A 72089-nucleotide genomic window follows, 5' to 3' on the forward strand; every position below is an offset into this window, starting at 1 on the left:
TGAAGAAGGAAGATGCCTCCCGGGGAGCTTCATGAAACAGGAAGCCAGGAGAGAAACCTAGCAGATGATGCCGTGTTCGCCATGTGCCCTTCCAGCTGAGAGAGAAGCCCTGACTGTGTTCGCCACATGCCTTCTCACTTGAGAGAGAAACCCTGAACTTCATCGGCCTTCTTGAACCAAGGTATCTTTCCCTAGATGCCTTTGATTGGACATTTCTTTAGACTTGTTTTAATCGGGACATTTTCTAGGCCTTAGAACTGTAAACTTGCAACTTATTAAATTCCCCTTGTTAAAAGCCATTCCGTTTCTGGTATATTGCATTCCAGCAGCTAGCAAACTAGAACAGTATTATTACTATTTAAATCTTAGTTTAAATGATCTGGGTTCCAACAATTAAAAAGACTTGTAGAAAGTTCAATTTTAGAGTTTTGTATTATATGCTGCTATAGTTGAATAAAACAACTCACAGAAATACATGGATTCATGTGGAAGAAGTACATCATGTTATACTTTTTCCAAAAGTATATGGAATATACTATATTCCATATACTTGCTATGCAAAGTATATTGTTGTTGTTGAACAGTATCAAGTTAATGCCCATTTTTCCAAATGAAAATAATACAAATCACAGTGGTATGATTTTTATATTTAATAAATATAAACTCTTCATATTTATGTTCTAGATGTGTACAGATAAGAGAGTATTTAAAAAGCAACATATGTATATTTTTTACAAGAAAATATAAAAAAACTTCACATATTGAACATATTTCAAACATCCATCTTTGAAATGTTCTCTGAATGACCTATGTTTCTCTAAAAACAACTTTATTTTTTATTATTAAAATGTTAATGTTACCTTCACTTTTTATGTTTTGTTTTGTCATTATTTATTTTACAAAAATAAGATCTTATTAAACATCAATTTCTCCATCTCCATTCCTCACTCACTATTATCTTGTTCTAATTCCTCAGTCATCTTGGATCGGTCTAATTTGTCTTTTTAAACTACTGCATACAATTATGCAGTGTAATTATATACCATAATGTATTTAGCCATCCCTCTATTGATGGACATCCAAATATTTTCTTTTCTTTTTGCCACCACGATGTTGCAACAAACATTTTTACGTATGTTTTATGTATTGATACATTTGTTTCTATAGGATTGATTTCTATAATTTGTAATTGCTGGATGCAAAAAATATATATATATATATTAGTTTAATAGACACTGCCAAATTGTTTTCTGAAAAGGCAGAGGCACCTCATATTCTAAATTGATTAGTCCTAATTTATATTATTTTCCTTATAAATCTTGGGATAAATTCCTCCTCTTTAGCAAAGTGTTATCATGGAAGACATGGTCAGAAATATTCAGAAAGAAAAGTTATAGTGTCAGTCTGTCATATGGAGATTTGATAGCATTTATTCAACAAATAATTTTTCAGGTACTTACTGTATGTGCAAAACTGTTCTAGGCACTGAATAAATTAAAAATTCTATATATGCTCAACAGTATTTATCTGAAGCCTAACAGAAAAGTTATCTGATAAAGTACTTTCTCTAAATAAAGTTTCTGGTTAACTTGTACTTAGATATGCTGGGAATCAAAAGGTAAAGAAAAAAAATGCATATATACAGACATACCTTGTAGACATTGTAGGTGCAGTTCCAGACCACAGCAATAAGCTGAATATCACAATAAAGCAAGTCAAACAATTTTTTTTTATTTTTCAGTGCATATAAAAGTAATGTTTATACAATACTATAGTCTATTAAGTCTGCAACAGCATTGTTTCTTAGAAAAACTATGAACAAACCAAAAAATTTCTAACAATTATCTGAGACTTCAGCAAGATGTAATCTTTTTGCTAGTGGAAGGGTTTCCCTCAAAATTGAAGGCTGTTAAATGATCAGGTGGTGAAATGACTCCTTGACCCATGGGCTGAAGAATGGATATTGTATTATTAGCAGGTGAGAAAACAACATTAATATCATTGTGTATCTCCATCAGAGCTCTTGGGTGAACAGTTGCTTTGTCAATGAGCAGTAATATTTTGAAAGGAATTTTTTTCCTGAAAATTAGGTCTCAACAGTGGGCTGAAAATATTCAATAAACCAAGTTATGTTTTGTCATCCACTTATGGAACATAGGCAGAGTCAATTAAGCATAGTTCTTAAGGACTCTAGGATTTTCAGAATGGTAAATGAGTATTGTCATCAACTGAAAGCCATCATCTGCATTAGCCCCTAGCAAGAGAGTCAGCCACCCTTTGAAACTTTGAAGCCAGGCATTGACTTTCCTCTTAGCTATCAAAGTCCCAGATGGCATCTTCTTCCAATAGAAGGCTTTTTCTTCTTCTACATTGAAAATCACTTGTTTTGTTTTGCGTGCGCATCTTCATCAGTGTTCTTAGCTAGATCTGAATAACTTGGTGTAGCTTCTACATCAGCACTTGCTACTTTACCTAGCACTTCTATGGTATGGAGTTGGTGTCTTTCCTTAAATCTCATGAACCAGTCTCTGCTAGCTTCAAACTTTTCTTCTGCAGCTTCCTTGCTTCTCATAGTCTTCATAGAATTGAAGAGAGTTGGGACCTACCTTGAACTGTATTAGGCTTTGGGTTAAGAAAATGTTTTGGCTGGTATGATCTTCTATCCAGACCACTAACACTTTATCCATATCAGCAATAAGGCTATTTTGCCTCCTTATAACTCATGTGTTCACCAGAGGAGCAATTTTAATTTCCTTCAAGAACTTAATCATCTCTAGCTTTTGTCTTAAAGTGAGAGACATGTGACTCTTCCTTTCACTTGAACATTTAGAGCCCATTGTAGAGTTCCTAACTACCTAATTTAAATATTGGTGTGTCTCAGGGAATAGGGAGTCCCAAGAGAGGGAGAGAGGCAAGGGAATGGCTAATTGGTGGAGCAGTCATTACACACATGACATTTATCGATTAAGTTTGCTGTTTAGATGGGTATAATTCATGAATCTCAAATGATTACAAAAGTAACATAAAAAATATCACTTACTACAGATCACCATAACAGATATTATAATAATGAAAAAGTTTGAAGTATTGCGAGAATTACCAAGTATGACACAGAGACATGAAATAAGCACATGCTGTTGAAAAATTGCACCAATGGACTTGCTTGACACAGGATTGCCACAATTGTCCAATTTGTGAAAAATGCAATATTCCCCAAAACTGACATAGAAAGAGAGAAAAAGAGGTCCAGATTTGGAACCTCTGGGTTTAGCAGGGCCTCTGTAATGGATTTGTATTGATATTGATCAAAAATAGGTGCAGTTTTATAATGTATGTACATGTTTCTCAGTTGCTTTTTTGAGGTACGCTGGTGACCCTTCACCCAAGGCTTCTTTTATTTCATGGAAAGAAACCATACTTTCCTTAAAAGTCTAGTATTCTGGAACTGGCTACCTGCACTCTTCAGTGCTCCTTGGCACTTATGTCATTTTCACTTTTGAGTTTAGAGAAGAGATAATAATAAGGTTCTAAGAGAAAGGAAAAATATCAGCTCTTGCATTTTGTTGTTTGTCAGTTGTGTTTGAATCATCCCTATTGCATTCAATTTGCGGTTTATTCCCATGGACTTCTCTAAGCTGCTTATCCAATTTAAGACTGTATAATTCTAGTTAAAATTATACGGAAATGTAATTAACTAACTATAAGTAAAAAGCAATCTGTAACACCATATTGAGAGCAGACAAAAGAGTAAAGTTTGTAAAGCTCTCATTCTTTCTTCAGGATACCTTGACTTCCACAAAGAGACAACATGAAGGTATCTGTATTACAGTAGACTAGTGCCAGTTAAAATATTAAATATAAACAAAGATGTTTTTCTTTAAATAAAAATATATATTTCTAAGAAATATACTTTATTTATAATGTAAATAATTTCTTGCATACAACCCTTGTGCTAATGAAAAAAGTGCCACTGATCCAACAAAGCCCTAAGCCCCACAAAAGCAAATGTGTACTGCAAGATTTATCAAGGCAGCAGTGTTGATTCCTGAAGAAGCTGCTGAGGTGTTTTGGACATGCCAGAAAAAAAAGGGGTGGGTGACAAATTGTCAGTCCTCAGTTAAATCATGAGTCCAGGCTTTCCCATATTCATTATAAAATGAAGTTAGTTTCCCTTGGGCAAATAGGAAAATAATGTGTTATAGTAAAAAGAAGAAATTACCTTAAGCTAGGGATCCTTGGTTGAACTTCCTGTAAGCAAAAGATTTCGTACGATGAAATTAGGAGAAAAAATTCTATGTGTTTTAGTTTGCTAATGCTGCCAGAATGCAACACACCAGAGGTGGATTGGCGTTTTGTTTCAATTTAAATATTTATTTATTTATTTATTTATACAAAAGGATGTTATTACATGAATATGCTATGGTTCCTGTGAAGATTCAGACACAGCTCTGAATATGACCATCTATCAATGGCACCTATTGTTTTTCCTTGCTCTCCACTTCTTGTGAATACCAGATCTACCTTTATCTTCTGGTCCGTCAGTGACCATATGTGCTTACCTGTTTGTCCTCAGCTGAGGCTTGATATAGTCTACTCAGGGACCTTTAACCCTTACAGTAATGATACAATTAAGTTGCAAGGGGGAAATTATGAGAAAGCAGTGAGTCAGAACTGAAAAAATCACATAGACCACAGGGATCTGTTTTAGTTTCTTAGGCTTCTGAAGCAAATACCATAAAACATTTTGACGTAAACAATGAGAATGTATTAGCTTATTTTTTAAAATCAATATAATGGATTTATTGAAAGGGAAACTGTTTGAACAGGGAGGTCTCAAATCAGAGTAAGACTCTCAAAATAGCAATTTACATTATCTTATAAAAGCAATTGGGGATTGCCAAGGGGCACATTAAATTAACTCATTGACATTTAAGTTCCATATTAGAAGGAAACCAGCCCATCTCTAATTGTTGCTTAAACTGAGTATATTATATTTTTAGAAGTCTGACTTTATTTATTTACTTATTTATTATTTTAACATTTTTAAATTGTGAAACATAATATACATTCAAAAAAGAAATAAATATCTGAGTACATTTTAATAAGTAGTTATAGAACAGCTTCTAAAGTTTGGTATGGGTTACAGTACAAGATTTTTCATTTTTTCTTCTAGATGCTCCAACACACTAGAGACCAGAAGAAATATCAATTTAATGATTCAGCAGTCATTCTCATTTGTTAAATCCTCTCTTCTCTGCTATACTCCTCCTTCTCTTTTTTTCTTTGTTTTAAAAAATAACATATACAAAAAAGCAATAGATTTAAAAGAACATCACAACAGTTAGTTGTAGAACAGACCTCAGAGTTTGGCATAGGTTACAATTCCACAATTTTAGGTTTTTATTTCTAGCTGCTCTCAGATACTGGGGACTAAAAGAAATATCAGTGCACCAATTCAGCACTTATACTCACTTATTAAAGCCTGTCTTCTCTGTATAACTCCACAATCACCTTTGATCTTTCTCCCACTCTTTATGGGTATTTGGGCTATGCCTGTTCTAACATTTTTATGTTGGAAGGGGCTGTTGATAATATGGGATCGGGGGATGGAACTAGTTGATGTTCTGGAAAGTCAGGCTCCTCTGCATTTCAGGAATTATCTGGTCCAGGGACCCATCTGGACATTATAGGTTTCTGGAAAGTTACTGTGGTGCATGAAACCTTTGTAGAATCTTATATAATGCCCTAGGTATTCTTTAGGATTGGGAAGAATGTTTTTGGCTGGGGTTTGGCAAGCTATGATAGGTAGCATAAGAGTGACCTCCAGAGTAGCCTCTCAACTCTATTTGAACTTTCTCACGATGACGTTGCTGAACCCAATTTGCCAGGACCAGGCTCATCCCTGGGAATCATTTCCCAAACCACCAAGAAGACTTTCATCCCTGTATGTCACATCCCACTTAGGTGGGAAGGCAATGGTTTCATTTGCGGAGTTGGGCTTAGAGAGAGAGGTTACATTTGAGCAAGAGAAGAGGTCTTCTAGTGGTGACTCTTAGGCATACCTACATGTAGACTAAGTTTTTCTGCTACAAACAGAAGCTTAACAACAGCAAGCCTCAAGATCAAGGGCTTGGCCTATCGAAATGTGTGTCTTAATGTTTGACACAGTATCCAGTGTTTCCCTGGTGCTAAAATTTAATTGTTCCATATTTTTTCTCCCATTCCTCAAGGGACTTAGCCAATAATTTTTGATTATCTGTTTAATATACTCTGGGATATGTCCAGGCATTACATTATACTATACAGGATTAAAGGTCTTCATTTTTATTCTGGGCTCCCTGTGTTTGGATTGTTTAAATGATGAGTTGTTGTCTAACTCGACATGTTGAGTTAGATTCTGTGCCACAAAAAATTTAGGTTCTGGACAAAATAAACCGTTCTTCCTTCGGTCTCAAAGAGTAGGTGAAGTTCTCAAATACAGGCAATGTCTTCCTTATCCCTGTATTCTGAATTACCTTAATCCCAACCTGATAAGCCTTGTCTTATCTCTAAATATCAGTTTATACATTTAGAAAACAGCTTCTCAAAATCCAGAAATAACAATTACCACTCTGGACTAAACATGACTGCTATAAGAGTTTATAATCTAGGCCCCAGTCTTCCTATAAGTATTTTCTAAATGAGATCATACAATATTTGCTCTTTTGTTTCAGGCTTATTTTGCTTCACCAAATGTCCCATAAGTTCATTCACATCATTGCATGCCTCATAACTTTCTGGGTTTTTTTTTGTAGCAACACAATGTCCAGTCATATGTATACGCCATCATTCACCAATCTACTTTTCAGTCAGTGCATCTTTCAGCCACCTCCATCTACTGGGTTTCCTGTATACTATCCAAAGTCAATAGTCCATCAACACTCTCAATTTTAGATAATTTCATTGTTCCCAAGAGAAAGATAACCAATAAACACAACCTGACCAAATAGAAAATCCAAACTTTTGTTCCTCCCCCCCACTATATACCCCTGGTATTGTTGACGTACTATTGATGTTTTCCTGTTAAACATAGTCCAGCATCTTTCCCCCTATATCCAGAAATTAAACTCTTTTTGTACAAGGTCATACCTTTGCAGTAGTTCATGCAAGAACTTATTTATATTTGTAATGTTAATCAGTGGGACATATGAGTCTACACAACCCCTTCCAATCATGTTCATCTTTAATATGGTAATATTATTTATAGACCCACTAGTGAACCACCTTCACTTCTACCTATTCCCTTACATTTAAGTTCAACCACATTAACTAACCATTCCCTTATCTCTAGCTTCCGGTTATCTCTAGGTCCCCTATATTATGTATTGTAAGCCTCTGATTTTACCTTTACCATGGTTATAAAAGTGGAATCATACAATATCATTCCTATTGCATCTGGTTTATTTCACTCAGCATTATGTCCTCAAGACTCATCCCTCTTGTCATGTGCTTCAAGATGTCATTTTTTCTTACTGCTGCATAATACCCCATAGTACGTATATACAACATTTCATTAATCCACTGGTCTGTTGATGAGTACTTGGGTTCTTTCTATCTTTTGGTGATTGCGAATAGTGCTGAATGAACATTAGTGTGCAAATCTCTGTTTAGGTCATTGCTTTCAGCTCTTCTAGGTATACACTGAGTAGTGGTATTGCCAGGTCATAGAGCAACTCAATATTTAGTTTTCTAAGGAACCGCCAGACTGTCTTCCATAGCAGCTGTACCATTATACATTCATACCAGCAGTGCATAAGTGTCCCAATTTCTCCACATCCTCTCGAACATTTGTAGTTTGCTGTTTAATAGCAGCCATTCTTATAGGTGTGAGGTGGTATGCCATTATAGTCTTGATCTGCATTTGCTTTGTACCTAATAAAATAAATATCTCTTCATGTGCTTTTTAGTCATCTATATTTTCTCTTCAGAAAATGTCTATTCTTATCTTTAGCACACTTTATAATTGGGTTGCTTGTTCTTTTGATGTTGAATTGTACGGTCCCTTTATATATACACGGCCTCAAACCTTTATCCAACGTGTGATTTCCAAATATTTTCTCCCATTGAGTTGGCTGCCTCTTCACCTTTTTGGCAAAGTCTTTTGAGATGCAAAAGCATTGATTTTGAGGAGCTTCCATGTATCTATTTTTTCTATTGTTGCTTGTACTTTGGGTGTAAAGTTTGTGAATCTACCTTCTATTACTAGGTCTCAAAGATGTTTCTCTACATTTTCTTCTAGGAGCTTTATTGTACTGGTTCTTATTTTTAGGTGTTTGATCAACTTTGTGTTAATTTTTGTATAGAGTGTAAGATAAGGGTCCTCTTATTCTTCTGGCTATTGATATCCAATTCTCCTATGCCCATTTATTGAAGTCTATTTTGTCCCAGTTTAGTGGATTTGGGTGCTTTGTCAAAGATCAGTTTATCATAGATTTGAAGGTCTATTTTTGCATTCTCAATTTGACTCCATTTGTCAATACTTCCATCTTTGTGCCAGTACCATGCTATTTTGACCACTGTGGCTTTATAATAAGTTTTAAAAGTAGGACGTGTTAATCTTCCCACTTCGTTCTTCTTTTACAGCATGCTTTTAGCTCTTTGGGGTCTCTGTCCCTTCCAGATAAATTTGGTAACTATCTTTTGCTAGTGAAGTGTTTTGTTACCCAAGTAAGCCCACTTTTTAAATGGTTGCCATATTCAAAAGAAAGAAAATGCAGATACTGTCTTTGATTAGCATTATTACTGACTTCCTGCATAGCCCTTTTGTCTGGATACTTTTTCAATTCATAAGCATTAACTACATGACCTATGAGAATATGCAATCCAGAAACACAGACCCACAATTCAGTTTCATTGGCCTCCCCAATCATCACAGACCAAAAGAACTTGCTGAATGGACAGTGTGGTACCAACATTTCACTCAGTCTCATCTGACCTTGATGATTTCTGGACAGCAGAGTGTGGAGTAAAGACATTGGCATCAGACAGAATGACATTCTTTCCTGTCAATTTCTAGCAATGGTAAAGAACTTAACATTTTGAACCTTATTTTCTTTACTTATTAGGTTTGTATGATAATACTTACTTCATAACACTGTCAAAAGGGAAAAATGACAGGAGCTCAATTAATGGTAATTCCCAGCTCCTTCAACCAGTTTTGTGAGAACTATTCTTTGGTATGCTTGGTTGTGTCTTCTGGGGGTGTTCAGACATCATGTACTTTAATGCAGTACTCATACCACCTCTCCCAGCATAGATTGCACCGAAGCTTCATACTTTATTTGACACCTATTCTACTTCTTTCCAACTCTCAACATTTTCTCCTTGCTTGAATCTTCTTTGCCAGCATTCCAAGGGGTGAGCTATAGGTAGATCTACAAAACAACTGATTAGATCAATGATAAGTAGCTGGCCAAACAGAGTTTTGTGAATTTGGAATTTAGTCTAAAATTTAGTTTCTCTTTAAGTAGAACGAACAGTCGTACATAAATTTTGGAATATCTTGGGATAAGACTTTATGCCTAGTGTCCCAGAAAGAAGAAATAACTCATCAAGAGCTAGGACAAAAAAAATCAACAAAACATAGAGATAGGAGTAGAAAGACAAGATGGCAAGTTTAGTGAACATTCCAATTCCTGGCACTAGTCTCTGCAGCTCAGTTGTGTTCTTGCACTTTTAGATCCATGATTCCCCCAATATCATCATATTCAATCTCCCCATTTAGCTTAAGTTAATGCCAAGGAATTTCAGTTACTTGCAGCATAAAAAACCTTGATGGTGCATATATGTTTATGTTTCATGGCAGGAGTTTGCAAAAGCTGTAGGAATGCAATATACCTAAAATGTAATGGCTTTTAAAAAGGGAATTTATTAAGTTGCAAGTTTATAGTTCTAAGGCCCTGAAAATGTCCAAACTAAGGCATCCAGGGGAAGATACCTTGATTCAAGAAAGGCCGATGGGTACAGAACACCTCTGTCAGCTGGAAAAGCACATGGTGACATCTGCTGGCTTTTGCTTCTCATTTCATAAAGCATCCCTGGGGGTGTTTTCCTCATGCATCTCCAAAGATCTCTGGTGGTGTGGGCTCTGTCAGTTCTAAAACTTATTAAAAATTTTTCGCTCTTAAAGGGCTCTGGTAAGTGACCCCACCTTGAATGGGTAGAGATGCATCTCCATGGAAACCATCTAATCAAAAGTTACCACGCACAATTGGATGGGTCACATCTCCATGGCAATAATAAAAAATATCTCACCCAGCAATATTGAATGAGGATTAAAGAACTTGGCTTGTCTGGGGTACACAACAGATTCAAACTGGCACAGCACAGATGCAAACCAAGTCTCTACATTTTCTTTTTAGAGGGCCCTGAACCTAAAATAGGGTTTAATTTAAGATATACTAATTAGTATTTACATTAACAATATTTTTCATGTTAAGCAGTCATTGCCTGCTCCCCTCCCCCCGAATTCTAAACATCAAATACTTTATCTCAAAGTTAAATATTTTGCTTGAATTATCAGATTCAGGTTTGTAATTTGTAGTTTTGCCCTTTTAGCCACAGGCACTTGAAACCTATTTATTCATGTTTCAATTTGTCAGCTTATTTCCCTTGACTAATAGAAATAATATTGCTTTTTTAGGTAGGAATGCTAGTATATTCACAATTTTGAGACTCAGTATTCTCAAAACCTTTTTCCAAATGCAGTTTCTTTGCTTTGAATTCTGGCTTGAATACAGTAATGGCAATGCTTAAAACAGTGCAATCCATGGTTTCTATGCTTGAACCACCCTTTAAGAAAAATGCTGACAATATATTATCTCAAATACCTGGCTTCAAAACAGAAGCCATTGGACCAAAAGGGAGTGTTGAGAAAAGTCTACTTTCTTAATATCATCCCTCTACCTTATTCCCACCCTCAAGTAGAGTTACAAAAATAAGGAAAACAAAGAACACTAATATTTTAAGTATATAATAAATGACAAATTGTGTATTTGCTATTTGCTTTTGCAAAGAAACAGATAATACTTCATAACTGCATTATCAGAGACCTAATATCAGATTGCTATTACAGACCCCATTTGATTTTTTTGGCTTTTGATCTTTACCATTTATCAGCTTGACTCTGACAATTTTGTATCCTACTGTATAGATTTCAATTGCCCACAGACCTATAAAATTGCAGTGTTATTAGGCAGCAAGTGATACTATTTCCTTTTGATGGCCAACAGAGGAGAGGAAACAAAAAATAAAACAATAATCCTCTGTAGGAAGGAATGGGCCTTAGACTGCACATATACAGATACTTTCCCAACCCTGGCAAATTTGGTTTGGGGATCAAAACTCCTCTTCTTTTCTGGAATATCATAACAAATCTCTAAGTGTCTCATGGAGAAATTTGTTTTTTATCTCAATTAAAAATGACCAAAGTTCACTTTATTTTCATAGAATGTTCACAATTTCTAAAGCAAAGTTTTGTTTCTCAAGATAATCATGAAACTTTCTTCCTTAATTTAAATTATATTCAATCATTTGTTGAGCAACTATTCTATTATCAGATATAGGGGTGTGGTAGTTAGATTCAGTTGTCAACTTGGCCAGGTGAAGGCACCTAGTTCTGTTGCTGTGGACATGAGCCAATGGTACGTGAACCTCATCTGTTGTTCATTACATCTGCAGTCGGCTAGGAGGTGTGCCTGCTGCAATGAATGATGTTTGATTTAATTGGTTGGTGCTTAAATGAGAGAGCACAACGGAGCAGAGCCCAAGCAGCTCAGCATACCTCATCTCAGTACTGGCAGCTCAGCCCAAGCCTTTAGAGATGCAGGGAGGAAATCACCCTGGGGAAAGTTGTTGGAACCCAGAGGCCTGGAGAGAAGGCCAGCAGAGACTACCCTGAGTGTTCCCACGTAAGAAAGAACCTCAGATGAAAGTTAGCTGCGTTTCCTCTGAAGAACTAATGAAATAAATCTCCTTTTATTAAAAGCCAGTCCGTCTCTGGTGTGTTGCATTCCAGCAGCTAGCACACTAGAACAAGGGGTTAGATAGATAGTATTTGTGTCTTCATCTTCAAAGAGTTGACAATTTAATAGAGATGTAGGGAAGGAGTAGAGGAACAGAAATGGGAGTGTGTTAGGGATATAATTATATAATTAGCCTGTTAGGAAATAGGTGTAGAGGATGAGGACAAGACATGCAGTAGGATTTAAAGAAAATCGCAAAAGGAATGGCAGATCGAGAGGTTAGCAGAAATGGGGAATTGGAATGGCGTGGAATGTATTTGGAATAGCAAGTAAGTCTATCTAGTTAGTGTTTAAGGTATGAAAAGGAGACAGAGCTGTCTAATGGTGGACTTACCCAGCAGCACACGAGGATGGATTAGAGAGAATACAGTATTATATACTGTGTGTAACATGCTACATGCATTGCCCCATATCACAAACTTTGGTTCACAGGAAACCATAGTTGTAGTCTCTTGGAAGATCAATGTAGTCAACAATTCTTAGAGGTGCCCCCATGGTATTTTTCCACTCAGACAACTTTCTAAGAGAGATGATGAATTGCCTCAAGGAATCAGTCACCTATGTTTGTATGAAACACAACAATTAGGTTCCCCAAATGCAGCAACAGTTAAAACAAGTATTTCTTAGTTATGTATAAAGAAGAGGACCTAGCTTGATCAACATTGTATTTCCCCTGGGATTCAAATATGTTTGGGCACTTCTGGAGGATTGGTGAGGGAGGCCCCTGTGTCTATTTGCAGGATGTACTGAGTAATCTGCAGAGAAAGAAAAGCCATTTTGAATGAAGAGGATGTTGAGCCCACAGAGTTTTAATTGCTCATTCCTTAATCATCAAAGAATGAAAGAGATTTCTCAGTTAGTCTATTCTCCATTCTTATGACTGAGCTTTATATACTTTCAAAGGCTAAATTCCAAGACAATGGGACTGCGTTTAAAACCAGAAAATCTGTTTAACTTAGATCTGTATAATGTGTTCCAGTGCAAGGTTGAATTGGTGTGGGAGATTGTGACTCAGGGCGTGCACAGAAAGCTTTATCTATAGGGTGGCTACTTTCAATAAGACAGAGGAAAGAATAGGAATCAAATGGTCTCTGTGATAATGTGATGGAACAAATTACAAAACCATGTGTAGCTAAAGGATGTTTTCAAACAGCCTCAGAACATGTAACCTGTGTTTCTCAAGTTAACATAATTAAACCATTACCACATGCCAAGATTTTTTCAGACTGGAGTCTATGTGCTTCAGCAGTCCAGAGATGTATTCTTGAGTCTGCAACTTCTTTACAAGAAATTTTTATTTTATGTTTTTCTGTTTCTATAATAATCTATAAGAATAATGCAATCACAGTCTGCATCATTTGGATGAATATTCTGGAACATGAGCTCTGTCATACAATTTTATTAACTATACTGATATTTTAATAATGGGCTAATAAAAAAGGGGGGAGTAGATTGCATATACAAGGAATGCAATTGAAACAGGTGAAAGTCAAATTATTACAGCATACACAGTTTAAATGAAAATGTCACACTAGTTTAAATGAACAAGAGTAGTAAAAATTTGAGTTGCTATAAGACACAAGGTGGTAAAGACATGTTGAATTCTAAAAAATCTACAGAGTAACAGTCATCATTACCATGTTCATATTGTGAGGGGTAATTTAGCGCATGATGAAATATTTATCGTGAGTTTGAATTTCATTGGCTTTGTGAATTTGCATTTATTTCATTTGTAAATATGTTTCAGTTTTATAGATATATAAGAGCTATAGGGATGAGCAGTCTATGCTTAGTTTAATGATTGTGCACTTTTAATTAGCCATTAAAATGAAATATCACTTGGAGACTGTGGAAAAATTTTTATATATTGTTCAGGTTTGGCAAAACAGAAACATAATTTGAAACTATTGGTGTGCCATTCTGTAAAATATATTTAAACATTTCAGAATCTCCTGGGGCAAGGTAAGTTCTTGACATCACTAAATCCAGAGTAAGACCAGCCAAACTTTATGTCACCTAATTCTGCAGTTATAATTAAGAAAGAACTTTGAGATATGAGTGTATAATGCCAAATATATTTTTGATGAGGAGATTCTAAAGAATTCCCATCAGACCAATTTCAATGATTCTTAGACTCCTTGAATCCTATTCAGTTGTAACAAATATCTATGTGTGAAACCCTGTTATTGATATGTCAAAAACAGGAGGTAGACATTTTATTGTTTTTTATGTAAGAAAAATGAGGAACAGAGGGATTAAGATATCCAAGGGTCAGATGGTAAAAGGTATGGCTGACAATTATAAGATTTCTAAACCCAAGTCTACTGATATTTCTGCTCATCACACTAGGTCCCTCTGATCATATACCTCCTTCTATCCAAAAATTCACTTAAAATAGAATAGAAAAATTGAACTTTGCCTGAACTCCCTCTGATCATATACCACCTTCTATCCAAAAATTCACTTAGAATAAAACAGAAAATTTGAACTTTATGTAAAAGACCTAAAGCTAAGAATATGATCTCTCCTTTAATTAGACATCACTGACCTACCACAGGACCTGAGCACTGAGCCTTTGTAGTCTCTAATACAGGTTCACATTTATGCTGCAATTTTTCTCTCCTTTCACAATTAATAGCACAGACTTCTAATACTACAAATGACATTTAAAGTAATTCCCTTCTGACTTTAAGCAGTCAGCATTATATGAGAGTATTTCAGTTGCCACAAAGAAAGTTGTATCAATAGAGCCTCAGGGATATTATGAATCAAAGTTAAAAGTATTTTCTCACATCTATCACCCTTACCCTTTTAAAAAGTGGGCTTACTTGGGTAGCAAAACACCGCACTTTTACAAGATAGGAACAGAAGTTCATAAATATGTGAAAATAAGTTTTAGACAATACTGGCTATTTTTCTACCTTTTTTCTTGATTGAAATAATTAATATAAGAATTTAAACTGATATGACAGATTTAATTGGAAACTGCAACAAAAATTTTGCCCAAAATATTTAAGCTGTCAACATTTATAAAATAAACGGTTGCAATAAAATTTAATTTGAAGGAAAAAAAACAAATATTTTCTTTTTAAATTTTATTAGTATGTTTTTTAACCTCTGCTTCACTTGATTTGCATTTAAGGTCTTTGGGCAGGTGCCAGTAACAGCTGATGCTGTCATGGGATTTATCACATGCCCAGGTTGCAGGCAGCTAGAAAGTGAAACTGTCCAAGGCCTGCAATGAATTATGTAACTGCAGGGGCCACACCTGGGACAAATAGCTGAGGAGACATCATCGTCAACATGGTAATATAAGACATTCACTAAAAAAATGCTCCTAGAATGCCAGTGAAAAGAAGGACAACTCTCACTTGTTCAGCTCTCTAGAAGAAGATATAGGATGGAGAAAGACTCCGTAAATGCTGAATCAAAGAAAGAGAAAAATATCAGGTAGGAAACTTCTGTCCAGACCAGCTGGTCTTCTTCCCAAACCTTTCCTCAGTTGCATGCAGATTAGGAAGTGCTCAGAAGAAGGGGCTGGAATTCCTACACCTCCCACCAGGGACACAGAGTATAAAACCACTGACAGTAGTGAGTTAGGTGCCCACGTATATTCAGACACAGGGACATAATTCCACAGAGATCCAGGGCAAAACTCAAGCTACTGAGGAGTGCTGAATACAAAAGAGCCCCCAGGAAGAACTTCCAAAATGGAGGATTAATGAGGGAGTGGGAGAAACGAATTATTTCCCCTCCCCGAAACAGCAAGTAGCTAGACAGAAACTGTCTGAATGTACACTGTTTGGGTATTAGAGAACAGGGAAGGTTGTTGCAGTATGAAGAATCTGAGAAAATATAAGCACAGGCTGTAACTCTCTCTGCAGGTTCTGGTGCTCATACCTGACCCTTGAGAAAAGCAGTAGCAGGCAGTCTGATCTTTGCCTGGGAGATAGTGTGTGGGCCAGGATGACTGCAGGAGTTCTCCACCCCAAGTACAAACTGAGACAGAACCCAACACTGAGCCAAATAGTGGCCATCAAAGTGAAAACACAGGATCCCCAGTTTCAGTACCTTCTGGTCAGCTGCCTAAAGATGCCATTGTTTCAACTACTTCAGAAGTGGAATTGGTAGCTAAAGCACACCATCTTCTGGGCAGGCCATAAAGTTCAGGGAGAAAAGGGCTTTAGGTAGTCTTTCTTGATCCTATCCTAGGGTCCATTGAATTTGGTCTGTGCTCCCCTGCATGGGTAACCAGCTCCATACTGACTAGGAAATACTGTCAACACAACTGTCAAAGAAGAACCTTAATATAAACCCAAGAAACAATAAAATTCTACACAAGAGAGAGAAACCAACTGTCATGGTCAGGTTCATGTGTCAACTTGCCCAAGTGGTGGTACCTGTTTGTCTGGTTGGGCAAGTGCTGGCCTGTCTGTTGCAATGAGAACATTTCATAGAATTAGATCATGATCACATCAGCTGCATCCACAGCTGATTCCATTTGTAATCAGCCAAAGGGGAGTGTCTTCTGCAATGAATGATGCTCAGTCTAATCACGGGAAGCCTTTTAAGGAGAATTCAGAAGAGATAGGCTCTCTTCCTGCTTCGGCCGGCGAGCCTCTCCTGTGGAGTTCATCCAGACCCTCCATTGGAATCGTCAGCTTCACAGCCTGCCCTGCGGATTTTGGACTCTGCGTTCCTGCGGTCATGTGAGACACTTTTATAAATTTTATATTTGTGAGTGTTCCCTGTTGATTCTGTTTCTCCAGAGAACCATAACTAATACATCTTCCTTCAGAATAAACCCATCAAGATAATAAGATGACCATATATCAGCAAAAATTACAGAGTATATTAAAATTCAGGAAAATATGGCTCAGTCAAAGGAGCAAATTGAAAAATTGGAGGAGATGGAATTTGGAACAACTAATCAGAGATGTTGAAACAAATCTAAAAAATTCAAGATGGCTAAAGAGATAAAGGGTATTAAGAAGACACTGGGTGGGCATACAGAAGAATTTGAAAGAATACATAGAAAAATAACAGATCTTGCAGAAATGAACGACACCATAGATGGAATTGAAAATATACTGGAGACACACAACAGCAAATTTGAAGAGGCAGAAGAAAGGATCAGTGAGCTAAAAGACAGAGCAACTGAATTCAAAATTACAATAATAAATATCTATCCACTGGATCAAGATACCCAAAGTACATAAGGCAAACATCGGCAAAACTGAAGGATGTAATAGACATCTCTACAATAACAGTGGTAGATTTCAACATTCCACTCTTTTTGATAGATAGAACATCTAAAGAGAGGACTAATAAAGAATCAGAGAACTTAAATAATGTGATAAATGAACTAGATCTAAGAGACCTGTATAGAACATATCACCCCAAAACAATAGGATATAGTTACTTCTCAAGTATGTACAGAATATTCCACTGGATAGACCATATGCTGGGACAAGAAAACAAATCTTAATAAATTAAAAAAAGCTGGAAATTATACAAAGCACTTTCTCAGATCAAAATAGAATAAAACTGGACATCAATACCAGCCAGAGAACTGGAAAATTCATAAATGTATGGAGGTTAAACACACTCAAACAATCAGTAGGTCAAATAATATTGCAACAGAAATCAGTAAATATCATGAGATGGATGAAAACAAATAAAGAACATATCAAAACTTATGGGGGTCCACTTCAAGGAAGAAGGCTGAGTACAGTAGCTCAAGATTAGCCATGCTCCACAGAAAAGTTAGAAAAAGGACAGGAGGGTGACTGACGCAGTGGTTTGGGAGTGCAGCTGACTGGAGAGAGCCTTCTGCACCTCATCAGGCACCCTGATTGCAGAGGCCAAGGAACTGAGAGGGTGAAAGCTGGAGTCTGATGAGGAGATGTAGAGCATGCAGTAGTACACAAATGGGAGCCAGGGACTAAGAAGCAAACCGAGCTGCATTCCTTGGGTGCACTACTCTCACCAGTGCAGCCCCATGACTGGTGACTGATCCCTCACCCATACGGACCCGAACCCAATTACCTGCTCCCACTCCCCATGCTCCAGACACCCCCACCCCACCAACTCCCAGTGCATGTACCTGCTCCACATCCTCACCCCAAGTGCAGCCCATCCCATTCCTCTTGCATCCCTCCCAAGCACTACTTCCCTCTCCCTGTTCCCTGCAGGCTGTTGCCAGCTCATAAAGGCTGTAAGCACTAGCCTCCATACCCAGGCTACCCCTGACTCCCTGCCCATAGTGTCATGCAGCCTCCCCCCTCCCCCCAAGCTCTGTGCGTCAGTTTATGGCACTCCTAGGCCCACTCATGTGCATGGGTCCCCAGTCATGTCATTCAGCTCTGGGAACCACACTTTACAGCAGTCCTAGAACTGCACATGTGCATGGCAATCAGTCACACTTTCCAGCTCTGAGAAAGTGCTCACCTGCACAGCCTGGTCACATTTGCCCCCAATCCACGAAGGCATAATGCTGACCTGCTGCCCCAGCTGCATGCAGGCACACAAAGGACCCTATGCACACCAGATTTATGCCCCCCAGACTGGTGCACCTGCTTAGCTACATCTTCCCTGGCTGCTGGACGCCAATGTTCACAAGCATCAGTGTAACCTCCCCAATCTTCACCGATACCTGACCTGAAACAAATCACCGCACTGAGTTCTCCACCCTATACCCTGCTCCCTGCTGTACAACCATTCCACAAATACAAGGCCCTAAACTACTGAAATAAATCAACTCCCAAAGTAAATAAATCAAGATATTTACATGCCATGAATACAGCAAAAAATCACTAAGCATAGCAAAATGCAGGCAGATATAGTTCTGCATAACGACCAAATTAAAACACCAGAGGAGACACAGATATTGGAATGACTAATCAAAGATGTTCATACAACTATACTTAATAAAGTAAGTGGTATAGCAAATGGCATAAAAGAGATCAAGAAGTCAGTAGAATAGCATAATGAGGAATTTGAAAGAATAAATAGAAAAATGGCAAATATCGTTGAGATTAAAGACTCTGTTGACCAAATAAAGAGCATACTAGAGGCACACAGCACCAGATTTGAAGAGACAGAAGAAAGAATAAGTGATATAGAGGACAGGAAAACTGACTTTGAAGACTCAAAACAGCACATGGCAAAAAAGATGGAAAAAATTCAATTGGAACTCAAGGAAATGATACACAAACAAACAAACAAAAAACACACAAATATAAGAATCACTGGTGTCCCAGAAGGAGAAGAGAGAAGTAAAAGGCTAGGAAGAGTAGTTGAGGACATAATAGGGGAAAACTTCCCAATCCGCATAAAGGACATAAATACACAAATCAAAGAATCCCAATGAACTCCAAACAGAATAAATCCAAATAGGCCTCCCCCAAGACACATAATAATCAGTCTGTCAACTGTTGAAGAGAAGAAGAAAACCCTGAAAGCAGCAAGAGAAAAACATTCTACTACATACAAGGGAAACCAAATAAGACTAAGTTCAGACTACTCAACTAGCACACTGGAGGTGAGATAGTGGTGGTATGATATAGTCAAGATCCTGAAAGAGAAAAACTTGCAGCCAAGAATTCTGTTCCCAACCAAACTGTCCTTCAAAATTGAAGGAGAGATTGAAGTTTTCACAGACAAAGAAGTCCTGAAAGAATTTGTCAACAAGAGACTGGCCCTACAAGAAATACTAAAAGAAGTTCTGCCAGCTGAAAAAAAAAAAAGACAGAAGAGGGAGGTCTGGAGGAGGGCACAGAGTTGAAGAGTACCACTAAGTGTAATTTAAAGAATACAAAGAGAAAGAGGGAAAAGAATGTATAGATTGGACAAATAAAATAAAAAAGATAAGATGGTGGAATCAAGAAATGCCTCTCTGGTAATAACTTTGAATGTTAATGGACTAAACTTACCAAGTAAAAGATACACATTGACAGTATAGGTTAAGAAACATAATCCAGCTATATGCTGCTGACAAGAGTCATCTTAGACATAAGGATTCAAATAGATTGAAAGTGAAAGGATGGAAAAAGGTTTTCCACGCAAGGTGCAACCAAAAGAAAGCAGGAGTAGCTACACTAATAACAAACAAAGTAGACTTTAAATATAAAAACATCATAAGAGACAAAGAAGTACATTATATACTAATTAAGGGGTCAATTCACCAAGAAGATAGAACAATCATAAATTTTTATGTTCCCAATGAAAGAGCTCCAAAGTACTTGAGATAAACATTGGCAAAACTGAAGGGAGTGATAGACGTTTCAACAATAATAGTAGAAGATGTCAATAGAACAACCAGACAGAAGATCAACAAGGAAACAAAGAGGTTAAATAACTTGATAAATGAATTAGACATAACAAACATATATAGGTCATTGCACCCCAAAGCACAAGGATATACATTCTTTTCTAGTGCTCATGGAACATTCTTTAAGATAGATCATATGCTGGGGCACAAAACAGGTCTTTATAAATTTAAAAACATTGAAATTATTCAAAGCACTTTCTCTGATCACAATGGGATGAAGCTGGATATCAATAATCACCCAAAATGAGAACATTCTCAAATAAATGGAGATTAAATAATACACTCTTAAACAACCAGTGGGTCAAAGAAGAAATCACTAGTGAAATCAACAGCTATCTAGAGATGAAAGAAAATGAGAATACAAATTATCAGAACTTATGTGATATGGCAAAGGCTGTGCTGAGAGGGAAATATATTTCCATAAATGCCTATATTAAAAAACAGGAAAGAGCAAAAATTGAGGACTTAACAGCACACATGGAGGAACTCCAGAAAGAACTGAACACTAACCCCAAAGCAAGAGAGATAAAAAATATTAAAGCACACAATAAATAAATAGAACAAAAGAACAATGGAAAGAATCAATAAAAACAAAGTTGGTTCTTTGAGAAAATCAATAAAATTAATGGGCAGCCAACAAGACTAGCAAAGAAAAAAAGATAGAGGATGCAAATAAACAAAATCAGAAATGAGAAAGGGTGCATTAGCACAGACCCTGGAGAAATAAAATAAATTATAAGAGGATACTATGAACAACTATATGCCAACAAAATAGACAACTTAGATGAAATGGACAAATTTCTGGAGACACACAAAGGAGCTACACTGACTCAAGAAGAAAAAGAAGATCTCAACAAACCAATCACAAGTAAAGACAGTCAATCAGTCATCAAAAATCTTCATACAAAGAAAATCCCAGGGCTAAATGGCTTCACAGGGGGAATTTTATCAAACATTCCAAAAAGAACTGACCCCAATTCTGCTCAAACTTTTCCAAAAAATTGAGGAAAAAGAAATTATACCTAACTCATTTTATGAAACTACTACCATTTTAACAACAAAACCAGGTAAAGATGCTATAAGAAAGGAAAACTACATTCTCCTGAATGAAAAATTTCATTCTCCCAAATGAAAATAGATACAAAAATTCTCAATAAAATTTTAGCAAATCAAATCCAACAACACATTAAAAGAATGATACATCATGAGCAAGTGGGGTTTGCACCAGGGATGCAAGGATGGTTCAATGCAAGAAAATCAATTAATGTAATATAACACATCAACAAATTGAAAGGAAGAAATAACATGATCATCTCAATTGATACTGAAAAAGCATTTGACAAAATTCAACATCTTTTTCTAATAAAAACACTTAAAAAGATAAGAATCACAGGTAACTACCACAATATGATAAAGGGAATATATGAAAAACCAATAGCCAGCATCATACTCAATTGAGAGAGACTGAAAGCTTTCCCGCTAAGATCAAGAATGAAACAAGGATGCCCACTGTCACCACTGTTATTCAATATTGTGCTAGAAGTTCTAGCTATAGCAATCAGGCAGGACAAAGAAATAAAAAGCAACCAAATTGGAAATGAAGAAGTAAAACTTTCATTATTTGCAGATGATATGATACTATACTTGGAGTAACCTGAGAAATCTACAGCGAAGTTACCTGAGCTAATAAAGAAATTCAGCAAGGTGACAGGATATAAAATTAATGTACAAAAATCAGTAACATTTCTATACACAAGCAATGACCAAGCTGAGGAGTCATTTAAGGGAAAAATCCTATTCAAAATAGCAATTAAAAGATTCAAATACTCAGGAATGAACTTAACTAAGGACGTAAAGGACTTGTACACAGAAAAATGCATAACACTGCTAGAAAAAATCAAAGGTGATCTAAATAGGTGGAAAGATATTCCCTGCTCATGGATACAAAGACTAAATATAGTTAAATGTCAATTCTCCCCAAATTGATCTACAGATTCAACACAGTGCCAATCAAAATTCCAACAAGCTACTTTGAAGATTTAGAAAAGCTAATTACCAAATTCATCTGTAAGGGAAAGAGACCCTGAATAGCTGAAAGCATCCTAAAAAAGAAGAACAAAGTGAGAGGCTTAACACTCCCTCACTTTAAAACCTATTATAAAGCCACAGTGGTCAAAACAGCATGGCACTGTCACAAAAATAGAAGCATTGACCAATGGAATCTAATTGACAGTGCAGAAATAGACCACCAAATCTCTGGTCAACTGATTTTTAACAAGGCCCCCAAGTCCTCTGAACTGGGATAAAATAGTCTTTTCAATAATTGTACATGGAAAAACTGGACATCAATAGCCAAAAGAATGAAAGAGGACCCCTAAGTTACACCCCACACAAAAATTAATTCAAAGTGGATCAAACACCTAAATATAAGAACCAGCACCATAAAGCTTCTAGAAGAAAATATAGGGAAACATCTTCAAGACTTAGTAATAGGAGGTAGCTTCCTAAACTTTACACCCAAAGCACAAGCAGCAATAAAAAAAAAGGTAAATGGGAACTCCTCAAAATCAAATGCTTCTGCACCTCAAAAGACTTAATCAAAAAGGTGAAGAGGCAGCCAACTCAATGTGAGAAAATATTTGGAAATTACATATCAGACAAAGGTTTGGTTTCCTGTATATATAAAAAATCATACAAATCAATAAGAAAAGAATGAACAACCCATTTATAAAATGGGCTAAAGATATGAATAGGCATTTTTTTGAAGAGCAAGTACAGATGACTCAAAAGCACATGAGGAGATGCTCATTTTCATTGGCTATAAGTGAAATGCAGATCAAGACTACAATGAAATGCCACCTCACATCTATAAGAATGGTTGCTATTAAGCAAACAAGAAACTATAAATGTTGGAGAGGATGTGGAGAAACTGAGACACTTGTGCATTGTTGGTAGGGATGTATAATGGTGCAGTCACTATGGAAGACTGGCAGTTCTTTAGGAAACTAAATATCAAGTTGCCCTATGACCCAGAAAGAGCACTATTTGGTATATACACAGAAGAGCTGAAATCAGTGACACACACAGACATTTGCACACCGATGTTCATGGCAGCATTATTCACAATCACCAAAAGATGGAAATGAACCAAATGCCCATCAATAGATGAGTGGATCAACAAAATGTGGTATATGCATATGATGGAATATTTGGCAACAGAAAGACAAAATGATGTCCTGAAGCACATGACAAGATGGATGAACCTTGAGAACATAAGACCCAAAAGGATAGATACTGTATGATTTCAGTTTTATGACCAGCATAAAGGTATAATCAGAGGTTTATAATACAGAATATAGGGAACTTAGAGATACAAAGAAGCTAGAGATGAGTGAACCATTAGCAAATAATGTTAAACTCCAATGTAAGGAAATAGATAGGAGTAAAGTTGGTTCTCTAATGGGTCTATAAGTAATATTACCATATTGAAGATGAACAAGATTGAAAGGGGGTATGCAGACCTCTCTGTCCCACTGATTAACACTAGAAACATGAATTAGTTCTGGCAAGAACTACTTCAAAGATAAGATTCTTGTATAAAGAGTGTTTAAGTCCAGAGTACAGGGGAAAATCTGCTATTGCATTCTATGAGCTATGTTCAAAAGGAAACCATCAGTACCACCACAGCAACAGCAGAGGTAAATAATGGAGTGAGGGAGAAGAGTTAAGGGGAGGTTTAGATTTCCTATTTGGAAAGGGTTTGTTTATTGGTTTTCTTTCTCTTGGGAAAAATGAAATTTTCTAAGATTGAGAATGTTGATGGACTGTGGACTTTTGGCCCTCTACATGATGCCCAATGAATGCAGTTGGCTGAAGGATGCACTGATTGAAAAGTAGATTGGCGAACGATGGTGTATACTTATGAATGAAGGTTGTGCTGCTACAAAAAGGAACAAAATTGTGAGGCATGCAATGATGCGAATGAACATGTGGAACATTTAGTGAGACAAAATAAGTGAGAAACAAAAGAACAAGAATGGTATAGTCACCTTTAGAAAATGCTTATAAGAAAATGTGGGCCTAGGTTGTAAGCTTTTAGAGAAGACACATTAAGTCTGGAGTTGTGATTATTATTTGTAAGCTTTTAGAGAAGGCACATTAAGTCTGGAGTGGTGATTATTATTTCTGGATTTTGAGAGGCTTATATATATATATATATATATATATCCTGATATTTAAAGATAAGAATGAAGCTGAACAGGTTGGAGTTAAAGTAATTCTGAATGTAGGTATAAGGAAGATAGTGTCTTTATCTTAGAACCACACATGCTCTTTGAAACCATTGGAGGAAAGTTTTATTTGGTCTGAAACTGAAATTTTTCATAGTGCATAATCTAATTCAACCTATCTGTATAGCTCATTTAAACAGCTGAAACACAGGGAGCACAGAATAAGAAAGGGGTCCTATAATCCTGTACAGATTACTGTAATGCCTGGATACATCCTAGAGTATATTAAGCAGATAATCAAACAGTATCAGCAAAGTTCGCTGAGGGATGGGAGAAAGAAAATGGAACTATTAAACCTTACCATCAAGGAATCCTCTGATATGGTGTCAAACTTTAGGAATATCCAAATCAATAGGCCATGCCCTGGATCATGAGGCTTACTCTTGTGAAGCTCAGGTAGGTAGTGGAGAAGCTTAGAATACCTACAGGCATACCTAAGAGTTATTTCTGGAGGACCTCTTTTGTTGCTCAGATGCGGCCTCAGTCTCTCTAAACCCAACTCTGTAAATGAAATGATTGCCTTCCCCACTACATGGGACATAACATCCAGGGGTGAAAGTCTCCCTGGCAATGTGGCAGATGACTCCCAGGGATGAATACAGACCTGGTACCATCCGATCAACAATTCCATCTTGACCAAAAGGGGAAAATGAACTGTAATTAATATCAGTGGCAGAGAGAGATTAAATAGAGTTGAGAAACTACTATAGAGGTTGCTCTTACACAAGCTTCAATTAGACCTTGCTACCTATCATAACCAGCCAACCCCCAACAAGGACCACTGTAGCCAATCCTAAAGAACACCTAGAGCAATATATAAGATTCCACAAGGTTTTCATGCACTAGAGTAACTTTCCAGAAACTTACAACCTCCAGATGTGTCCCTGGACCAGATAAATCCTGAAACCTAGCCCAGCCTCTCCAGAACATGAGATAGTTTCATCTTCCCACCCCATATTAGTGACAGACCCTTCCAATACGAAATAATAATTGCCATAGCCCAACACCCCTAAAAAGAGGGAGGGGAAGATCAAAGGTAATGGTGGAGTTACACAGAGAAAAGAGGATTTAATAAATGAATATGAATACTGAATCATTAAATTGGTATCTCTTTTAGTCTCCAGTATTTTAGAGCAACTAGAAGTAAAAACCTAAAATTCTGAAATTGTAACCCATGTCAAACTCTGCAATATGTTCCACAGCTAATTGTGGTGCTGTGCTTTGAAATTTATAGCTTTTATGTATATATGTTATTTTTCATAAATAAAGAAAGAAAAAAGTCAATTGTGATGATTAGAAATATTTAAGACATATAGCCTCCTATATTCTGGAGCAACTAGAAGGAAAAATTTGAGGAGATTGTATGGTAGCCCATGACAAACTCTGGTATCTGTCCTGCAACTACTTGCTGAAGAGTGCTTTGAAAACTATTGCCTTTTTATTTCTTTCCTTTGTATATATGTTATACTATACAATAAAAATGTTAAAAACAACAACAACAAAGGGCTTTAGGTTCCTCAATAAGTTAGAAATAGAATTATCATATGACTCATATTACCTGGCAATCCCACTACTAGTATACCCAAAGGAACTGAAAACCAGGACTCAAACAGACATTTACACACCAGTGCTCATAGCAGCATTATTCACGATTGCCACAAGACGGAAGCATACAAAGTGTCAATAAACTGATGAATGGATAAATAAAATGTGGAATATGCATAAAAAAACGTATGGGATTCAGTAACAGCTCTGTTGAGAAGAAAATTTACAGCCCTAAATGCCTACATTAAGAAGGAAGAAAGAGATAAAATTTGACATAACTGAACACCTGGGGAAGCTATAGAAAGAACAACAAACTAATCACAAGGCAAATAGAAGGAAAGAAAAAGAAGGATTAGAGTGCAAATAAATGAAACTGATAACAACAACAAGAAAAACAGTAGAGAAAACAATAAAACCAAAAGTTGATTCTTTAAGAAGATCAATAAAATTAGCAAACTCTTAGGTAGACTGCTGAGACAAAAAGAGAGAAGATTCAAATAAAATCAGAAACGAAAAGGGGATCTTTATCAAAGATCTTGTAGAAAGAGAAAAGATCATAGGAGGATACTATGAGCAACAATACACCAACAAATTAACAACTTAGATGAAATGGATAATTCCTTAGAAACACAAAAACAACCTACAGTGACTCAAGGATAGCAGACCTCAACAAACCAATCACAAGTAAAGTGATTGAATCTATCATAAAAAACCTTCCAATAAAGAGAAGTGTAAGAAGAGATGGCTTCACAGGTGGATTTTATCAATACTTCCAAGAAGAATTACTGAAAATCCTGCTCAAACTCTTCCAAAATATTAAAGAGGTGACAATATCTAACTCCTTCTATGAGACCAATATCACCCCAATACCAAAGTCTGATAAAGTTACTAGAGGCAAAGAAAAAAAGTATAGGCTGAGAAAGCATTGGATAAAATCCAACATCTTTTCCTGATAAAACACTTCAAAAGTTAGGTATCAAAGGGACCTGTTCTTAATATCATAATGGGCATATATGAAAAACCGATAGCCAGCATGATGATTAATGGTGATAAATTGAAAGCATTTTCTCTGAGATTGGGGATGAGACAAGGATGCCCATTGTCACCACTATTATTCAGCACTGCATTAGAAGTACTAGCTGGAACAATTAAACAAGAGAAAGAAATGAAAGGCATCCAAATAGGAAAGGAAGAAGTAAAATTTCATTATTTGCAGATGACACAATCCTATACTTAGAAAACCCTGAGGAAATCTACAGGAAAACTACTTGAGTTAATAAACAAATTCTGCAAAGTGGCAGGATACAAGATTAATGTACAAAATCAGTAATGTTTCTCCACAAGCAGTGACCTATCTGATGTGACAACTAAAAAAATAAATTCCATTCAGAATAGTGACCAGAAGAATTAGGTATCTAGGAATAAGCCTAACCAGGGATGTCAAGGACTTATAAACTAAAAAATTTTAAAAAAAGCTAAATGAACTAAAAAATGGCTTAAATAGATGGAAAGATATTCCATGCTCATGGATAGGAAGGTAGAATATCATCAAGATGTCAATTCTACCCAACCTGATCTACAGATTCAATGCAACACCAATAAAAATCCCAAGAACCTACTTTAAAGACTTAGAAAAACTGGTTATCAAATTTATATGGAAGGGGAAAAGACCCTTCCATATAAACAGCTAAAAGATATCCTGAAAAAGAAGAGTTAACTGGGAGGTCTATCAATTTCTGACTTGGAATCTTACTATAAAGCCACAGTGGTAAAAACAGCATGGTACTGGCACAGAGATAAAAGGACTGACCAGTGGAATAGAATCAAGAATGCAGAGATTGACCACCAAATTTGTGGACACTTGATCTTCGATAAGGTCTGCAAATCCACTGAATTGGAATGGAATAGTCTTTTCAATAAATGGGCATGGGAGAACTGAATATCGGTAATCAAAAGAATGAAAGAGGACCCCTACCTTACACCCTACACAAAAATTAATTCAAAATGGATCAAAGACCTAAATGTGAGAGCCAGTACTATAAAACTTCTAGAAAAAGAAGTGTGGGAAAACATCTTCAAGATCTAGTATTATGAGGTAGCTTATTAAACTTTACATGTAAAACACAAGCTGTGAAACAAACAAACAAAAATAGACAAATGGGAACTCCTTAAGATCAAGAGCTTCTGCACCTCAAAGGACTTTGTTAAAAAGTTGAAGAGTTTTTTTCTCACTCAATGTGAGAAAATATTTGGAAACCACATATCGGATAAAGGCTTGATATCCTGTGACCATAAAGAAATTATACAGCTCAACAACAAATGAGCAAACAAACCAATTATAAAATGGGCAGAGGAAATGAATAGGCACTTTTCTGAAGAGCAAATACAGATGGCTAAAAAAGCATATGAAGAGCTGCTTGTCTTCACTGGCTATAAGGGAAATGCAAATTAAGATGACAATGAGATATTACCTCATACCTATAAGAATGGTCACTATTAAACAAACAGGAAACTATAAATGCTGTCAAGGATGCAGAGAAATTGGAACACTTATTCACTATTGGTGGAAATGCATAATAGTTCAGCCACTGTGGAAGTCAGTTTGGTGATTCATCAGAAAAATAAATATTGAATTTCCCCATGACCTAGCAATACCAGTACTCAGTATATACCCAGAAGAGTTGAGGGCAGTGATACAAACAGATGTTTTCACACTGATGTTCATAGCAGCACTATTCACAATTTCCAAGAGATGGAAACAATCCAGGTGCCCATCAACAGACAAGTGGATAAACAATATGTGGTATATACATACAATGGAGTATTATTCAACATTTAGATAAAATGATGTTCCAAAACATGTGACAATGTGGATTTACCTTGAGGACATAATGCTGAGTGAAATAAGTCAGATACAAAAGGACAGATACTATATGATTCTGTTATTATGTCTCTGATAAAGCCACCAGTGTTTTGGAGCAGCTAGAAGGAAAACTCTGAGATCAGGGAAAGATTGCCCATGACAAACTCTGCTACCTGTTCTGTAGCTTCTTGTTGAAGTGTGCTTTGAAAATTATCACTTTTTTCTTTCTATTGTTTGTATATACATGCTATATTTTACATAAAAAACAGTAAAAAAAAAAAAAAACTACAGGCAGTTATAGTAGTATTAAATAAAATAAATTCCTGAAATCTAAAATTTGAAAATATTTAGTAACATAGCTCACTACTATGTAAAGTTGATATTTGTAATAACTTTTACTTCATATTTTGAGAAGGCACACAGTTTTGATAGTTAATCAAATGGTATTTAAGACAGTGTTTAATATTTAGAATTTAAGAAACTCTGATATCTCTATCTATAGATTGTTTTTCTTCCTTGCATTAATTTTAAATTGTTTTATGAAACATATACAAAGAGGCTTTACAATGATTACTCAGATTTTTTTAAATATGCCTATGGATAAGCTAACTAAGATATCCATTTTAGGTGGCTGAGATTTTCATATGCTAATTGTAAAAATATTTGTATCTTCATGTTTTCCTGAAATCAGGAAAATATTTAGCAATATATGTCACTACTATAGGAAAGCAGATATTTTAAGAACTTTTTGCTTGATATTTTGAGGACATTAATCTTATTTATTTATTTATTTATTTATTAAACATAACAACATACACTTACATTCTTACCATATGCTCATTCCATTCTTGATATATAATCAGTAACTCACAATATCATCACATAGTTGCATATTCATCATCACAATAATTTCTTAGAACATTTGCATCAATTCTGAAAAAAAAATAAAAAGAAAACAGAAAAAAATCATACATACTGTTCTGGTTTGCTAGCTGCTGGGATGCAACACATCAGAGACGGATTGGCTTTTAATAAAAGGGGATTTGTTTTGTTGGTTCTTCAGAGGAAAGGCAGCTAACTTTCCACTGAGGCTCTTTTCTTACGTGGAAGGCACAGGATGGTCTCTGCTGGTCTTCTCTCCAGGCCCCCGGGTTCCAACAACTTTCCCTGGGGTGACTTCTCCAAAGGCCTGGGCTGAGCTGCAAGTGCTGTGATGAGGAATGCTGAGATGCTAGACTGTGCTACATTGCGTTCTCTCGTTTAAGCACAAGCCAATTAAGTTAAACCGTCACTCATTGCAGCAGATACACCTCCTAGCCGACTGCGGATGTAATTAGCAACAGATGAGATTCACCTACCATTGGCTCATGTCCACAGCAACAGAACTAGGTGCTTTCACCTGGCCAAGTTGACAACTGAATCTAACTACCACATGTCCACCCCTTGTCAACTTGGCAGCTACTCACATCACCTTAAACAGGTGCAAAATATTCTCTTCTGGCTGTGGACCTGTGAATCTCAAAATAAGTCCCGTGCCAATATGCAAAGGAGGATAGTCAAAGGATACAGATTTTCATTTCCATAGGGAGAAATTGGAAGGAAGATCTGCAGGCAAACACCATTGGATTTCCAAGTCTGAAAGTCATTTATCCTTCGGCTGTAGAAAGCGGCAGTCCCACCCCTTCCAAGGGCCTATGCAGTGGCCGGCCTCTTTCCAAATCAACCTCGGGGAACATCGAGGAGACCACCTCTGGGCTCCACTCTCTCCAGGCATCAGGGCCACCCCTGGGCTCTCTGCCATTTCTGGGGCGCACGCTCAACCCCTCCACATGGTGGCAGCCAGGCTCTCCCAGTCCCCCAAGGAGCGTGCTACGCCTTTTCCAAGGCCCGAGGCTGCACAACTATTCCACTGCAATGAGAGGGGAGACTCATCCTCGCCCTTCAGGGTAAACTCACCCTCTCCACACATACAGGTGGGTCCACTCTCCTGGCCGAGGTTTCTTGGCTTCAGACCCGAACTTCCATGGTTCTCACTCTGCAAACTCCAATCTCTCCCTTTTGTGTCCTCCTTTGTCAAGATTGGCGGTGGTTTCATTTACACCAACAGTCTCTTCAAGCCCTCCAGGACTTCTCCATCAATCTCTTCACAGTTCCTCCAAAGTCTTCCCCTTAGCCATCCAAAACACAGTTCCAACAGATCTGGCATTTGCAAACCGCAGCAGCACCCCACTCTCCAGTACCAACTCTGTTCTGGTTTGCTAGCTGCTGGGATGCAACACATCAGAGACGGATTGGCTTTTAATAAAAGGGGATTTGTTTTGTTGGTTCTTCAGAGGAAAGGCAGCTAACTTTCCACTGAGGCTCTTTTCTTGCGTGGAAGGCACAGGATGGTCTCTGCTGGTCTTCTCTCCAGGCCCCTGGGTTCCAACAACTTTCCCTGGGGTGACTTCTCCAAAGGCCTGGGCTGAGCTGCAAGTGCTGTGATGAGGAATGCTGAGATGCTAGACTGTGCTACATTGCGTTCTCTCGTTTAAGCACAAGCCAATTAAGTTAAACCGTCACTCATTGCAGCAGACACACCTCCTAGCCGACTGCGGATGTAATTAGCAACAGATGGGATTCACCTACCATTGGCTCATGTCCACAGCAACAGAACTAGGTGCTTTCACCTGGCCAAGTTGACAACTGAATCTAACTACCACACATACCATACCCCTTATCTCTTCCTTTCATTGATCACTAGCATTTCAATCTACTGAATTTAACATTTGTTCCCCCTATGATTTATTTATTTTTAATCCATATGTTTTATTTGTCTGTCAGTAAGGTAGATAAAAGGAGCATCAAACACAAGGTTTTCACAATCACACAGTCACATTGTGAAAGCTATATCATTATACAATCATCTTCCAGAAACACGGCTATGGGAACACAGCTCTACAGTTTCAGGCAGCCTCTCCATTACCTCTTAACTAAAAAGGTGGTATCTATTTAATGCGTAAGAATAACCTCCAGGGTAACCTTTCAACTCTATTTGGAATCTCTCGCCGTTGACATTTTATTTGTCTCATTTCACTCTTCCCCCTTTTGGTTAAGAAGGTTTTCTCAATCCCTTGATGCTGAATCCCAGCTCATTCTAGGATTTCTGTCCCAGATTGTCAGGAAGGTCCACACCCCTGGGAGTCATGTACCACATAGAAAGGGGGAGGACAGTGAGTTTGCTTGCCATGTTGGCTGAGAGAGAGAGGGCACATCTGAGAAACAAAAGAGGCTCTCATGGGGGTGACTCTAAGGCCTAATTTTAAGTAGGCTTAGCCCATCCTTTGCATAGTTAAGTTTCATATGTACAAACCCCAAGATTGGGGGCTTAGCCTATTGCTTTGGTCATCCCCACTGCTTCTGAGAATATCAAGAATTCAACTTGGGGAAGTTGAATTCCCCCCCTTTCTCACCATTCCCCCAAAGGGACTTTGCAAATACTTTTTTATTCACTGTTCAAATCACTCTGGGATTTATCAGGGCATCACTCTGAACAAACCTAGAAAATCTCATGCCCTACTCAAGGTTCCATGAACTATGGTGTTCAATTAAGCTGTTCACATACGTTATATTAGAAAATGCATTAGTCAAAACATAAATTTTGTACCAAACATTTTTTGCTTTAGTCTCACATAGAAGTTAAAGTTTTGAAATATAAATTGCCATTTATTTTCAACACCCTGCAGTATTGACAACACTTTCTTCTTCCTCATGCAAAAACATTTTAAATTTGTACATTTAGTCACTATCATTATACATTCTAGGCATTCCTAGATTATACCATCTCAGTCTTTACAATCTATCTTTCCTTCTGATTTCATTTGCGCTCCCAGGTCTCATCCCTTTATCATTCTCACATTCAACTTCATTCAGTGTTCTAACACTATTGTATTACAGTTAGGTAGTATTGTGCTATCCATTTCTGAATTTTTATAATCAGTCCTGTTACACAATCTGTAATCCTTCAGCTCCAATTACCCAATGTCTACCGTATTTCTATCTCCTGATGGTCTCTGTTACCAAGTGAAATTCTCCAAGTTAATTCACTAATATCAGTTCATATCAGTGAGACCATACAATATTTGTCTTTTTTTTTCTGGCTAATCTCACTCAGCATAATGTCCTTAAGGTCCATCCATGTTGTTACAGGTTTCGTAACTTTATTCTGCCTTACAGATGCATAATATTCCATCGTATGTATATAGATACAGCTTCTTTAGCCACTAGTCTTTTGATGGACATTTTGGCTTTTTCCATCTCTTCACAATTGTAAAAAATGCTGCTATAAACATTGGTGTGCAAATGTCCATTTGTGTCCTTGCCCTCATGTCTTCTGAGTAGATAACTAGCAATGGTATTGCTGGGTCATATGGCAATTCTATATTCACCTTCCTGAGGACCCTCCAAACTGCCTTCCAGAGTGGTTGTACCATTTGACGTTCCCACTAACAGTGGATAAGTGTGCCTCTTTCTCCACATCCTCTCCAGCATTTGTCGTTTTCTGTTTTATTGATAAGGGTCATTCTGATGGGTGTGAGATGATATCGCATTGTGATTTTGATTTGCATTTCCTTAAAAGCCAGGGAAGTTGATCATCTTTTCATGTACCTTTTTGCCATTTGTATTTCCTCTTCTGAGAAGTGTCTGTTCATGTCTTTTGTCCATTTTGTAATTGGGTTGTCTGTCTTTTTGTTGTTGAATCGAACAATCACTTTATATATTCTGGATACTAGACCTTTTTCTGACATATTATTTCCAAATATTGTCTCCCATTATGTAGGCTGTCTTTTTACTTTCTTGACAAAGTTCTTTGATGCACAAAAATGTTTAATTTTGAGGAGTTCCCATTTATTTATTTATTTCTTCAATGTTCATGTTTGAGTGTAAGGTCTAGGAAACTACCTCCTATTATAAGATCTATAAGATATTTCTCTACATTTTCTTCTAAAACTTTTATGGTCTTAAATCTAATGTTTAGGTCTTCGATCTATTTTAAGTTACTTTTTGTATAGGGTGTGAGATATGGATCCTTTTTCATTGTTTTCCATGTGAATATCCAATTCTCTAGGCACCATTTATTGAAGAGACTGTTCTGTCCCATGTGAGTTGGCTTGACTGCCTTATCAAAGATCAATGGTCCATAAATGAGAGTGTCTGTATCTGAACGCTCGATTCGATTCCATTGGTCAGTATATCTATCTTTATGCCAGTACCATGCTGTTTTGACCACTGTAGCTTCATAATACCCATTAAAGGCAGGTAGCATGAGACATCTGACTTCATTTTTCTTTCTCAGGATATTTTTAGGTATTCAGGGCACCCTGCCCTTCCAGATAAATTTGGTTATTGTTTTTTTATGTGTCTGAAAAGTAAGTTTTTGGTATTTTAATAGGTATTGCATTGAATCTATAAATCAATTTAGGTAGAATTGGCATCTTAACTATATTTAGTCTTCCAATCCATGAACATGGTATGCCCTTTCATTTATTTAGGTTTTATGTGATTTCTTTTAAAAATTTCTTGGAGTTTTCTTTGCATAGGTATTCTGTATCTTTAGTTAAATTTATTCCTAAATATTTTATTCTTTTGGTTGCACTTGTAAATGGAATTTTTTTCTTGATTTCCCCCCAGATTGTTCATTACTAGTGTATAGAACTACTACAGATTTTTGAGTGTTGATCTTGTAACATGCCACTTTGCTGAACTCATTTATTAGCTCTCGTAATTTTGCTATGGATTTTTCAGGGTTTTTGACATATAGTGTCATATCATTTGCAAACAGTGAGAGTTTTACTTCTTCCTTTCCAATTCTGATGCCTTGTATTACTTTTTCTTGTCTAATTTCTCTGGCTAGAACTTCCAACACAATGTTGAATAATAATGGTGATAGTGGACATCCTTGTCTTATTTCTGATCTCAGGAGGAAAGTTGTCAGTTTTTCGACATTGAAAATGATGTTAGCCATGATATATTCCCTATATCATGTTCTGAAAGCTCCCTTCTATTCCCATTCTTTGAAGTGTTTTCAACAAGAAAGGATGTTGAATTCTGTCAAATGCCTTTTCTGCATCAATCGAGATGATCATGTGGTTTTCTGCTTTGATTTGTTGATATGGTGTATTACATTAATTGATATCTTATGTTGAACCATCCTTGAATACCTGGGATGAATCCTACTTGGTCATGGTGTATAATTCTTTTAATGTGCTGCTGGATTCTATTTGCAAGAATTTTTTGAGGCAATTTTTGAAATGGACTCTATGGATTGGATTATAAGACTGTAACAATACTGATTTCTTGATTCAGAAGGTTGTTTGCTGGTTAATTAGAGTGCCCTGTTTGGGGGAAAATACACACAGTGGAGTGTTCAGTAATGATGGGACATCAAATCTGCATTTGTTCTCCAAAGCCTAGAAAAACACTAATAATGAGGGATGTGCACACACACACACACACACACACACACACACACACAGAGTGAGCAAGAAACAAATGCAATAAAATTTTAACTATTTGGGAAACTGGGTGAAGGAGACACATGAATTATTTGTCCTGTTTTTGCAAATTTTCTGTGCATATGAAGTTATTTCAAAATAAATTACTAAAATATATCCATACGTGTAACCACTCTCCATGGAAAGTACCCACAAAGACTACACTTTCAAATGCTAAATAAATTTTATTTCTGCTAACAAAAAACGTGTTAAAATTCTAAACTTAAAAAAAGTAAATTACAGTGTTTATAGGTAATAAGTTTCTCAAAATAAAAGTACAGCATTACTAAGAAAAAATCGGTAATGTTTATACACACAAGCAGTGAAAAATTGGAAGAAGTTAAGAAAAGAATTCCATTCACAATACCACCAAAAGAATTAAATATGTAGGAATAAATATAATCAAGGATGTAAAGGACTTATACATGGAAAACATAAAATATTGATAAAATAATTCAAAGAAGGTCTAAATAATTGGAAAGACATTCCATGTTCATGGATTGGAAGACTAAATACTGTTAGTATGTCAGTTCTACCCAGAGTGATTTACAGGTTTGAAACAGTTCCAATAAAAATTCCAACAGCTTTCTTTGCAGAAATAGAAAAGCTAAATATCAAATTTATAAGGAAGGGTAAGGGGCCCCAAATAGCTAAAGACATCTTAGAAAAGAAGAATGAAGTTGGAAGTCTCATATTTTCTGATCATAAAACTTATTACAAAGTCACAGTAATCAAAACAGCATGGTACTGTCACATGGACTGACGTATAGACCAACAAAATTGAATTGAGAGTTCATAAATCACTTCTCACTTTTACGGCCAATTGATGTTTGAAAGGGGTGCCAAGTCCACTCAATTGGGAAATGATACTCTCATTAACAAATGGTACTGAGAAATCTAGAGTTCCATATGCAGAAGAATTAATGTCAACCCTGTCCTCACACAATATAGAAAAATCAACTGAAAATGGATCAAAGACCTAATATAAGAAACAGATTTAAAATTCCTATAAGAAATTTTACAGAAGAATCTTCAGGACCTTGTGTTAAGCCATGGTTTTTTAGACTTTACACCCAAAGCACAAGTAATGAAAGGAAAAAAAAATAACTGGGACCTCATCAAAATAAAAAACTTTTGCACATTAAAAGACTTTATCAAGAAAGTAAAATTATAATCTACCTACACAATGGGAGAAATATTTGGAAATCACATATCTAATAATTATTTAATACACAGAATGTATAAAGAAGTGCTACATCTCAAAAACAAAAAAGACAAATAAACTATTTTTAAGAATGGGCAAAGGACTTGAATAGACGTTTCTCCAAAGACAATATACAAATGGCCAAAAATTACATGAACGGATCCTCGATGTCATTAGGCATTACAGAAATGCAAAGCAAAACCACAATGAGATGCCATTTCATACCCACCAGTATGCACTATTTAAAAAATGGAAAACCACAAGTGTTGGAGAGAGGATGTGGAGAAATAGGAACCCTCATTCTTTGCTGTTGGGAATGTTAAAATGGTGCAGCTCTGGTGGAAGACCATTTGGCAATTTCTCAGAAAGTTAAATATAGAATTACCCTTATGACTAGGCAGCTCCAACTCTAGGTATATACCCAAAAGAATTGAAAGGTGGGATTCAGACAGATGTTTTCACACTGAGTATTAGTCACAACTACCAAAAGATGGAAGCAACCTAGGTGCCCATCAACTTACAAATGGATTAGTAAAACATGGTTTATGCACTCAATGGAATATTATTCAGCTTTGAAAAGGAATGAAGTTCTGATACTTGTAAGAACATAGATCAATCTTGAGGATAACATGTTGAGTGAAATAAACTAGGCACAAACGAACATATATTGGATGACCTCACCAATATGAAATACTTAGAATAAGCAAATTCATGTAGTCAGAAGTTAGACTATAAGTTTTCAGCAGCCCAGGATGTGGGTAAGGAATGGCGAGTTAATGCTTAAATTGTAAAGTTTCTATTTGGATTGGTCATAATGTTTTGGTAATGTATTGTGGTGATAACACAGCATTGTGAGTGCAATTAACAGCACTAAATTACATATATGAATATAGTAAATGTTTGATTTTAGGTTTTATATGTTCATAGAATAAAAATTAAAAAAAATCAATACTGCACAAAACCAACAGTGAACGTTATTGTAAACAATGGACTATAATGAATAGTATAATTATAAAAATGTTGTTTCATGAATTGAAATGAATGTACCATAATAATGAAAGGTATTAACAGTAGGGTGGTATATATAAACTCTGCATTTTATGCATGATTTTTCTATAAACCTGTAACTTCTCTAAATGCGACAGCTTCAGCTTGGAGAAGTACCTGCTCCTGATGGTTGGCAGTGATGCAATGGGTAAGTCAGCACTCATGATCCAGTTCAGCCAGTCCTATTTTGTAAAGCATTATGAGCCAACCATTGAAGATTCCTATACAAAGCAAGGTGGTGATAGATGACAGAGCAGCCTGGCTCAATGTTCTGGATATATTGAGTTTAGACCTGTGAGAGAATAGTGAGATACTAGCGAGGAATTCATATTGCCCTTTCCAGTCACAGATGGAGGTAGTTTTGAAGAAATTTTTAAGTTTCAAAGACAAATTCTCAGAGTAAAGGACTGTGATTAATTTCCCATTATTTTAATTGGTCACAAAGCAGATCTAGATCATCAAAGATAGGTGACACAGGAAGAAGGACAGCAGTCAGCACAGCAACTTAAGGTAACATACAAGGAGGCCTCAGCACAGATTAGGATGAATGCAAATCAAGCTTTCTATGAACTTGTCCAGGCTGTAAGGACATTTAATGAGCAGGAATGTCCTTCTGCACCAGAACCAAGGCAGAAAGAAAAAGACAAGAAAGTTTGCGATTGTGTAATTTTCTAAAAGTCCCATGAATTTTAGCTACCAGCTGCCAGGAAGAGGCTTCATGTTCTCCTTCTCTCCTTATAGTTTATATCCTTTTGGTACTTTTTTAGCCTTAGACAAGTAAGTCTGACAAACGATCACCATATTAGCCTTAAACCAAGAAGATGGCCAATCTTTTCCATGAAAATAACACTATGGTCATTTCAAGCAGATTCAAAGGAAGCAATAAAGCTGATTCAAAGATTATCTGATTCATTTTATATATACATACACACACACACACACATTTTTAAGGGCTTACATTTTAATAGTTATAGATCAGTTTTGGAACACAAGCTGTTTGCCAAGCTGAAATCTTGGGTTGTGAAGTAATTTTTAACTTCTGGAATCATACTGCTTACTGTTACTCTAAATAGAAATTTAGAGAGCTTTTTAACATGAATTTGTATCCATTTTTAACAATTTTGATATCAGTCTTAGTTAACTTTAGATACTCTGAATTGATTCTCAGATCTTTACTGATGCAACAACTTCTGTTTTGCAGTGACCAAAATACCAAAATACCTATCGTATTTAGGAATGCAAAATTGGTTCAAAACCTTTATTATTACTCCTGTTCTCAAAGATGATAATAACTTATGTGGCCAAATATTTGGGTTCATTTTGGACTTAAAGATTGCACTGTTCTTGCTTTTTAATTTAACTCTTTTTGTAGTCATATTGAGGGTAGAATATTTCTGTCTTCCTTTTCAAGTGTTTCTGGAAAAGGGATTTAAAAAAACCTAAAACTCTTTCTGTTTGATGTGATATAAAATATAGAATTCTCTTTCCAAATTCAGAGACTTTTTTTGTTATATACCTTTTTTACATTATTTTCTTATCAAACAGTTAACAAGTATTTTTATATGTTTGCAAGTAAATAATTTTCAGAGCATATCTTGTGTGTGTGCAAAGATGAGTATTTAACTTTCACTGTTCACCTTTAGTTGACCAAGAAAAAAAAAAGGAAGCTATAGAAACTGTAGTAAAATTACCTGCTTTCTGATCCTGGTTGTACCTAATTTTGGCCAGTCACATACCTACTCAATAAGGCTTCCCAATAGAGTACAACTTATAGGATGAAAATCTGAAATTACTTTTGATATCCCCTACTACATATTGAATGTTACATCAAGTATTAAACTGTAAAACTTTTAAATGACAGTATAACTGTGCATGACTTCTGATTTTGCTTTTAATTTTTATTATTATTTTTTTAAAATACCAGTAAACATCAAACAAAGGCAAACATTCTTAACTTTTAATTGTTCCAGTCTACATATATTGATTTTGTTTTTAATTCCATGATTTGTGTGAAAGTTTTTAACAATGAAGAAAACATTTATAATGCAAATTATAATTATAAAATATGTCCTGATTTTGAGATACTAAGTGGTATTGCAAAGTTGCCACTTTATTGAATGTGTACAACAGTACCATGAAGTTTATAAGGTGTTCCCTTGCACTGCTTCAGGCACTAGAAATAAAATTGATCTGTTATCACAAAAAAATAAACAGGGATTCCAAATAGTCCTTTTTGCATTATAAATGTTTTCTTTATTGTTAAAAACCTTCATACAAAGCAAAATCTAGGTTCAGATATTTTCCCTGGGGAATTTTAAAAAATAATACACACTTAATACTTGCTAATGGTGCAGATGACCCAATATTGTTAGGACTCAAAATATTCTAGAGATAACATAAGGCCAAGCAAAATCTCAGTAGGCTTTAATTTAGGTATTGATAAGTTGTTTGATTCTAAAATGTGTTTGGAAGTGCAAATGAGCTTATTTCAAGCCTTACCTTGCACTGTATAAAATCATTAAATTGACATGGTTGATAGACACTAAATCTAAAGCCAAAAATTAAAAATTATAGAAGAAAGTCATTGTGATCTTAGGTTAAGCAATATTTGAAAAATAAGACCTAAAATTCATGTGCTATCAAAGAAAAAAATTGGTAAATTGGATATTATCAAATTGAAAACTGTTGCACTTCAATAGCTACTGACAAGAAAATGAAAAAAGACTGGGAGAAAACATTTGCAAAATATGTATCTGATAAGTAACATTCTTCAACATGAAGATGGCAATCATTTTTACTTAGAAAATGGACAACAAAGGTTTTTAAGTGAGTTATTGCAATGTACACAGGCATTTCTCAAGAGAAAATATATAAATGGCTACTAAATACATGGAAATATGCTTACTATCATTAGTTTCTGGGGAAATGTTATTTAAAACCACAAAGAGATGATAAAAAACACACATTAGAATTGCTAACAAGAAAAAAAACTTGACCAACCCAAGTATTTTCAAAGACAGAGAGGACCTGGAAATTTCAGGTCTTTTGTGGGAATGAACAACTATTTGGCAATTTCTTATAAAACCAAAGACATTTACAAAAAAAATCCCATCTAGAAAAAAGAAACTACAAGTCTACCTCAAGACTTTCACACAAATGTTCACTGCAGCGTTATTTATAATAGCTCAAAACTGATAGTAATTCAAATACCCATCAAATAGTGAATGGATAAAGAAAACCATCTAGCTCCACAGTGGAATACTGCTCAGCAATAGAGAAGAACTACTGATACATACAACAGCATGGATGTATCTCAAAAGCATTATGCTGACTAAAAATTCCAGGTACAACCTATTACATTCTGTATAGGTCAGTTTAGTTCAAATTCTAAAAATCACAAAACTATAGTGACAGAAAGAAGACCAGAAGTTGCTAGTTGCTCAGGGTTGGGACAGGGATTGATTTCAAACTGGTATATGGGAATGTTTTATGATGATGGAAATGGTCATTATTTGATTGTTGTAGTGGTAAAAATGGCTGTGAATATTTTGTCAAAACTCTTTGACTCTACACTTAAAATAGATGAATCTTGTGTATAAATTATACCTCAATTAAACTGAATTAAAAAAAGATTATGCCTTGTTTTATATGTATTTAAAGTACTATTGCAATAAAAACAACGTTAAGTGCTCAATAAAAATACCGTGGAAAACTTTATAGTCCCTTTTCAATGAAAATGTTTTTAAAAATGAAGTTAAGAGGTGACAAAAAGCATTCTCAGATTTGCCCTTTATTGAGTATAAGTTTCATGTTTTCTGTATAGTCTGAAAAGCTGTGAAAATAGTTGATTTAGGGTCAGTAAACTAGCAATCTAGTTCACACTGTATCACTTCTGACTTTGGTAAATGTAATTTAATATCTGTAGGCTTCACTTTCTTCATCTGTAAAACAAGGGGGCAATTTCTTTGGCGGCAAGGGAATTCCCAGCCGAGTCACTGACACTTGCTTCTCTATGACCATACACTTACAGAGTGATGTTGGACCTGGACAAACTGTCTCAGAGTTAAAAATTGCACATTTGTAATTCGAGTGAAAAATCCATGACTATATTTAAAATGTCAATGGCTAATGTTATTTGAAAGAAAAATTGTGTCTCTTCACGGACATTTTTCCTCACCTCTGCTCTAGGCCAATTTCTACTCCATGAATAGAAATACTTCCTGAAGGCAATTTGAGACCATCATTATAAGAGATAAATTTTACTGAGAATGCATATCTTTGAAAGGTGGCATTGTAAGATGAAAAAAAAAACTGCAATAATTCAGTCACTAGAAACTGATCAAGAGCTCTTTCTTGAATCCCACGGTATATTAGGATACTTATTTTTGTCAATTTTTATGTAGAAATAATATTATTTCAACACGAGACCATGATTGTTTGTTTGTTTGTTTTTAGCATTCATACATTACAATTTTTTTTAGGATGTTATGGTAAGCGTGCCATCGAAAATTCTAATCTTCCTCATGTCCTGCCCATATCATTCCTTTCTCACCTCTGAACTCATCTCAAACACCTCTTCTTCATGAAGTCATCCCTGAGGCCCTAAGCTGATACAATCAGTTCTCCCCAAGACACTTAGCCATCACTCTTTTCTTATGTTATGCTATCTTTAATATTTTACCTTAAACAGATTTATTGGCATAATTGTTTTATCCTTTATGCAAGCTCCTTAAAGACAGATATGATGTACCCATCCTTGTATCATCCTCGTGCCTGAAGCAGGATGTTGTGCAATGATAGTAAAGTACAGTTATTGCCACTACAAACACTGCTCATCAAATTACAGTTCAAATTTATGTTCTACCTATTTTTGGGATCAATTCAGGTAAAACATTTCACCTGTTACACAGGTCTTTTTCACCTGTAAATGGGGATCAAAATAACCATACCTTTCTCTAAAGATTGGTAGTTTTTTGAACAATTTTCTTACTGGTTGCTCCCAGTTGAATGTAAGCTCCATGAAGGTAGGGACTTGGTCTAGTTCACCTCTGAACTTCTCACACCTTGCATATAGCAAGTGTGCAATAAATGTTTGTTGAATTAATAAACTATGATAGCAGCATAAAAACTGAAAATAGTCTTCATCTTCATCATTGGGGTTAATAAATATTATATGATCAATAAGACAAATAATATCAAATATTTTATCGAATTGAATAGGAACAGCCTGTGGAATAGAACCCAATAGAACCCATGAGTTTTAAGAGTTTGGAACTAAAAAAAAAAAAAAAAAAAAAAAGGGGGTGGGGGAATAAAAAAAAAAGAGTTTGGAACTATCTTAGTATTTCAGAGTGAAAACAATTATGTTTCAGGGATTAAAATATATATTATATATATATGAAAGCTGTACTTTTATGGACTCAACATTTTAAAACATTGAGTAATAAGAGGGTTGCAATTATTAAGGATAGATTTATTCCAAGGTTCTTCTCTAAATGCATTTTTTGAGTGTGAAATAGAAGGAGCTTTCATTTGTTTGCATTTTAATAAATGTAACATGAAATTTTGTAAACAGAATTTTTACTAATTTTTAGACCTCACTTTTTTGCTATCTAATCAGGATAACCTATTAGTTGTCAACAAAGCTGACCATTATGTTGAGTGAGTTGCTATACGGTATGTCAAGGGAGCACAGGCTCAGGCACAATAGAAACTTTAATCAAATGACCACTTCATTACTTATACAGAACACAGGATCCAAAAGAGCAAGGGAAGACATCCCATTACAGCTGGTCACCTGGGTTGCCAAAACTGCTTGGTTCATGGTCAGTAGAGGGCAGCACCATATGCCCCACTTTTTGTCAGGAAGAGAGACAAATAATATGCTATTTGAGTGTGGTATTTATCCACCTCAGATATCCACCCCGGAAGAGGGAGCCCTGATACTGACATTTCCTGCCTTGATAAACATCTGGGGCAGTTTGTCCAAGTTTCTCGGTTTAAGTACTGGTCAAATCTTTTCATTAGACTCCCCTAGGATGTGTAATGAAAACAGACTGAGCATGTGTCTAGGAATTCCCCAGCTCGTCTTTTACATTTATTATGGTTTGCTCTGTCTCTCTCACATGGTGTAGGATGGGAGTACAGGATGGGATTCTTTGGAGCGTACAGAAGCTGCCACAAATAGTAAGATTGAGCAGTGTTGACTTTCTTTCATGGGTCCTCCTGATATCTACCTGTCAATTGCTTCCTCTTACTAAAACCTAATATATTCAGTTTTGTAAATACAAAAATTAGTTAGATGAAAATTAATGATATTTAGCAGTATTTATAATCACTATCAGTTGTAACAGCTAAATCAATCACAGAGCCTGTGTCAGGCATCAAGATGAGCACAAAAAACAATGTATCATTTCCGCAAGTCGAATCTCTGATGTGCAAGCAATCAGTAAGAACAGTACTTGGTATCCTGCTCTACACACCGCATTTTCAGCAATCATTCCCTTTGAGACCTGTCTCCTTAGTGCTCCAAGAAACCCTCAGTTATTCCTTCCCACAGAAGTAAGTCAAGCAATATTCACCAGCCACTCTTTGGCTTCAGCTCTTCAACACTCATAATCAGATGAATGTGAACTGCTGACTGTTTAAAGATAAAGAGAAAAAAGCAAAGGATATGGAGGCGGTAATAGCTCCCCATAGTAACTCATGACACTATATAATAGAGTGTTGGATTTGCTTCATTCCAAAAGGAAAAAGGAAGTTACAAAATTAGCCTCCAGTTAATTCTCCAGTTACTGGTCTGAAATATATTTAAGGAGTTTGCAAGTCAAATCTCTTGTCTTCATAACAAGAAAAATGCTGAAAAACTGAAAACCAGCAACACTTTTAATACCCATCAGAGAATTAAGGTCACAAGGCAAACCACCACCCTGACATGAAGAAATAGGCAAATTTAGAGAATCATAATTTACCAGGGGCAGAAACCACTGCTGAGGCCAGTGTGAGGTAGGAATGCTTAAAGGTAATTGAGTAATTGCTAGAGACTGAGTAGAGTTGGGAATAGCTTGAAAGACAAAAACTCCTGGGGGGCAAGCCTTAGGGGGTCCCCATACTTTTAGGATTTTTACCTCTAGGATACAACCATTGTTCCTACTGTGAAGATCAAGGGATATTCCCTGGTTCCCATGGCAGGGGAAGGGGAAAAGTAACCCTGAGCTTTCTTTTCTCCTTAACAAAAACCTACCTTCAACGGAAACTATTTTATCCTATCTAACCAAGATAGGTTTTACCTGAGCCTAACCAACTTGTGAAGAGGTAAACAGAAAACACCACCCCCCTCTATCTTTTAACTTGGGGGAAAGGAAATACACAACTCCAGCTCCCTCTAGCATTCCTGTCTCACACAAGGGGTGAAAAAAAAAGCTGAGATGCACTCTTGAATTCATAGCTCCTGGCATAGGCTCACTCAAAAACTGAAACCTAATCATAAGATTATAAAACGCTTCCCCTCCACCCCTCTCCCAACATCTTACCACCACCTGTAAAATAACAAGGGACAACAGAAGAAAAGAAATGCACAGCTTAGATCTAATAAAAGAAGGAGCCTCTAGAGAAGCTCAAAGACAATGAAGGGAGACATAAAGATAAATCAAATTTTAGCCTCTGACACCTACAGCAACAATTAACAGTAAACACAACCTAACTCCAAGCAAGATGACCATAAAATTTCATAGTAAAAGTCTACTTGTCTCAGTTCACTGATACATCATGTCCAGATTTCAACAAAAAAATCACACTAAAAAGGAAAGGAAACAGTCCAAAGAGACAGGGCAAGCAACAGAACTAAACACAGATATGACGGATTTTAGAATTACCAGTCTGGGAATTTTAAATAACTATGATTACTACAGTAAGGCTCTATGGAAACACTTTTTGCTCTAATGGACAACATGAAAGAATGAATGGGAAATGTAAGAAGAGAGACGGAAACTCTAAGAAAGAATCGGAAGAGAATACTAAAAATAAAAAGCACTGTTATAGAAATGAAAAATGCTTTGATGGGCTCATCAGTAGACTGGTCACAGAGGGGGAAGTAACCAATGAACTTGAAAATATGCCAACAGAATGTTCCCAAACTGAAAAGCAAAATGAAAAAAGACTGAAAAAAAGGAACATAATATACAAGACCTGTGGGACAATTTTTTACAAAATGTGTAACATATGTGTAATGAAATATACCAGAAAGAACAGTAAAAGAGGAAAGAACAGAAGAAATACTTGAAGTTTTAATGGCTGAGAATTTTCCCAAATTAATAACGTACACCAAACCACAAATCTAAGTATGTGAGAGAACACCAAGTTGGAAAAATAACAAAAAATCCAAACCTATGCATATCATTTTCAAACTGTAGAAAATAAAGGCAGAGAGCACCGTGAAAGAAGCAGTAGAGGAAAACACCTTACCTATAGAGAAACGATGATAAGAATTACATCAAACTCTTCTTCATAAACCATGCATTCAAGAAGAGAGGAGAGGGAAATATTTAAAGTGTTAAAATATAAAAAAATCACCAACCTGGAATTCTGCATCTAGTGAAATTATCCTTAAAAAGTGAAAGAGAAATAAAGATTTTCTCAGGCAAACAAAATTGAGGTGATTTGTCATGAGTAGACCTTTCCTGAAGAAATCTTAAATAAAAAGTTCTTCAGACAGAAAATGATATAGGTAAGAAACTCAGGTCTACATGAAGAACATTCAAAAAGGAGTAAGTGAAAGTAAAATTAAATATTGTAACTTTTCTTATTTTTAACCGATCTAACAAATAATAAAATAATAATAGCAATAATACATTGGATGAGTACAGATTATGGATCAGTGAAATGCATGGCAGCAATGTTATAAAGGACAGGAGGGAGGAATTATTAGCACTTGGTTGTAAGGTATCTATGCTACCCATAAAACAACATAGTGCTTTATGAAAATAGTTATAGATTATTTGTAAAGCTATACTACAAACTCTAGGCCAAGGACTGAAATAATTTAAAGAAAAGTATACCTGATTTTCTAAAAATGGAATAATATAAAATGCTCAATTAAAACGAGAAAAAGCAATATATATGTATACAAACAGAGACAAAAGAAAAAGGTATTGTATAGAAAAAATTAAAATATGGTGGAAATTAATCCACTATATCAATAATTGCATTAAATATAATTGATCAAAATATACAAATTAAAAAACAGAGACTATCACAGTGTATCCAAAAACAAGGCATGACTGCATGTTCTCTACCAGAAACTCTTTAAATATCAAGACATAGATTAAAAGTAAGGGGATGGAGCAAGATATACCATGATAACAAGCTGGAGTAGCTATATTAATTTCAGGCTAATTAAATTTTAGATAAAGCAAATTATTAGGGATAAAGAGGGGATTTACATAATAATAAATACAGCACTTCTCTAAGAAGACAAAATATTCCTGAATGTGTCTGTGCCTAACAAGAAAGCATGAGGCATAAAAGAAAGAAAGACAGGACTTCAAAAGCATATAAACATATGGAGACTTCAACACCTCTCGATCAGTAATTGATAGATCCAGCAGGCAGACAATTAGTGAGGACATCATTGAACTGAACAGCACAATCAATCAAAAGAATTGAATTGTCATTTATAGAGTACTTCATCCAATAATAGCAGAATACACAATCTTCTCAGGTTCACATTGAACATTTACCATGACAGAGCATATCCAGGCCATAAAATACATCTTAACAAATTTAGAATAGTAGAAATCATTCAAAGTATGGTCTTGGAACACAATAAAACCAATAACAGAACTATAATTAGAAAATACTGAAATATGTAGAGATGAAAGTATACACCACTAAATAACATATGGGTTAAATAAGACATTGCAAGAGAACCCATGAAAATATTTTATCTAAATGAAAAAATATACAACTTATCAAAATTTGTGAGATATGGAAAAAGCAAAGCTTAAAGGATAGTTTATAGATTTGCATGCAAATGCCAGAGAAGAAGACAGGCTTTAAATAAATGATCTAAACCTCCACCTTTAGAAACTCAAAAAGAAAGAGCAAATTATATCCAAGTTAAATAGAGGGAAAAAGTAACATAATTTAGAGCAGAAATTAATGAAATTGAAAACAGGAAATTAACAGAAAATATCACTGAAACCACAAGCTGATTCTTTGAAAAGATAAAGAAAATTGGTATTGGTAGGCCTTTTGCTAGAGTAACAATAAAAAAAAGAGAAGGCACAAATTAGTAATATCAAAAATAAGAGAGGAGCCATTGCAATCGATCCAATGGATATGAAAAAAGATAATGAAGGGATATTATGAACAACTCTATGTACACAAATTTAATAACTTAAAAGAAATGGATCAATTTCTTGAAAGACACAATCTACCAAAACTTATGCAAGCAAAAATAGATAATCTGAATAAGCTTTAATTAAATGAAGATATTTAATGAGCAGTTAACAATCTTCCAACAGAGAAAGTATCAGGCCCAAATGGTTTCACAGGTGAATTCCAAGAAGCATTAAAAGAAGAAATGATAGTGATTCTCTTTATATATAACATATATATGTATATTATACACTAACATTTATATTTTCTGTGTTTTATTTTCTCCCTACATATATGTATTTCTATATCTATACATATACACACAGAGGCAGATATGTGATATGTATATCATAGGGAATTTTGATCACAGCATTCTTTTTTTTTGGATGGGGATGCATGGGTCAGGAATCAAATGTGGGACTCCCACATGGCAGGTGGGAATTCTACCACTGAACTACCTGTAAACCCAAGACCAATTCTCTTTAGTTTTTTCCAGAAAATAGAAGCAGAGGGAATATTTCCTAGCTAATTTTATGAAATAAGCATTACCCTGATAGCAAACCACACAAATACATTACAAAGAATGTATTTCTTTACATTACTAAAAGAAAAATATAGAGTAAAATCTCTCGTGAGCATAGATACAAAAATTCTGAATAAAATATTAACGAATAGAATTCAACAATATATAAAAGGAACTATACTATGACCAAATGGGATTTATTCCAGGTATGCAGTACTGACTTAACCTTCTAAATTCAATTAATGCAATTCATCACATCAACAAGCTAAAGAATAAAAATCATGTGATCATATCAAAAAGAATTTGACAAAATTTAACATTCATTCATGATAAAAAAAACTCTCAGCAAACTAGGAATAGAAGGAAACATGCTTCACTGGAAAAGAATATTTTCAAAAATCCAGAGCTTATATCATATTTAATCATGAGAAACTAGATATATTCTCCCTAAGATAGGATGACTGCTCTCACGATTCCTATTCAATATCACTTTGGAAGTCTTAGCTAATACAACATAAGAAAAGGAAAGAAAAGGCACAGATATTATGGAGGATGAAATAAAAGTGTCTCTTTTCCAAATGATATGATTGTATATGTAAAAAATCCCCCCAAAAGTGACAAAAACAATCTCCTGGAACTAATAGGTCACCATAGCAATGTAGCAAATTGCAAGGTTAATGTAATGTTCTATTGTTTTCCTACATATCAGCAATTCAACAATTTTGAAATTAAAAGCATAACACCACTTATATTGATACCAGAAATGAAATACATAGGTATAAATCTAACAAAATCTTTATAAGCTGTGTGGAAGAAAACTACAAAATTAATTAAACAAATCAAAGAAGATCAAATAAATGGATAGATATTCCACGTTTATTGATAGGAAGACAGTATTATTAAGATGCCAATTCTCCCAATATGATCTGTAGATTCAGTGCAATCCTAACCAAAATTCCCACAAGATATTTTGCAGATATTGATGTATGATTTTAAAGTTTATATAGAAAAGCAAAAGAACTATAACAACCAACATGAAGAACAAAGTTTAAGTTTTGACAGCCAAATTTCAAGAGTTGTTTTAAAGTCACAGTAATCAATAAAGCATTATATTGGTGCAAGAATAGAACAAAATAGAGAATGCAGAAATGGACGTATACAAATATAGTCAATTGATCTTTAATTAACGAGCAAAGGCAACTTAATGGAGAAAGGATAGAGTTTTCAACAAATGCCACTGCAATAACTGAACACATGCAAAACATGAATCCAGACTCAGACTTCATAAAAATTTCACAAAAATGAACTCAAAATGGAACATAGAACTAAGTGTAGAGTGCAAAACTATATAATTTCTAGAAGATAATAGAGAAAATAGTTGGATTTGGTAATGGCTTCTTATATAGAACAGAAAGAAGTGCAAGTCACGAGAGAAAAAAACTTGGTTAAAAATTTACTCTCTATAAAGGACACTGTTAGGAAATGAAAAGAAAAGAGCAGACTGCAAGAAAATATTTGCAAAACATATATCTGCTAAAAGACTTGCATCTAAAAATATCTAAAGAACTCTTAAAATTCAATGATAAAATGGTAGAGCCAAGATGGAAGAGTCTTGCAATTTCTTATAATGCTAAATATAGGCCTTGCCACACAAACCAGCTAACTTTCTCCTAGATATTTACCAAATGAGTTGAAAACTTATGTCCACTAAAAAATTCGCATGAAAATGTTTAGTGCATCTTCCATCATAATTGCCAAAAATTGGAAACAAGCAAGATGCCCTTCAAGAGGTGCATGGATAAACAAACTGTGGTTTATACATATACTGGAGTATTATTCAAAGATAAAAAGAAATGAGCTATTAAGCTCTGAAAAGATACAGAAGAACTTTCAATACAGGTTACTAAGTGAAAGAAGCTAGTCTGAAACATGTACGTATTGTATAATTCCAATGGTATGAAATTCTAAGGGGCAAAACTATAGACAGTAAAAGAATCAGTGCTTCACAGAGGTTCAGTGGAAGGGGAGGATGAGTAGGTAGAGTATAGGACACTTTTAGGGCAGTGAAACTATTCACTATGATACTTGATAGATGACATGTTTGCATTTGTCAAAATCCATATTACTATACAAAACAAAGAAGGACTCCAATATATACTATGATAGTTAATAACAATGTATCACTACCATCAGGTCAATTGTAACAACGTACCAAATTGATGTTATATAGTAATAGTAGGGGAAACTGTGGGAGGAGGGAGAAGGAATATATCAGAACCATCTGTAATTTTGCAAACATTTTCTAAAAACCTAAAACTGCTCTAAAAAATAGTTTACTAAAAAAAAGTACGCCAGGTATTTGATCTGAAAGGCCCAGCAAAACATCTCATCTTTTATTCTCATGAATAGATTATCAGTTAGATAATGACCTCAAAATGAATAAGATTTGAGAGCTTACTTTACAGAAATGAAAGAAATCCCTATAATCCTATAATAGACTTAAACTCACTTTGTGTGCCAAAGTCTTAGCTAAGGTTTTACTATACTATGAGATGCATTTTATTATAAATCATACTCTATGCATGGCCATTTATTTACTTGAGTTTTTAATTAAATAAGAAAATGAAAATGTTTTAATGGAAAAGCATTACAATTAGTCTCCAAAATAGCTTCTTAAATTGCTCAGTTTCAAGAATATTCTTGGCAGACCAATGTATTATAGTAAGCACAATAATAGTTCTAAAAGATCCTTAATTTTCACTTTTTCTACCATTTAAAATTGCTATTAAATTAAAGTTGTCATCATTCCAAACAAACCATCTGTAAATAGTTTTGCTTTGGAGTTTTTTCCTTATGAACTTATTTCATCAAAATGCTATGTTAATGAGCTTGTAGCTGGTCTCAGATCGAAACTACTCACTAGTCTTTCCCAGAATCACAGAATTACAATGTTTATAGGAATATCTAACTTGCTCTATCAATCACCATCTTTCCTTTTTCTTCAATCTCTCCCCTGTATCCTGGCATCCTCTCCTTAGCTTGGAAACCTATTCAGATCTCTATTATTTAAAGAAAACCTTTCTAAACTCCACTTCATCATCCAGCCACGATGATATTCCCTTTTTTGACTCATGGTCAAATTACCTGAAAGTGTTCTTCTGGACTTCCATCTTAAATCAATGGGGAGAAGAAAGTGGTTGGAAGACAAAGGATTCCTACCTGTGATAAAGATTTAAGAGTTCAGAGTGGGACTGGGAGAAAGGGTGGACCAAGGTGAATCTCCAGTAGGCATTAATGAATCATGGTTAAGAGCTGAGACTCTCGGGTTATAAAGACCTGTCTTATACACTCCTACTCTGTCACATGATGGGCTGTGGCACTGGAGAAGTGATTTTGCCTATATAAGCTTTCATGTATGAAATGAGGTGATAGTATTACCCACCACAGTGTATTAGAGTCAGGATTCAGTGTTAAAATCTAAGAGCTTGATAAATGTTAGTTGCTATTTCTATTATTATCAGAGACTGGAGGACAAGAAGCCAAGTGATATCTGAAGCTAAATATAGCAACATCAACTGTAATCTCTTCCACAACTAGAGTAGTTCTGGAATTAACACAATGTCTGGTGAAACATTTTTTTCTTTTTGGGCTCATTTTGAAGGTGTCAGGTTGATATTCATATCCCTTCTATAAACTACACACTTACTAATGTGTTAAGTAAGGAAATGGCCATGATGTCATCCAAAATTACTTGTATGATGCTCTCCAGTTTCTAATTCCAATTTCCTAAAAAGTTAGCTAGGGTGCAGAATGAAGCTTGTAGGTTCTTAACGTATCCATTTCAGCAGAAGGTGTACAAATTTAGGAAACCTTTGCCTTACCCCATTTGCCTATCCATTTTTGTGTGCTGGGCTAAGATATACAAATTTGGAGGATTTAAAAAGTCTCAATATTGTAACGATTTCAGTATTAAATTGTTTTATAAATCTATCACAATCACAATAGAAACCTGACTCTCTCTTGAACACGTGCCCTTTGTTGGGGTGTTCATGCTAGGAGTGGTTGACAAGTTAATTTTGAAGCAAATTTTGAAGAGCAAGTTTGTGAGACTATCCTGGAAACATTTTTAAAAGAAAAGTATTGAGGAGATATTTCTCTGCCACATATTGAAATATTTATCAATGTTACAGAAATGAAAGTGGTGAATTAATACAGCATTAATCAACAAATAAGTAGATTGGAAAAGAGCAAACAGTAATTGATTTAAGTAGATATAGGGATTTTGGACACAATGTTTTTATTTCAAATAGGTGAAGTCAAATTTGGATCATTCAATAAATGGTTCTGGAAAAATAGGTAGCCATTTGGGAAAAAATTAATTGTATTTCTTCTTTACTCATAATAAAGTAGGTTTAAAATAAGCAAATTTTTTAAATATTAAAAAATATTACCAGAAAATAGTAGTCAATAAAAGTAGTTTTAAAGAATACTGAGGCCTCTTAAAACATGGTACATAAAGAAAAGTCATTAGAGAAGAGATTTGTTTTACTACATCAAATATTTTAAATCACTGAATGGAAAATTATAAAATCAAAAATAAAAGCACAAACTCAGAGAAAAAGTAAGTTTTGGTAATGGTTGGTGGTGATGGTAGCTAACATGGTGAAAATAATTAAAAACACTGAATCATATATTTGCATGTGGTTAAATGGGGAAGTTTTAGGATGTATATATGTTAGTAAAATAAAAATGAAAAAAAAAATGACTATCCAACACAGTGAATGTTATGCAAACCATGGATTTTAGCTAATAGCACAACTAAAATAATATTCTTTCATTCATTGTAACAAAGGTACCACACTAAAGCAAACTGTCAATAACAGGGAGGGGGTTTAATAAGGGAACTCTGTATTTTCTGCATGGTTTTCTATTAATCTATAATGTCCCTAATTTTAAAAATACCTACTTGCAATATATGACAAAGTCTTGATATCCCTAGCTTACAAAAAATAATCATTTACATCAATGATGAAACTGAACGTCCCAATGGAATAAATAGACCAATATTATAGAAAAATATCTTAAACCTCAGAAGTAATCTAAGAAATACAAATGAAAGAAAGTTTCTACCAAGTTGATAGAATATTAAACACTGGCAAAAACAAGTGAGCAAGAGTGGTGAGAAATGGACACTTTATTGCTTGGAGTGTGAATTAGAACCAATTTTTTGGAGGGTAATTTGACATCTTGTTTCAAAATTAAAAATAGGAATGCCTTTAAATCTTGTAAGCCTACACCTAGAAATTAATTTAATAGAGAGGTAGGGAATTATTTTTGTAGTATCTGTCCAAACTTACTAGAGTCCCCTGAATTGCCCTCCTAATGCAGGTAAGTGGAATCCTGGAAGGTATTTTGTCTATTATAAATCTGCCACCTGGTAACAGCTCTTTTTGAATCAGAAGTGACCACATGAATCAAACGTGGCTAGGCAGAGTCCCTTTATTAGGTATTTGGAATTGGGACTGAGACATTAATTCCTTCAAATGGTTGTTCCTGTGAACTGTACCCTCAGGAGGTAAAGTACAGCAATATTTAGCCCACTGTAATAACAGAGAAACAGAAAGAAGTATGCGGCAGACTAGCACAAAGGAGTAGAGATGAAAGATCAAGAGAGTCCAGATATTTTGTGATCTTTGTTCTCATCACCATCCTGAGGTGCAGTGTGGAACAATTTTTAATGACAAATCAGGCCCAGGATGAGACATAGGTCAGACAAAGTAAGGTTCACTCTGATTCAGTACTCTGGCAGGTGGGCCTTTACCAGGGAATGAATGACAGCATTGATTGATGGTATAGAGCAGGACTCAGCAAATCTTTTCTATAAAGGGCCAAGGGCTAAATATTGTCAATTTTGTGGGCCATATGGTTTGTGACAACTGCTCGACTCCTCCTATGTAGCTTGAAAGCAGCCATAGACGATAACATACATATATATATATATATATATATATACGAATGGGCACAGCTGTATTCCATTAAAACCATTTCCAAAAACAGATGGCTGGATATCTTTGGCCTGTGGGCTTTAGTTTCCTAATCTCTGCTGGGTAATAGTCAGAATAATTTTGAAATGCGACTAAGTTGGAGGATTTTCTGTACCTAATATCAAAATTGATTATAAAAGGACAGCAAGAAAACATGTATGGTATTGGAATAAGGATAAACAGATATATCAAAGGATCCTAGAAGAATATCCAGCTATAGACCTTTACGTATATAGAGAAAATTTATTTTTATACAATTTCCAGTACATTTCAATAGGTAGAGACAATATTTTTGACAAAGTATACTGGAACAAGTAGATATCCAAATACACATAGCTTTTGTACCATAAGCAAAAAGTAGGTTGAGATTCGTTACAGGCTTAATGTGTAAAACTAAAGATATAAGGTGTCTTTAAGAAAATATAGAAAAATAAACTCATGACCTTGTTGTAGGTAAATATTTCTTAGATAAAATCTTTTTATATACAGTGATATTTATTTTGTATTATGCCACTTCTGCTTTATCAAAATATTCATCTTCCCAACAAGCCTAGCATTCTACAAAATTAACACTAAAATTAGCACTCAGAAGAAAATTAACAGGGTAATGGGGAAAATGATGTTAGAAGCATATCTCTTAAAACTTATGAAAATGTGTAAATAGAGAACCAATTCTGTACAAGTGGGTCTATTTCTGACCCTCTGTTCTGTTTCATTTTTAAAAATGTATTTTTAAAGTATTTTTAAAAGTATTTAAAAAAAATTTTATTAGAGAAGTTGTAGGTTTGCAAAAGAATCATACATAAAATAGAGGATTCCCATACACCACCCCACTACCAACACTTGTGTTGGTGTAGAAAATTTGTTACAATTGATGCTAACGCTTTTTTTGTACATCTACTATTTTTTTAACAGAAGTTACATTGGTTTCAATTAATGAAAGACTACTAAAGTAGGACTGTAACTATTGTCCTTCTTTGTGTAGGGGTATTTTTCCCCATCTTCCCTACCTATTATTATTTTTTCATGTATGTCTTTATTTTATTGCTCATCTGCATATACACTGGATAAAGGGAGTGTCAATCACAAAGTTTATACAATCACATGATTACCTGATAAAAGCTACATAGTTATATAATCAGTATCAGAGATCAAGGCTACTGGATTACAGCTCAATTGCAAGTATGTCCTGGGCCTATTCTAATACACTGGAGATTAAAAAGAAATATCTGTATAATGAGTCAGTAGTCTCAGTCATCTTTTAAATCCTAATTTCTCAGTTACACCTCATCCCTCTCATTTGATCCTTCTCTCAATGTTCAAGGATGCCTGGGTAATAACCATTTTAACTTCTTCGTGCTGGAAAAGAGTGTTAACCTTATGGAGTAGATGACTGAAACTGGTTGACGTTCTTGGAGATACTAGAGCTTCTGTGTTTCAGGTCTTATCCGGCATAGGAACAATCTGGAGGCCTTGAGTTTCTGAAAAAATAAACATACTAAGCAAAACATTTTTAAAGTTTTACATAGAGCCCATGATATTCTTCAGAGTTTTCAGTAATACTATAGGTTGGGGTTTGGCATACGGTGACAATTTGCAATATCTGGCTGAAGATTGTATAAGAGTAACCTCCAGAGTGTCCTCTCAACTCTATTTGAAATCTTTTAGCCAGGGAAACTTTATTTTGGTTCATGTATTTTCCCCCCTTTGGTCAAGAAGGAATTCTCAATCACAAAATGCCAGGGCCAGGCTCATCCCTGGGAGTCATGTCCCATCTTGCTAGGGAGACTTACATCCCTGGGAGTCATGCCCCATGTAGGGGGTAGGATAGTGAGGTTGTTTGCAGAGTTGGCGTAAAGAGAGAGGCCACATCTGAGCCACAAAAGAGGTGCTCTGGGGATGACAATTAGGCATAATTATAAGTAGGCTTAGCTTTGCCTTACAGAAATAAGTTTTTTATGTACAAGACTCAGGATCGAAGGCTTGGCTTATTAAATTGAGAGTTCTTAATGCTTGAGAGAATACCAGGAATTCCTCAAGTGGGGGGCAGTTTAACCTTCCCACATTTTTCTTGACCGCGCAAATACTTTTTTATGTTCTACCCAAAATATTCAGAAATATCAGGGTATTATACTAATCTGCACAGAGTAACAAGATCTCATTCCCTATTCTAAGATCCATGCAGTTAAGTTGTTTAGACATACTAACCAGAGGTTATATGGATAGTGTGCTAAAGAAAATTTAAATTTTGGACAAAAGAAACATCTCTTCCATTGATTTCACACAGAAATTGGAGTTTTAAAATATGGACAATATCAACCTATTCCTTGTGTTATGATTTACCTTAGTCCTAACTAGATCTGCTTCATTTATAACTCTAATTTGCATCTATACTCATTAAAGAGATTGGCCTGTCAGTTTTTTGTAGTAACTGACTTTGATATTAGTCTGTTAAGACTAGGTCATTTATTGTCCTTTTCAACATCTCTGTTTCCTTATTGATCCTCTGTCTAAATGTTCTGTCCATTGATAAGAGGTGTGTATTGAATTCTCCAAATATTACTGTAGAGGTGTCTACTTACTACTGTGTTTTCAGTGTTTGCTTCATGTATTTTGGGGCACTTTGGCTCAGTTCATAAATATTTGTGGTTGTTATGTTTTCTTGATGAGCTTGTCCCTTTTATGAATACATAGTGCCTTTCTATGTAGCTTTTCAATGTTTTACATTTGAAATCTAATTTGTCTGATATTTGTGTAGTTACCCCACTATTTTCTGGTTCTTGTGTGTGTTAAGTATCTTTTTCCAACCTTTCACTTTCAAAGTATTTTTGACCTCATTTCTAAAGTAAGTTTCATACAACCAGTATAGAAATGGAGTCTGTTCTTTTATCTTTTGATTGGGAAGTTTAATCCATTAACATTTAATGCTGTTACTATAAAGACAGTAATTTCTTGAACCATTTTGTCCTTTGGAGTTTATATGACATATCTTATTTTTTCTCTCTCTTTTTACACTTTTAGTTACACTTACTGTTAATCTTCATTTCTACACTCCTCTCCAAACCTCTCTCTCCTGTCTTTTCCTATCTGACCTTAGCACTCCTTTTGTATTTCTTAAAAAGAAGGTCTCTTGATCACAAATTCTCTCAATGTCTGTTTATCTGCAAATGTTTTAAACTCTTCCTCACTTTTGAAGGACAGTTTTACTGGATATAGAATTCTTGGTTGGCAGTTGTTCTCTTTTAGTGTCTTAAATATATCGTACCACTGCCTTCTCACCTGCATAGTTTCTGCTGAGAAATCCACACTGAGTTTTCCATTGTATGTGATAAATCACTTTTCTGTTGCTGCTTTCAGAATTCTCTTTGTCTTTGGCATTTGACAATTTCAGTAGCAAGTGTCTTGGAGTAAGTCTATTTGGATCTATTCTATGGGGTAGGCTGCACTTCTTGATCTGTTATTTGATGAGTTTCTTTCTTAAGAGTTGGGAAATTTTCAGTGATTATTTGTCAATTATTCTTTCTACCTGTTTTCTCTTCTCCTTCTGGGACACCCATAACATGTATATTCATGTGCTTCAAGTTGTCATTCAATTCCCTGAGACCCTGTTTATATTCTTCCATTCTTTTTAGGATTTCAGATGTCCTGTCCTGTAGTTCATTAATCATTTCTTCTGCCCCTTCAAATCTGCCATTGTGTATCTCGATTGTGTTTTTAATCTCTTCTATTGTCCCTTGCACTGCCATAAGTTCTGCTACTTGTTTTTTCAAGCCTTCTAGTTCTTGTTAATGTTTCCCAGTGTCTTTATGTTCCTTATCTCTTTGGCCATATTTTCCTTCAACTCATTGATATGATTTAGAAGATATGTTTGAACATCTTTAATTAGTTGCTTCAAGTCCTATATCTCATTTGAAGAATTAGTTTGATACTTTTACTGGGCCATATCTTCATGTGGGGCTTGGGCTTTTTGATGGTGTCTAGGCATCTGATATTCCTGATTAGTTTATTTTGGGGGCTGTTTTTCTCTCTTTTGCCTAGGGTTTTCTTGTTAGTTTGCTTTGTTCTCTAACTTTTCTACAACATTTGGTTCAACTAATTCTAGACCTCGAGCATAGCTTCTGTGTAACTGATAAGAATTTTTCAGTTCTTATTTTTCTCATTCTTGCCCTGCCCAGATGGAAGTTTTTGAAATTGCCATTTTGTGTGTGTTTTCAGTTGTTTCATCCACAGGAAAAAAACTCTCTCTTCCGTCCTCTTCCTCAGGGAATGTTTATCTGCTGTTTTCCTTTTTTTTTAAAACTCTATGTATGTTTAAGACTCTTTTCATTACCTCTAGCAACTTTTACCTGGAGGTCTGGCTGTGGGAGGAGGATCTTCCCATATAGGAATGACCCCAGTCAAATTTTCTCAGACAAGACAGGCCCAGGACTCACAAAGAGGATTTAGTCAGAATCAAGCTCCCCTGGGGATGAGGCCCAGCATTGTGACAGTCTTTCCTTTGGGACTTCTTAATTCTTGTTTTTCCTGCCTCGTTTAGCAGATGGTGCTTATCAGCCCACTGCTCTTCATAGGCATAAAGTGCTACTGTGCCTTGCTCTACATAGGCATAAAGTGCTACTGTGCCTTTAACCATCAGCAGACCCCTGATTTCCAGCTCCTGGTGTCTGAATTCTCGAAGTAATAGTCACTATCTGTGCTGGGCCTTGCTCCCACCTTTTATTTTTTGAATGGAAAAGAGCCGCTCTTCAGCCCCATGTTCCTTGCAGGCTTGAAAAGTTACAGAACTCTCATACAGACCCCCTCAACTCTTGCCAGGAGCATATTTGAGACAGGCTGGGCTCTTTTTTTTTTTTGGTTGAAACTTTTTTTGTAGCTTTTTGTAGGATAAAACTTCTGCTGATATCCCAGTCTCTGGGGTCTAAATTCTCTGAATGAGAGCTACCACTTGGGCTGGGCCCTGTCCCTCCCTTTTCTTCAGGAAGATAAGTCATTTAGGGAATTTTCTCCTCTACCTATTAGCTAGTAATACCAAGGAACTCCAAATATTGACAATGCAGCCAGAAAATACTGACCCTGGAAGGAAAAAGACACCTTGCTTTTGAAACCAGAGTCAATACATTCCTGTTGTTAAGTCAAACTATTGTATGGTATTTGTTTAAGCAGCTAGAAAACCAAAACAATACTGTTACATTTTTACTTTGCAAAGTCATCTTTATTTATATAACTTAATAGAAAAGAATGTTATGCATTTCTTCAGACATTTACATTTCTGATGTTTGTTTATTCCTGAAGATCAACATTAACCTCTGAGATTATTTCCTCCCAGCCTGAAGAACCTGTGCTAGTACTTCTTTATTGCATGTCTTTAGGCAAACAAGACTTTATTTTTCTTCATCTGAAAGTGTTCTGTTACATCTCATTCTTGAAGGATATCTTCGTGGGATGTAGTGTTCTGGATTGACAGTTTTACTCCCCCTCTCCCAAACTGAGACTTTAAAGATATTGTTTCACATCTTTAAATCTTCGGTTATATTTATATTTGATGAGAAATCCAGGGTTATTTAGACATTTAAAAACATTTTTCTCTGGATGATTTCAAAAGGTTTTCTTTATCTTTGTTTTTCATCTGTTTGATTCTCACAAGTCTGGGTGTGGTTTTCTTTGTATTTAACTTGTTTGGGGGTGGCTGATCTTTCTGAATCTGTACATTTAAATACTTTACTGAATTTGAGAAGCTTTCATTAGGTATATCCTCAAGTTATTTTTTTGGTCAATTATCTCTTTCTTCTCTTTTTAAGAATCTAACTTCACATGTGTCAGATCCTTTGATCTTTTCTCACAGGTCTCTCAGGTTGTATTTAACTTTTAATCATTTTCTACTAAGGTTTTATAATATCTATCAATCTTTATTTAACTGTGGGGAAGTTTCTGGTATCTGAATTCTGCTATCAAGCTCATCAAGTGAATTTTTGGGGGGGTATTAAATTTTTCACTTTAAACCTTTTTATGTGTATCTTTTTAAATATTTTCTATCATTTGTTGATAGTACCTATTTCAACATTTATTTCAAGTGTGTTTTCTTTTACCTCATTGAGTATAATTAAAATAAATGTTTAAAATTCTTATATGATAATTCCAATATCTGAATCATTTTGGAGTTTGCATTTATTGATTGTCATTTCCTTTGACAATAGTTCATATTTTCCTGGTTCTTAATATATTAAGTAATCTGGGATCATAGCCTGGATACTGTGGTTTTAATGTTTCAGTGGCTATGCTTTCTTTTATATTCTTCTGAAAATATGTTGACTTTTTTACACTCAAAGGCAGATAACTTTGTTAATCCCAAATGTAAGCAATCTCACCTGCCTCAGGTAGTAGTTAAAAGTTATCGTTTATTTTTTAAACAATTGACACTCTGTTTTAAGTGTTTCCTTTGCTCGGGTGATTCAAAAGTCAGTCTGAGACTTGTACAGAGTTCATAAACAGAAGCAGGGTTGTTTTTTTTATTCCATACACTCCCATCCTCAAATCCCCTACACTGTCCAGCAGTTTGGCTTGATTGTCAGGTTTCTTATCCCTGGTTCCCCTGGCCAGAAAAACAGCATTCTATCTGAGTTTCAGCTGCCTGTGCTACAAGTTTTTATGACTGCATTCTGACAAGATGAAAGAAAAAAAAAGAAATATAAGGGAAACACATCCCTGTGCCAACTGCTTCTCCAAGTATTATCTCCCCTCCATAAACTGCCAGCTATTTTTTATGATCCTGAATTCTCAGTGGTCATTTTTTATTTTGCCAATAATACGTAGTTGTTATATATGAGAGTGTTGTACTGTAGGGGACTTACACTAATATAACAAAAGCTTAATCATCCAGTTTTCATTTTAAAGTTACTAATATTTATCCCTGGTGCACAATAGCACACAATGTGTAACATCTGATGTGAGACATATATATTATCCCCATTTTTAATGTGAATATATTTAAATTAGAAAATTTAAATAACATGTCCAAAGTTAAATAGCTAACAAGTGATTAAGTTTGGCTTTGAGCCCATGAAGTCAGACAATATACCATTGTTCTTCATGCTGTACTTCCTTTGGCATTACTGTTATAGGAAGTAAATTGTTGATTTGCACTGCTCAATTTCTATGGTGTACTGAAGGATTTTAATTGTAACAGTGAATGAACTGGGAGAAGCTTAAGAAATATTTTAATTACAAGAATCAGCCAAGAAATTGTATAACCTACTTGGGTAGAACCTCATGTAGACATTTACTAGAGATCTTGGAGAAATGTTCAAAACAGCCTGAATAAATAAAAAACATACAGTTCTTTATTTCCTTTCACTGCATTTACTTGGAAGATGCACTAAAATGAAATCCCAAGTCCCTGGAGTGGTTCAGAGACGAAAAAAGGCACGCTGAGAGGGGTTATAAGGCTCAGGAAACTTGGTCTACTCAGAAAGATACACTGTTAATCTTTGAAGAATATCTAGATGGAATTAATCATTTTATGTAGCTCTTCCTTTAAAAATATGGCCCTATTTGGTGATGCTCAATGCCATGAATGCTTGTGATAAAGGCAAAAGTTCAGATCAGTTTCTTTAATTCACAAGTGTTTTGTTAAATAATAAGCTAAAGAGAACAAACAGAATGACAAATAATTGCTGTTTAGTAAATATTGTAAATATTCATAGTTGTCTTGTTATTTTACAAAAGTCTACCTATTGATGTCCATATTTTCAATATGACTCATCCTAAAAGTTTCAGGTAGTTTACAAGTAAAAATGAAACTAGATAATCGTATAAGTAATATATGATTGAAAATAATAGATGAGAGAACTATGATGCCCGAGATGCTGGCTTAATTCCCCTAAGAATCTCTTGAGTAAACTCCAGTAGAAATTGTACTCTATGCCCTGTTGCTCTAAAATTAAAAGATTTATCTTCTAATGTTTACCCTAATCTATTTTACCACTGTTCTTTCCTCTTGATTCAATTTAGGTAAATTCTGGTACAATTTTGTTCTCTTATTTTTTAAGAGCAATTGCAATGTTTTTAGCGACAGTGTTCAAGTCAAGAGAAGTTTGCAAATTGCAGAAAGATATGCACCAACAAGAAAAATTGAGGGTAGTCTGTTCACAACAGGACAGCTAGAAGTTACAAAAAATAAATCAAAATGATTTGTTCACCTAGTTAAAACCTATGCATTTCTAATCAGTAATAAATCTGTACTACCCCTTCCACTTCCCAATCTCCCAAACATTTTCATAGAAATGAATGGGTAGGTTAGTAGAAAGGGCAACCAAGAAGGCTTTATTTTTGCTTTAAACAAGGAAGTAGATACCTGGAATTATATTTCAACATATATTATAAAATTATATGCATAATGACACCCTATATTTCACCAGAAAAGTTGATTTAAGTATCTATTTAACCTTTAAAAATAGTTTTCTTTGGTGAATGAGTTAACAATTTTTTAAAGAAAATTGGTGCATAAATGGTTATCTATATATAAAAATAATAATTTCAATCTATTGACGCTGGACTTAATGCTAGTCACTGTACACTTAATACTTGTTTTAACTCTCACCACAAATCTTTAGGGCAGATATATTGTTGTCCCTGTCTTTACAGAGGTAGAAATTCACATTCAGAGATGCTAAGTAACTTATCTAAGTAAATACCAACTTATCTTACTCAAGTAACTTTCAATTGCTAGAAGCTAGGATTAAAACATAGATCTGTTTAATTCCAAATTCTGCATATTTTCTGCTGCATAATGTCCTTACATTTTTGTAAGTAAATTATCTGGGAGCTAAGATTAAGCATACCCTACACAGAAATTCTATTGAAAAGGAATGTTTTTATTCATATTCAAGATGGTCAGCTGAGTACAATTGGAAGCTTAAATTCCCAACATAACTCCTTCAAAATGTCAGAAAACATATGTAGAAATAAATCTACGATCATGCTGAAAGACAAGAAGAGGCATTCTCAGAAAAGAAACATTAAGTATGATAAACCTCTAAAGTCTGAAAGGAGGTAGGATCATTTCAAAGAGGATAATGACACCCATAATCACATACAAAAGAGGACTGCTATGGAAACTGTGCATCTCACTCAGAGGTCACCATGCTCTATAACAGCAGAAACCAGTAGTATGTGGGGCCCACAGGAAAATACAAGTTGATTACTTAGGAGCTCAACAGAATGAGCAACTCAGCTATGTAGCACCTGGCAAGACTAAGGAGTTATCATGCCCCCAATACTACCTTCCAAAGCAAAAATCCCAGAAGCATATGGGGTCTTTTCCCATTCTCTCTAAAGTATAATCTCCCAAAGTACTTCACAAACTTCCCCCAAGAAGGATGTCCAAACAGGTGCAGCAGAGATTTCAAAAGGAAATGCCGAATACAAAGATGATCACTCAATCAATGAAGAATCACCAGCCACATGAAGAGAGTCAACATAATGTAAGAAAGGGACCTAGCTCAGCTAACAGGAGAAATTACACCCAAAAAACTCTACTGAAACAAGCACAGAGGTCTTTAAAAAAAAAGGTCATTAATATTCAAGAATACATGAGATAACATCTCATTCAGAAAACTGTATTAACTAAAGAGCACAGGATTTAAACTCTTGATTATTAAAAAAAAAACATATTGGTGTGTTAAATAGCAGAATAGGAACAAATGAGATACCAATTATTGAACTGAATACCAAATTGAGTAAATCTGAAGATATTGCAGCACAGCAAGAATTAAGGAGGGAGAAAAAAATTAAAAGTTGTCTTTAATACATTCAGAAGTCCCAATATACTTTAATAAGATGTGTTTTAGTGGTGTACAGGGTGTACTTTAGTGAAGGAAAATGAATGAAATAGGAAAAAGTGGGATACAAGTATCAGCAGTGTACAAGGAGCAAACTAACTGCAAAAAAAGTAGAAATGATAATCTGGCTCTCATATTTTATGTGACATAAATATGGGAGGTGGTGCTGGGGTAATAAAGGATGTAAAGTGCGAAAATATTTTTTCTTGTTAGATTTGTGGATTGAACATAAAAACACTAATAAGTGACAGAATGAAAAATAAGAATTCTTCCCACACATCTCATCAGTTCCAGCTTTCTCATTCATGAATACTGAAGATGAGAGATGAGCACAGTTCTAAGATGTACGCTTTATCCTAAAAATACCTGCATAGAGGTCTAGCCCACTCATCGAGAGGGTGAGGGTATCTATAATCTCTTGTTCTCAGGTTTGGCAGCCAAAAGGTTATGACAATAAGCCAATAAAGGGAGAGGGAAGGTATGTGATTGTGTTTGTATCTGTGTGTAATAAAAAGGAAATGTAAACAATACTAAAAAAACAGAAAAGAAGAAAAAGCACAAAAATGATAACAACAAGAAAGTATAATAAATTTGACACAAGATATGCTAGCTAAGAACAAAGCAAACATGTCAGTGACACAATCAGTGTGAATTGTTTAAATTCACCCATTAAATGACAGAGATGCTGAGTTAGGATGAAAAAAAAAAAAAACCCAGCTATATATTGTGTGAAATAGATATACCTTTAAGAAAAGTACCTCAAAAAGGTTAAAAATGAAAAGTATAAAAACATACATTCCAGAAATATTCTTGAAAAATGAAAGAATGCTTAGCATTATTGACAACATATAAAATATAATTAAATCAAGATTGAAAACATTAATAGAAGCCAAGAGAGATATTACAGAGTTAACAAAAGGATTTGAGAGTGCAGTCAAAGAGAATTTTAATTTTATTGACAATCTTTTATTTTTTAATCAATTAATATATTAAAATAAAACAGCTATAATCACTAGGAACACATAAAAAATAATATTCCATGAGATGAACTGTGTTAGTCAAGATGAATTTGGGTGCATGCAACAGAAATCCCTGAATCAACTTCCTAAAACAATAATGAAATAGATTATTTCGCATAACTGAAAGTCTAAAGGTGGGTCAGGCTGCAGGAATGCTTGTGATCAGCAGCAGCTCAATGAAGTCATCAAGGACCCAGGTTCTTCTGTTTTGCACAATGATGTCTTAAGAATTTACTTCATAAAATATCGATTCCCCTAATGGTTACTAGGTGAATGCCATTGGAAATTCATTCTACCTGCTTATGTATTCACATTCAGCATGGGGGAATATGAGGAAAACAAACAAACTGACCCCAAGCTCAAAATGTAAGTACATCTTTTTAGCGTGATTAGATCAACTTAGGGCATAAGATATCCTTGGACCTAGCAGACACTAGGTAAAAGGTACATGCTAATAAGATCAATTAGACCCTGGAATCAGAAATTCAGTCTGCATTTCTGCACCTGGCAGCCTACCTTGCTATGAGGATAGAGAAGGGTAAGAAGGAGGAAGCTTGGGGAAGACAATGGAGAAAGAGGCATGTTTGGTAATCATCCATTAATGCCCATTCTTAAGCCCAGAAGTCATTATTATGTCTTAAGATTCTGGATTTATGAATGTGGTCACCAAAAAATGTAAGGAGGTAGGTTTATTATTCTATTAATTTCTCAAAAAAATAAAAAGAAATGATTTATCTTCTAATTAAACTCCTATTGAGATAATGAGATCTTGACTCTGTTTTTAATATGATTATATAGTATCTTAGTTTTCAAGGGCTGCTATGACAAATGCTACAGACTGGTTACTTTAAACAACAAGAATTTATTGTCTCACACTTTTAGAGGCTAGATGTCCAAAATCAATGCTTTGGCAAGCGTGGTTTCTCCAAAGACTATATTCTGGTGGTGGTAGTGGGCTGGCAATCAATCTCTGCTTACATTGCATGGTGATCTGTTTCCTTTGATCTCCTCCTGTGGCTTCCACCCCTCTTTCTCAGTCTTCTGAATCTCTGTTCAGAATTCCTCTCCTTATATAGACTCCAGTTATATTGGATTAAGGCCATTCTGAATCAATTTCGCCTCATTTTAGTAAGATCTCAAAGATCCTATTTACAAATGAGTCCAGACAATGTGATAGATTGAACTATGTTCCCAGATTTAGAATGTTCTTAATCCACATTCTCATAGGTGTGAGTCCATTGTAAATAGGATATCTTAAAGATATTAATTTTAGTTACAATGTGGCCCAACTGAATGAGGTTATGTGTTAATCCACATTATTGGAGTCTTTTATGAGCAGAATAAATTCAGGCATAGTAAGAGAAAGCCATGGGGAGGAACTGGAAACTGAAAGTCAGCAAGAATCTGGGAGAGAAAGGAGAGGATAATGCCATGTGCCAGGAAGGCCAAGGAACCTGAAGATTGCTGGTCAGTCATAACATTACTGATCTCAGGAGGAAGCACATTTTCTAGCCTCTGAAATCATGAACCAATAAATTCTTATTATGAAGCCAACCCATTATGTGATATTTGTCATAGCACTCTAGCAAACTAAGACAGGAGATTAGGACTTGGACTTGAACATGTCCTATGGGGGACATGATTCAACCATCAACAGTACCTCTTAGGGCTGGCTGGTTTCCTGGAAATTACCTTTACTGCTGGCTCAATTTCCCAGGTTAGAATTTAGCTCTTACTCTATTAATTATTTATGCTATACATAAAATTATTTGAATGTCTACAATTTTTAATAAATCCTTTATACCTTTATCAAAGAAGTAATGCCCTCAAGAAGTTACATAATCTGTTTCCCTTATAAGAAAAACATTCTTTTCTCATACAGGAAGAAGGCTTAAAAATAGACCCGAAGTGAGTCAGTGGTAAATCAGGAATAAAGCTCCAAATCTCTGACTGAATCTTGCATTATTAACACAAGCTCAGTTAGTCTTTTCTAGAAAGCTTACCAGAAGGCTAATAAATTTTCTTGGTACATTAAATAGCTTTTATTAAAGAACATTTTGACTTAGAGTAAACATACGATAAACATGAACTGAATTTCCTTTACAATGCTTATCAGTTTAAAATTTAAGGGGTAAGTTCTTTAATAAATACTTTTTACTTTGGGCCAAGGGCCAAAAGTTAGTATGACCTCAGTTGTTTAATACATCAAAAATACGGCCTCATTTAAAAATAACTAATAAGAAATGATTGAAATAACACTAAAAATTGATTAAAGTAACTGCATTCTGAGACAGTGCAGTAGATTTCCATCCACAGTACCTGCATAATTAAATCTTTAATTCTTACTCTGGCCCATTCTTTTGATTTTTTTAGATAAACTCCAAATCCATAACAAAGGAGGTATCAACATTTTTCCCAGCGGACTACTTTTATTTCCTGAATATGTCTTCTCTCTTAACTTTATGATTTTTTAAATTCCCTCTACTTCTTGAAATATGTATTCCCTACCCTTTATTAGAAATTAACTCCTAATTTCTAGCCAGCCTGTTTCAGGAAAACCCCTGTTGAAAACCCAGGAAGGACTAGGAGATCTTTCTTTGTACTCTGATAGCACCCAATGCTTACTCATACCAGAGCTTACAACTTTGAACTGCAGATGCTTTTTGTTTTCGTTTCCTAGGCTGCTCAACAAATACCATGCAAAGGGATAACATAAACAAAGGAAATTTAATGTCTCAGTTTTAAAGCCCAGAAAAAGTCCAAATCAAGGCCATGCTTTTTCCTCAAAGACCAAGGTATTCTGGAGCTGACTGCTAGTGATCCTTGGTCCCAGCAATTCACATAACAGCCTCTTCTGCCCTCTTTCTTCTCTTCCGGGTTCTACTGGCCTTCAGTTTCTTGCTTCCTGTGACTTTCTCTCTATATATCTGACTGAATTTCATTCTGTTTATTAAGGACTCTAGTGATAGGGTTAAGCCCCATACTGATTGAGGTGGACCACAACTAAACTGAAGCAACCTCATCAGAAAATCTTACTTACAATGGTTTCACACATGTAAGAATGGATTACATTTAATTACATGTTTTTCTGAGATACATACAGCTCCAAACTACCATTACTTCCTTGTCCCCTTTCTCCATTAGGCTATGACTTCTTTGAAAATAATGATAGTGTCTATTTTATTCACTAATTATATGCCTCATTCACCTTGATATCCCCCATAGTATGTAACTGCCTATGTATTTTTGTCTAGACCAGAGTGAGCTTCTCTGTATCTTATCTCACTAGTAAGCATTAACTAAATAATAGCTATAGGGAAGAGAAGTGGAAGGCGGACACATGAATGAACAGATGGATGGACAAATAGAATCATGGATGGATGGATGGATGGATTAATGGATGCATGGAAAGAGTGACATAAAGGAAATAGGTTCCGGTTTGGACATTCAACATAGAAACAATGGAATTGTGATCCAGGGTGGAGTCCTTTTCCCGGAACTCAACACATCACACATTTCAAGTATTAAATTCAATGGAAGTGTGGGATGCTGAGCAAATGTAAGCACGCAGCAAGCCCATTAGCCAGGGCTCAGTTTTATATGCTAGACATCTTTTACACTGCCATCCTCCTCAAATCTGTTTGTCTTTGTTTTATGCTTGAAATGCTATTTGTAAATCTGTTCTTCCTGGAAAAATCTTGTGCATCCTTCAAGGATCAACACTCCTGACCATGCCTTTATTTTCTATGACTACTTCTAATAGAATTCTCATCCACTTGTCATTCCATAGCAGTGTGTATTCCTGGATTAGAATGCTTTATTCTGACTGGTAGGGCCTGGGCATGCAAAGGAAAAAGTCACAGTACCTGACCACAAGGAGCACAGTTAAAAGAGGACTTGACCATAGGTGGATGACTACATACCATACTGTGCATACCTATCTGCCTCATCACTGGGCTGGGAACTCCTTGAACACAGAGACCTGCTTGGTTCATCTTTGTATCCTCAGTGTCTATCTATCACAGGACCTTTCAAAGAGTGGTGCTCATCCACTGTGGAAAGACTTTTGTAAGAATATCTATTTTATTGGGTTTCTTATTCTCAGATGAGTCAAGGAGCATGTGGAAGTGGATGCATGATTTTCAAATATCCAGAAAATATTTGTTGAATATCGGTACCAAGGACTCTTCTAGGTTTTAGGGATACAGTATTGAACAAACATACAAATTAATTGTCCTTGTGAAGCTGATATTTTAAAATGGGAGACAGATGATAAATTAGTAAACTGATGAATAAAAAGTACAATCCAGATACCAATAAGTGCTATGAAATAAAATAAGCAGAACAAAGAAAAGAGGGAGAAATAGTTGTGGACTCCTGACTATAATATAGGTATAAGTTAGGGAAAATCTCTCTTCAGAAGTGAAATTTGAGCAAAGACTTGAATTAAATAAGACAGTAACTCAGGAAAAGTTATCACAGAGGCAGAGGGAACTGAAAGTTTCTCTGAGATGGCAACATGCTTTGTGTATTTGAGGTGTAGTTAGAAGGACGGTATGACTGGGGCAGAAGAACATGGGGAATAGGTGAAAGAAATGGAGTTAGAAAGCTAGGAAAAGGTCAAATCTTGCAGTTATGCTGGTCATGGTGAAGAGTTTGGATTTTATTCTAAGTGAAATGGGAAGCCATTGTTGAGTTTTCAGCAGGGAAGTGGCATGCTCTGATTTAGAATTTTACTCTGGTTTCTGTGAGGAGAATGGACTCTAGAGGTTCAAGACTGAAAGCAGAGAGATCAGTTAGGAGATTTTGGCATTAGTTTAGGAGTGATTTGTTGGTAGCTTGAACAATAGTGGTAGAGGTAGACTTGTTAGAAAGTGATGAAATTTGCAGTCTTTGGAAACTAGAGGCAATATTATGTGCTCATAGAGTTGAGGAAAGGTAGGAGACAAAGGGCACAGTTAAGGATGATGCCAAGTTTTGGGGGCCTAACAAAATCAGTGATGGAGGTCCTATTTTATTGGGGAGAATCATGTCTGAGAAGGAAAATCAAGAGTTTGCTGATCAATATCCTACTTTGAGATGTTTGTTAAACATCAGAATGGAAATGCCAACTGGCCAATTGGACACAGGAGTTCAGGGAAAAGGTTGGCACTGAAGATACACACTGGGAGTCAGGAGCATATACATGGCATCTAAGGTAAATGGGACTAAATGATATCACCTAACAAGTGAATATTGCATAGAAAAAAGGGGTTCAAGGACTTATACCCAAGGTTCTTCATGATTTTTGAGGTCAGGATACTCCATCAGAAGAAATGAGAAAAATGTTCAGTTTTCAAATAGAATATATGTCAGATATTATAATGATAACACATATACTTTGTTCACAATGACACAAATCATTCATCTTTCATTTATTCATTCATTCAACAAATATGTTGTCATGTATCTACTATGTATCTGAATATGACAGGCACAGTTGTAGATGTTAGGGATGCAGTAGGAAAGAAAGAAACAACTGACTCAATTTCTTGCCATTATAGAATATTCTTTCAAATAGAGGAGTCAGGCAATAAGCGAGATAAATAAATGAATTGTAGGATAAGTCAAGATAATTACTGAGAAGACAATAAAAATAAAGCAGGCCTTTGAACTGCTATTACTAGCTTGGCTATTCTTATCTTAGAAATCCCATATGACTGGATCCCAAAGACTTCATGAGTTTGGTTTAATGTCTCTGTCTCAGTGACGCTTTCTCTGGCCTGTCTATTTAAAATGACAATACCTTCTTCCAATCTCCATAACATTACTAAACCCTTCCTTTGTTATACTTTCTCTGTAGCAGCCATCACCAACTGACATACCTAGTTGATTCATTAATTAGGCTATATGATTATTTACTGATTAATTCATTCACTTTTGCCTCTACCCCTCTAGCATATCAGCTCTGTGATAACAGGGATTACTTTATAACGTTTTGTTTTCTGTCCTACCCCAGCACCTAGGATATTCTTAACATTTCCTAGACACTCAATAAATATTCTCTGAATAAATGAATGAGACACTCTATGAATAATCATAACCATCATTGAGAACATACCTATACTTGCTAACCACTTGAAGTATTGCTCCCAAGGATGAAGTAATTGAGTGCATTCTTGTGAGCTACCGGTAAATTTAACCATGGAAACAATAGCCATTCCTTAAAATTCTATGAGGCTGTTTAATTTGGATTAAGTAATCCAAACCATCCTCTAGTAGCTTTTACATTGTAAGGCATAAAGTAATATAATTCTTTATTAGATGTTTAGGTGATGTTTATCATAGCTTCTCTATAAATATATGCTCAAATAAATGTTCTAAGTAAATTTGTAAATTTTATATATTGAATGCACCTTAATGGTACCTTGATGTT

The 72089-nt window shown here is 35.3% G+C and overlaps 1 pseudogene; it reads left to right on the forward strand.

Moving 5' to 3' along the window:
* Positions 1-5861: 5861 nt before the first annotated feature.
* LOC143671679 (ras-related protein R-Ras2 pseudogene) lies at positions 5862-38550 on the forward strand (annotated as a pseudogene).
* The last annotated feature ends 33539 nt before the right edge of the window (positions 38551-72089 follow it).

This window comes from Tamandua tetradactyla, chromosome X, assembly GCF_023851605.1.
Source record: "Tamandua tetradactyla isolate mTamTet1 chromosome X, mTamTet1.pri, whole genome shotgun sequence".
NCBI classification, from domain to species: Eukaryota; Metazoa; Chordata; class Mammalia; order Pilosa; family Myrmecophagidae; genus Tamandua; species Tamandua tetradactyla.